The sequence below is a fragment of the Mytilus edulis genome, chromosome 1, assembly GCF_963676685.1.
Source record: "Mytilus edulis chromosome 1, xbMytEdul2.2, whole genome shotgun sequence".
NCBI lineage: Eukaryota > Metazoa > Mollusca > Bivalvia > Mytilida > Mytilidae > Mytilus > Mytilus edulis.
This window is the reverse complement of record NC_092344.1, coordinates 71,639,430-71,711,518: the sequence shown is the minus strand read 5'-3', so window position 1 is coordinate 71,711,518 and position 72,089 is coordinate 71,639,430. Positions and strand designations below refer to the sequence as shown.

The window sequence follows — 72,089 nt, the reverse complement described above, 5'->3', positions numbered from 1 at the left end:
ATCTTGCCCAAGTATGTTTTCCCTATAGATCAATAAAGATTTATATACAGTTAACTCTCAGTGTTTCGAACTCGGTTGACTTGAAATTTCGGATGAGTCCAAGTTTTCACGTAGTCCCGAATTTTATTCCATACAAAAGTATGTAATTCCACTCCTCATGAGTCGAAATTGGATGAGTCAAAATTTGGGTTGAGTCGACCTAAATTTACAGTCCCAAGGTTAACAAAAGCATTCAAAATTCATCCTTTTATCTCGAACTAATACACATATGTCAAAACATGACCTCCGGGATTTAAATGGATTGAAAAGTTAATCTGACAATACATGTGTAATTAAATTTCCGGTCACTGACCAACCACTGTATTGATTAATGACATGCTATTTCCATGAGTGTTTACCTAAGATTACCTTTTATAGAATTTTTATATATAATTAGTGATACATTGTTAATGTTTGTTGTGAATGTGACTTTGTCTTCATGTCCGTAATGTCGCAAAACAGTGTTAACGTTGTTTCCCCGATTATTGACATTGTGTGATAGTGACGTGAGGGAGAGGGAGATGTGTTGCCGGATAGACAAGATGGCTGAAAGTTTGTACTGTCGGAGTGTATGCCGTGTATTTTGTATTTTATGTAACGTCTGTATGATACATGTAGTGTGAATAAATCGTGACTGTTATTTTCTACAAAGATGGTGTTAAGTTATAAATTTATGAACGCTCAGAATTCTACGTTTACAACAATGTTCATGAAAAAGTATTTAAAATGTTTACAAAACAATTAATTTGTGATTTACACTAATGAGCTTGGGTGTGCAAAAAGTGAGGATGATGGATTCCGTTGCTGATCACCTAAAAACTACTCAAACAGCATCTTTAATCTTGTTATATTTTCTTTTGAAAAGAAAGAGTAAGATAAAACAAAATGAATAGAAATCAAAATTTTCTTAAATCTCTTGTATATAGGAATAAACAATTTTGTCAGCTATAACCGACCTGAATAACAAAACTATCGATTGGAAATTACTCTCTTGGAAAAGCCATATGATTTTTTTAAATTGAAACAATTGAATAAGTAAAAATAATGTCATTATAATAATAAAAGACTGTGACATACAAATACATCGATCTGATACTAGAATATCGATCCCCTTGCCATATTTACCTGGATTTATTTTAGCTTTACCATGCTAAGCAAGAGTTGTGTCCCTTAGATTGTCGAACTTCCGGTGTTTGTTTGAGTCGAACTACGCGTATCTCGAAATATTTCTCTGGTCCGGCTGACTTCCACATAACGAGAGTTGACTGTATTTTTTTCTGTAGATGGTATTTTTTTTTACAAACTAATGGGAGGCTAATACAGTACATTATATACATGATATATATACAGAACTGTGAGTGAAAAAGTGGTAAATATGACCATTTCTGGACATTGATACTGATGACCTGTTTTAAGTCCATTTTAGCTATTTATAGATACATACCTTCCAAAAATTAGTCTTGATAAACAGTAACATTTTGAGTAGCTTTGTTTCTCTCTTATAACCTTGTTCTCTAACAAACAGCAAGTCTAATAAATGTGAACCTACATGTTGTCCCATCTCAGACAGCCTGAAATAATAGAAAATCTGCATAAAAAAATCTACTAAATGCTAATCGTCTACATGGATTTGTAAAAAGAATTTGGAAAGCACCTGCCACCTTCAGTTATCCCTGCAGTCAATGTCTCTCATTAGGGTCTTGATGGGGATGGGGGGGGGGGGGGGGTCTGTTATTCTGTAAACATTTAATTTTCACCCCTTTTTTCTATAATCTTCAAAAAATTAGACCACACATTTCTCTAATCTTCATTTTTTTGCCCGTTATTCTCTAATCTTCATTTTTTAAGGGCATTATTCTTTAATCATTTAACCCCATCCAAACCCTCTCTTATATCAGATTTTTTTTTTTAAATTGATTGCATAAACATTTAATCATCTTTCCCTACTTTACGTGCAGTTTACATGAAAGCTAATATAAGAGTTTACTCTATTGATCTATGATTAAAGCAACTTTTCTGCTGTTATCACATACATGTAGCAAAGACATTAACTATGTATTAAATGACAAAAAAATAGTCCTGACTTGTTGTGATCTAACAAGAATGAATTTTTGGTAGGTAGGCACATTTGTACATTTAGATAAAAGTTAAGGATTTAACAAAATATCAGAGAGTTTGCATTGGCAGGTGTCTGTGAAAAAACCCTTGAACTTGTGATATCATGTGTATAAAATCTGCTATTTTTAAAAGTTTTAATATAATCTTACTTTGTTTGAAGCTCTGATACACTGTAAACTCTATTCTGGCAATACTGCACCATTTCAGAAAACAATAAAGCAAAAGTTGCAATATTCACCTACAACACAAGAAACGTTAAATATAATTTATGAATGATTTATAAAACTTGGAAGAAAACCAAAGACCAATCAAATCCAGCTACAAAACATATGAACTGACTTTTGACTCCTTTCAAGGTAGATTTTCTAAATAACTGATTTTATTATATATACATTGTATAATTAGTTGAACATTTGGCATTTTTCATTTTTCCAAAGTGTGATTCAGGAGTGTGTCTTGAAACACATATAATTCAATGTCTTCAGTATAATATTTATTATGTTTGAAGTTGATAATACTTTCTGAACTCACCCTCCAGAGTTTATGTACATGTGTAGGTACACTGTAGATTTAGGTGATGATGTAGCTCCAATTTCATTATATATTATTATAAATTAATCCTGAAGCTTTATAAATCAATACATGAAAAGTCATGAACTGTTGTTTTTTTTAGGGTTCATGTTTTCTATGTCCCTATACACAATGTTCCATTTACACAACAACCCTAAAGGATCATCATTTTTGCAACAATGGGCATGTTAGAATTTAAATTAAAAACATTTTCCAATTTTGAAGAAAAAGTTATTCATTCCAGCATGTGATGGTAAAATAAACACCTTGATCTTATTTGAAATTAAAAGTTCCACTCATCTACCATGGCTACAGTTTTTCTTCTAATGTTGTGCTCTTACACAACTGTTATAAGTATATTGTAAGTTGCTATGGGCTTCAATGGCTCACAAACATGACATTTAACAATGTTACATTCTTTTAGTGTCTGTCAAAGTCTGACAACTGTGATGCAGTATTTGTTGTTGATTGCTGTCTATAATAGTATTTTTTCTTTAGTTTATTGGTTTATACATGTACATACCAAGTCTACGAAATAAGTCTGTTGATTTATTGCCTTTAAATTTGTTCACATACATGTATATAGTGATCTAGTCAGCTTTAGTCCTTTTATAGCTTAATATATATACAGTATGAGTTTTGCTAATTGTTAGAGTCTGGACATTGACCTCAACCTGTTCATTTTCTATCTTTCATATCTGCTCTATTGTTAAAATTTAAAAGTTTAAACTATATCAAAACAGGAACACTGATACAATTATGAAGTTCAAGGACTGGATTTGGTACGTAATTTGAATGTTCTGGTATGTGCTGGTACAAAAATGTATAAGGACTAGCGTGCAATGAGTCAATGATGATGACTTTGTAGAACGTAATTAGTCTGGTTTTGAGGCGAAGGTCAGCAATGGAGGGTCATTAGAGATCATTTAACATCAATGTAACACTACTGGTGTTGTTGTAGTTACTCCTGTGTACCATTTGTAGATTAAGTTTGTTGTTTGTACAGAATATTTCAGTTTTTGTCTCACTGTGGATTGGTCATGTTGGTATGCATAGGATTTGATATGACGAAATCATGTAACACGTGATATCACCCACTGGGTGAACACTGGGAACTCCACTGTACATTTAATTGAAAGATATTGTCTAGTCCAGTGGCAAATATTTCATTCATATTCAGTCTGACCATTTCAAAAATACCCAATTTGCATCCTCTGTCCCCGTAGTACGAAATCACACAGGAATTTAACAATGCATCAATTAAATAAATGTGAAACTGCAAGACTTATACAATGAATCCATGACAAATCACCCCTAACTTAATCGCCCCACTTTTAAAAAATCGACCCACTATTGTTTACCAACTCGCCCCACTTATAAAAAGGGTGAAATCCCATTGAAAATAGGTTTCGATAACTTGCCCCACTTATGAAAAGGGTTAAAATCCCGCTATCATAAAGTCTGCCAACTCGCCCCACTTATGACAAACAGATAATCCATGATGATTGAATTTAGTTATGCCAACTCGCACCACTTATGGAAAAATATGCTTTCCCGTTTTTTATGTTCCTGCTCTTATAAACATGATAAATAAAATCAATACCTATCAGAATCTTTGATAATAAAATGGAGAATGGAAATGGGGAATGTGCCAAAGAGACAACAACCCAACCATAGAAAAAAACAACAGCAGAAGGTCTTTTGTAATTCTTTTCTTTTCTTTTTGCTTTGTTTTCATTTGCATTATGATACAATTAACAGGTTTCTTTTCATTTATTATGCAAATAACCAGAGACATATAATACAATGTATTTTCAATTAAGTGGGGCGAGTTGGCAGACATGAAAATTATTGAATCATCTAGATATTTCCGTTTTTCATTAAGTGGGGCGAGTTTGCAGGAGCTATATTAAAGGCCAAAAGGGATTTGACCCTCTTCACAAGTGGGGCGATATTTTTTAAAGTGGGGCGATTTGTCCTGCATATACAAGTATGTACAAATAATGTATGCATAGACTAGTGGTAATGGTTCTGACACACACATGTAAAACAGAATGGTCAATATTTGTGTACTGAACTTTTCCTCTTAATGTTAATAACATTAGTTCTCTTTTTACCTCTGCTTTTCCTTTACTTAAAGGTTTGTCAAGTGGACTGGGTTTCTGTTTTGTTATCGACGCCATGTTTAAATTAACTCTTTTGGATTTCCGGTTTCAATTTTGACACATTGGCGGGAAATACAAACTGAACACGTGTGATCAATGTGGAAGGAAACATTACGTTTACGATTATATGTATGTTTCATTATATAAATACGTTAATTTGATTTGCTATTTATTATCAGTAATATTGCGTCATTCTGAAGTTTACATTCATTTAAAAAAGTGAAATGTAAATGAAGGCTGGCAACACAGGGACTTTCTCACTTCTACAATTGTGTTCTCGGGCCACACGAGAAGGATTAGACGTTTTGATAGAAAATAAAGAAATTATGCAAATTGCCAATTGAATCAACTGTACAATGGGGATCATTTGATTCAGTCAATATGAAAAAGAAGATGTGGTATGATTGCCAATGAGATAACTCTCCACAAGAGACCAACTGAAATTAACAACTATAGGTCACCATACGGCCTTCAACAATGAGCAAAGCCCATACCACATACTAAGCTATAAAAGGCCCCGAAATGAATAATTGTACAACAATTCAAACGAGAAAATTATGGAAATGAGTCCAAAAAAAATATTGAAATCCATCATCCAAAACCAGACGTAATGACAGGTTTAACTGACTTGATAAGGCCGGGATATCAATTTTGCAAATTGAACCAGTCATTATCGGATAAGAATGATTGGCTGGTTTCACTGTTTAACATGAGTAGCTTTGTTATAATTCAATTCATTGAATAAATTGCACTATTGAGCACAGTTGAATCAAATTTCTTATTAGGGTCAATCTAAAATATATGTCTAAAGAGTCAACAAAGATTGTTTGGGTTGATTCATTTTTTTAGGGGTATAGTAATTTTTTTTAAAAACTTTGTTACAATTGCGCTATGGTGATCAAATCAATCAATTGTGTAAACTGAACGTAAATAAAGACAAAAGTAGTTTGCCACGGTTCATTAGTCATAAATCGATTAGCGACAACAACCCAATAGTTATCAAAGGTACCAAGCTTATACTTTGATACGTCAGACGCGTATTTCGTCTACATAAGACTCATCAGTGACGCTCAGATAAAAATAGTCAGAAAGCACACAAGTATATATACTAGTAGTTGAAGAGCATTGAGGACAAAAAATTCCAAAAAGTTGTGCCAAATACTTAACTTACTTAACTTAATCCTCTTCGTGCTTTAATGCACACAAGGCCGACACTAGCTCTCTCCATAACACTCGGACTTGTGCTTTCTTCTCTACTTCTCGCCATGACATCACAACCTTTTTCATCTCGCTTTCCACTGTTCTTCTCCATGTTTCTTTTGATCTTCCCCTTTTCCTCTTGCCAGTTGGAGTCCACCTCAGTGACACTTTGGTGGTGTTTTCTGGTCCCTTCATTAAGACATGGCCTATCCATTTCAAACTTCTTGTTTTTATTTCATCTCTTATGTCTCTTTGTGCTGTCAGTTTTAATAGTTCCTGATTGGTCACTTATTTTTTGGGCCATAAGATTTTACATATTCTTCTCACTCAAGATGATATTGTGGAATGCAGCCAGTTTGTTAAAGTCAGTTTGTATAACATTCTGAGCCATAAAGCAGTACATATTTGACATTGCTGTTGTAGATTTTAAGTTTTGTGTTTCTGACAAGGGATGACGATTTCCAGATTTGTCTGAGTTAACAGAAGCATGTTCTAGCTTTACTTAGTCTTGCTTTGATGTCTTTACATTATCACTGCTTATTAAACTGCATAGGAATGTAAAGTCTTCTATTTCCTCGATGTTTAAGGATCCAATTTTTATTGGAATTTTATTTGATTGGTCGTTGATTGACATTACTTTCGTTTTCTCTATGTTCATTTTGAGCCAAATACGGCAAAGGTAATCTATACCTAGGATAAGAAAATCCAAAGTATTTCGAATAGTTCATACTTTTACAAACAGTAAATTTATTAAAATGACCATGTAAATGATATTCATGTCATCGCAGAAGGGATGACTACTGGGCTGGTGATGCCCTCGGGGACCAGGGCCGTAACTAGCCCCTTTTAATAATGAGGCAAAATATATTTGCCGAGCGTAGCGAGGCGAAAAAATTTTGGCGAGGGGTCTGGGGGCCGCTTAAGGCCCCCAGAAGCTCTGAGAAAAATAGCGCAAACTTGTGCATTTTGAGCGTTTCCCGGACTCTTTCTTACATAGAAACGCAAATCATTTTTAGCTTTTTTCTCGACAATATTCTAGTCTCAAAGCAAAAACAAAGATTCATTGTTATTTAAGACTTTAAAGTTTTAGGGAAATTCAAAACATTAAAAGACCGATATGTAGGATAAAGCAAAAATCGTAATTCTCATAATCGTTAATACCGGATCTGTCTGTCTGTTCTTGTCTTGTAGTGTGCTGACTTGAGATTTTTTATGACTAGATTTAAATGTAGTGACAGTCATTAGTGCAGTAATATACGTTAAATACTAGTCCACACTAGGGACCATATTGACCTTGTTTTACGGTATTTATGATTCTTTCATTATTGAAGACCCTCCAGCAACTATCAAGATGAAGAACAGGAATAAAAACTCTGACCATTGATCATTTGTATTTTGTTTCTATACATTGACATTGTGTGCAATTAGCGCCCGAGCACGTGCACTTCATATTCCTTTATTTTCTGTTAAATGGTCTGAACACGACTTAATGCAAATTTAACCCTTGAATTTAAAAGGTCATATAGCAATACATTGATGTTTATTTCAACAAATGATGTGATACCGGGAAATTGATGGTCTTACTTTAATTTAAACCATGTCAGCTATCTAGTTTTATCCACAGGCGCTTGGATATATGATACAGTTAATTTTTTTTAAATTTTGTTGTTGATTAAGATATTCAATTTTCTATATTTATAATACATATCTATCACTTCTGTGCATATCTCACCTACAGAAAATACCTAATTTTGCAATCCATACTAAGAAAAATTGGGTATGTTTTTTTTATATACAAGAAAGGCAGTTTCGAATTCTTTGATATCAAGTTCAATTCTCCATGGAGAAACGACCACTTTTTTCTGTGTCCAGTAGCATCGTATATTCTTGAAAAATTTTCTTGCATAATGCCTGGACATCGATGGACATGCAACATTACACAGTGTGACAGGTTTACAAATGAAAATCAACTCTCAGACTATAGTCATTAAGTAGGACAATAAATGAACAAAAGACAAACCCGGGACACAAAAGTACAAACAATAGACCATCAACTCGGAAAACTAAAAGTAAAATAGAAACATGGATTACGAAAAATATGCAGGGGTGACATCAGAGAGTGACGAGAACTTGCTTCTTGCAAGACACTTTCAGTGAAAACAATTTGATATGAAGACAATCTTTTGTTTTAGTTTTTTTTTTTTGAAATTTAAAAGATGAGGCATTTGCCTCATTTGCCTCAATGTAGTTACGGCCCTGGGGACGAAACGCCTACCAGCAGTGGCATCGACCCAGTGGTGTAAACAGTTATCAAAGGTACCAGGCTTATAAATCCGATGAAAACACATCAATTGTTTTATAAGAGGAAAACAACGGAACAACATAAACACAGATCTGCAACACATACAAACGCCACCATTCATAGAAACGTAACAGGTACACGTGATTTCTTGGTATTACCTATATGAATGAGCAGATAAAGTTTGTCAATATGAGATATGAATTGGTTCGTTTGAACAAATTTCAATCCTTTTGAAAACAAGGCAAATAAGTTATTTGTATTATAAAGAATTTCAATTGTTTGAATACTATCAACTGATTCGATTGATTTGAACTGTGACAAGCATATCTAGGCAAACCAAACGAATAGTTTGATTGACTTGACAAGTTTAAACTTTATGATAACAAGTATTGAGGATTGATGGGTTTATATGACTTGATAACTTTAAACTTTGTCATACATGTATAACAAGTCATTAGGATTTATTCGTTTAGCTTACTTAACAAAAGTACTTCTATGGTGCTTTGAACTAGTATTACATTTCTTTTTAAATAAATGATTTTTTGGTTAGTTTGATTTTACAGTAATTCTATCGGAAATATTTTCTTTTGAAATCAATTAAACCAATTGAGTCAATACACAAGATTCCAATTTCGCTCGTATGAATGCACTGCCCTGGTTAACTTGTAGTCATTCGGGAAAAACGCGCCATGAAACATTGTGACGTGAAGGTGTTTACTCTGTGATGTCAAATGTTCCTGAAACAAAGCTTCAATTGGAAAATAAGGCATTCGGCAAGCTGAACTCTATCTTATCCAGTAAGACATATTGGTTTATTTGCTCATTTAAAATAGGTGGTATAAAGGAGATCAATTGTCAAAAGTGAGTCAACTGATTTCTGTCATATCTTAGTTTTAGTTTAAGGTAGGATTTGCTGCTTTGATTTCAAAGACGTACTAAAGAACTTCTATTTAGTCAATTTAATCAATTGTTAAAAGGATACCAATTAAAGTAATTGTATAGAACAACTATTTAAAACGATGTAATAACATAAATGGTACCAATCTTAACGCACCAGATACGTAAATTGACTTATTTGAGTCAATTACATCATTATTGAATCAATATTGTTATTTGGATATTATTTTAACCATGTCAAATGGCCTTAATCATGCAAGGGCAGAAGTAGTGTTTGGTTTGGTTAATATAATAAGGTTTAATTGTTTTGACATTCTTAGTACGAGTGTCCATTGAACTTTGTTTGTAAGTGCTGATTTCCAAATAGTTCAGGTAATCATAATTTATGATCTCAAATTAAAAAAATATATCAACGGAATCATTTCAGAAACCCTCTTCACTTTGATAACATAATTCATAATATATACTGGGATACAGAACTTCGAATTCGAATTTGTTTCGAAAAAAAGAAAGATAATATACAAAGAGGACATTCAAAACAGAAACCCATAACGCAATGGCGTGAAAGTGAAAACGAAAACGAATAACAGCGAAAAGACAAACAATCTAAAAAAACACTAAATAGAAAACTAAAGACTGAGCGACATGAACGTCTTGCTGTTGTTGTTGTTGTGTTGTGTTGTGTTGTGTTGTGTTGTGTTGTGTTGTGTTGCACAATCTTTTTATTCAGAAATTGAGAATCTGTGTTTTCCTTTGAAGACTGTTGTTTGTTCTACTGCTTTCTTCCGGGAATGATGTTGACTATCGGCCACCCAGGATCTTCTTAAGGTGGTACATAACACTACAGAGAGATAACTCTATAAACATTAGCTGAATGTTTCAATCACATTGTATTGTTAAGGAAATATTAAGCTTCCCAATGATCAAAATTAGTTTCTGTCAAACTGCTATATATCCAAAGATTTTTTCCGAGATAGCGTGTGGTTCAAAGTTTTTGAAATTTTCATATATTTGTCAAAGTGTCAAAATCAATATTTTGTCAAAATTTTATGAAAATCAAACGAGCCAAACTTATTCTATTCAGGGTGTTTGGTAACACCTTAATCGATTTATAAAACTTAAATATCAATAAACCACGGTTTTCTAAAAATTTTCGACTCTTCTCTTTCAAATTAAAATATTCATTTTTGCAGGAGATGGTAAAGTACAACGTAAGCAAACACCATTTGTTCCAATTGTGAACTTTCCATTTCTAAGTAGCAACATCCCAGCAGCACCTGCATACGGAATATATATCTCCCAATTGATACGATATTTCCGTGCTTGCATTTCCTATCATGATTTTCTTGATAGAGGGTTGCTGCTCACAAGGAAGCTATTAAACCAAGAGTTCCAAATGGTGAAGTTGAAGTCATCCCTTCGTAAATTTTACGGACGCCATCACGAGTTGGTTGACCGTTATGGAATAACCGTTTCACGAATGATATCGGATATGTTCCTTACGTCGTAACTACAATCCCCTTCCCTTTCATGAATGTGACCTACCGTATTGGACTATTTACCGGATTGTAATCACATAAGCAACACGACGGGTGCCACATGTGGAGCAGGATCTGCTAACCCTTCCGGAGCACCTAAGATCACCCCTAGTTTTTTGGTGGGGTTCATGTTGTTTATTCTTTAGTTTTCTAGGTTGTGTCATGTGTACTATTGTTTTTCTGTTTGTCTTTTTCATTTTTAGCCATGGCGTTGTCAGTTTGTTTTAGATTTATGAGTTTGACTGTCCCTTAGGTATCTTTCGTCCCTCTTTTGAAAAGGTCCACTCATTTTCCGTGACTATAGATTTTCAAGCCAAGCGTTCAAAGTGGTTGAAATCATCCCTTCGTAACTTGTACGGACGCCATCACAAGTAAGTTGCTGTTTCACAGATGACGTCGGATATCTTCCAATTGTCATAACTACAACCCCGTCCCCTTTTCCATGACTGTGAATACCGAATTAAACTTATCACTGGGTTTGAAATTGTATGATCATCACGACAGGTGCCACATATGAAGCAGTATCTGCCTAACCTTCCGGAGTTCCTGAGAGCACCCCGATGTTTGGGGGAATTCGTGTTGACCAGTCTTTAGTTTTTAGTTTATCTGTTTGATTTTGCGTTGTCAGTTAATTTATCGACTTATGAGTTTGTTTGAACCCTTTGGTATATTTCGATTTTCTCTTATACGAGTTAAAGAGTGGATAGCCATTATGTTTGTCTAACTTGTTGTTATTACTTATCACCCCTAGTTTTTGGAGGGGTTCGTGTTGTTTATTCTTTAGTTTTCTATGTTGTGTCATGTGTACTATTGTTTTTCTGTTTGTCTTTTTAATTTTTGGCCATGGCGTTGTCAGTTTGTTTTGGATTTATGAGTTTGACTGTCCCTTTGGTATCTTTCGTCCCTCTTTTATTAAGTTTATATGTTGGGTTACTTTCTCACTGATGACGTTTGCAACAAATTGTCATATATAATACTATACAAAGAAAATTGAAACACTAATTCTGTTTTATTATCATTACAAAATAATTAAGCAACATGAGTCATATTTACTATTGCTTACAAACTCAACAACAGAAACAGATGATGATATTTATACAAATGACAATAATCCCGATCTTTCATTCAAATTTGAAATGAATCAAACACGAAAAATATAATCCATGTTAAAAAGACAAAAAAAAGTCTATTGTATAGAAATACAATACGACATGACTTGTGCAATTTAGATATCTTCCTATTCAAGTTTTAGGAAAATGACTATGAGTTAAATAGCAAATTTATATTCCAGTCATGAACAAAAGCGTAGTTTCAATCATAACTATTCAACAGGCTACATCTAAGGAAAAAACCTCGCTAACTGATCAAGGCGAGATTCATTTCAGGTGATTATATGGAAGATGAAACTCTCAATTGTAAAATACACTTCATCATTAGGTGAGTGCCTTGTCATTGGACATAGTTTCAAAGCGAAATAAGACAAAAGCTTAACACAAAACGTCTCAAAGTATACAATTTCTGAATTGGAAATCCATAAAATTAGTTTTAGCCTGTCTTTATGTTATATACTATTGAATGTATAAATATTTCACATAACTAACCATTCATAGTTAAGTTATAGAAATTATCCCACCACTTTTGTTATGTTTGCTTTTGCAAATCCTTAATACTAAGCACTTGCAGAATTTTGATATGTAAATATGAACTTAACCTTATCGAAAAGAATACATATTTCAGTTGTTTCAATAACTATTTACCAGTTACTAGTATATGGATAATGTGTTTTAAAATCACCAAACGTATATACTTTACATTATACTATTTGTAGGCAATTAAATCACACGATAAGTATGACTTATAGTCATCACGATGATATTTAATGCCAGGAAACACACAATTGACTTAAATTTTTTTACCAACCTTAACCATTTTAATATCTACGAAAGCAAAATTCATTTCTATTCGTATTTTTAAGAAACAGGCGGTTATGATTATACGAAGATCTTTTGTATTTATTTATGTCCCAAAATTCGTAAATACCTTATTTTCTCATTGCCAAATGCATATATTAAAAATCTTCTACCGACTGTAACTTTTACTACTGCCCTAAAAAAACTAATATGTAATGCATGACCACAGTACAAATCGAACATGACTTAGAAAGTCTTCATGCAAAAGTGTGTGAATTAGGGACAGAACATGTGTTCTTAGCACAAAAATGCATAAAACATAAAAAAGACAAGCACATCGTCTCCAAAATACAAATAATTAAACAAAACCAAAATGCAAAAGCAATACAATCTACTTTCCATGAATAAGTTTGTTTGTGTTACGAGATCATTACATAATATGCTGAAAAATTTACTTTACGAATTATTTTTTTTGAGATACCGAGTTTAACATTTACTGCTGGCATGAAAAAACAAATGTGAGTATTAACCTATAGATTTATGATCAACGTTTAAATCTGCAATAAATCAACATTATTGCAGACCTCTTAGAAATAAACGCAATTTATGAATGATTTGGTATCCGATATACTGAGTTCGCATACTGTTGATTTTGTTATAAAATGTATTACAAATCGTTACCAAACAACTGTGAATGCTGTGTAAAAAACTTGATATCTTACGTCAGCAATGTTATACTATATCTATGTATTAGGTCACCAATCAATCAATCTATTTATTGAACAGTTTAAGTGTTAAGAAAGAAGAAATACAACTTTATAGTATATTACCTCTTACGTTTAAGTTGTGGTATAAATGTTTCTTTCAAAGTATGATGCATATTCTAACCTCAATTCTTAAGATATGAGTTTTTCTCATATCGCTTTCTCTAATGAAAAAGGAGAGGACAACAAGTAGTTAATCATTGTACTGCCCAGCTTTATTCATTTATGATGTCAATTTTTTTTCATTTATGATGTCATTTTGTTCAATAGTAATGGAGAAATGTTTGATGAACATTTTTAAGTTCATTCAACATCGATATTGCAAAAATCAATTTCAAGCTATGTACAAATAAGAAGTATGTGTCTGATGAAACCTAAAAGTGTTCAGTACCCCGTCACTTTCCAGCTGCTGACAAAGATTTATATGCATTAATATCAGAGTCAAGTTTCACTGAAAAATATTTTGAATGAACAGAAGGTCAAGGTAATGTAATACACCCCCAGTATTTGAGTGGGGATATAATTTTATAAGTAAAATAAGTGATTATCAATATAAACATGATATATATATATATAATATATAATTAACAAAAACAGTATCACAATCGACATGCCCTTATGTTTTACTTTGGTAATTATCAACATCTTATATTCATTTTCTAAAGCTACATGTAAGTTAATTGTACATATTATATACATTACTATTGTTTATAATTGTACCCTTTTGTCCGTTGCAACTAAAACAACTATCACATATACCAGTCATACAATCAATAACAATACAAGTCTATACATATAAATAATATTTTTGTTTTGCTTTTTGTAAAATGATATTTTACAGCATTAGCATACATTGTCTCGTAGTTTAAATATAGTTTAATCTTAATATAAATATAGGTTTCTCGTCAGCACTAAGTCTTTCGTCAGAGGAGACACATCAGCACAATCATGTGACATCACAACCTTTGTAATGCCAAAAACGACACTTATTAAAATCTTCAACACTTCTTTCATAAATGTTTAGAAGAATCTTGAATACTTGTGCCTTCTTCTTGAACGCGATCGTTTTGTTTTTATTGATTTAGTGTTTGGAATTCCTTCACATATAAACCTTTTGGTGGTTGTATCACATCGTTTATTTCGCCAGGTTTGGTTTTTGCCAACTTGGACACAATGTTTATTCACGTTTCGACCACGTGTATTCGGTTGTTTTCTCCCCCAGTTGGCAAAAGTTCCATCGCCGTACGGCTCGTTATTGAGGTACTTCCAAGCCATGGGCTTTTCCTTGTTGGTTAAACCTAAAACGAAGTGAATGAGGAATCCATAATTAAAGTAATACTATAAAATATGTACAGTCTTTAAAACTTGATTGCAGTTTTGACAAAAAATAATTTCATATTGTACTGGACTTACTAAGTTCTATTTAAAACAATTTTGCCGATTATTCTTTTTAAGATAAGATAAGGTGTATATATTGTTCATTTAGAGTGTACTTAGAACAAGTACGACTGTACTTTTATTATGTTGATGTTTGCTGTATATCTTGATAAAAAAGTGGTTTTTTTTTTTATCTTTATTCTACATTTGTGTTTTCCTCGGTGGGATAAAAAGAGTGTTGCAACATTTTCCCTCTTATTGGCTGGATTATGTAGACTTTTTGTGAGTGTTTACATTTACAATATATAGATAAGCAAGGGGTAATACTGTGCACCCGCTAAACTAGTTTTATCCCGCCACATATTATGTATGTAGCTTTTGCCTTCATGTTTTGCAATATTGTACTTTAATGAGTCTGCTTTTTAGTTTAGTACAATATTCTTTTTTACATCTAACAAAAGACAATAAATAAACATATCGTTAGTAACAAAGGGAGGTAATCTCTTTCCGATTGAAAGAAAGATAGTTTAGCCTTGCATGTGTTCAATCTCTTGTAATACGCAATTGTTCTGGAAACTGAAAGGGATACGGATTTACTCTTCCATATAAATCAAACAATCTACCAAACATTTTTTAATCTTTTTTCTACGACCTACATTTTTGCAATTTTTTTTTTATCCTTTTTGCATATTCTTTTCTCTCTTAATGACTTCTTTGCCACTAGGTGTACATTTTAAACCGTCTTTCTTTTTTTTTTTTTTATCAATTCATCTTTTCTCATTTTAACTGTACTATTATTTATTCGAAACCAAACAGACCGACTTACCTATCCAAAACGATTTTTTCTTTGCAAGATTAACTAAGAAGTCAAAATGTTCCTTTGATCGTACTGATGTCACAGTGGATTTCATTGACGATTTTGCCTCACATTTATACTGAGCAGCATTCCATGTAAGCCTCTCGTTTACGAAAGTATAGCATCTGCCATCAAAATGTGTACCTGAAAATAAAAGATATTTATCAGTATAGATCTTTAAAAGTTTCGAATGCGTTGTATTTTAAAAGTTGGACTGAAGATATTTTTTTCTAATGAGGGTAATAAATAACCACAAACATTTACGCATACAGAAGGAACAGTTAGACAATATCTTGACTATCACATTAAAACATTTAAAAAAATGTTATCGATCGGTCACTTACTTTTTTCCGAAATGTCAACAAGACTTTAACTGGTAAGTCTGTGAGAGAAATGTGTTAAAAGAATGCAAAAACTACAAAAAACAGTCTTCCTTTCATCCTTTTTCACAACATGTTGAAATATAAAAACTATCTTACTTAAAATTTGATTGTGGTACACGCTATAGAAGTATGTTAAATGATTAGGCATATGTTTTTTGTAAGATTTTTGTTGATTTTCTGTTATAGAAAGCAAATTGAATTATTTTATTTGTGTGCTTTTTTGTGGATTTCAAATCTTTAAGACGTTAATGTTATTTGATCTTATTTGGTTGTTATCTAATTCTTATTGAAGTTTACCTTAAATATTCCATTTTATTCATGCTCACCTTGATTACACAGTTCAGTGTCCGATCTACTGTCAGCTTGTTGTTCTTCTTTGCTATCTGACGTCCATTTCTTCCACTGACCACTATCACATATGTACATTTGTTGCGAATACATATCAAAATGTAGTAGTCCTTTTGTTGTTGAGGTACACTCTTGTGGTGCCTGCAATAAAAAGATTGACCGACATTTTTAACTTTTTCAATATATAAATGACCAAAATTTAAAACTTTTTCAGTAGTTAAATGGAGAGTGTCCCGTTATTTAAAATAGCCTACCTAGTTATCAAATGTGCTTAAAAATGTGATGGGTTTTTTTTGAAAAAAAAATTCTTCAATTGCATATATTACCTGAATGTTCACTACAGGTGGAAGCTTTTTTCTCTTCTTTTTCTTGTTCCTTCGCCTTTTCTTTCCATTTCTCTTTCTCTTTCTGTTCTTTCTTCCTCTCTTTTTTGATCGTTTACGTTTAGCTGCATTTACGTCAGACGTTTTGTTTATGTTAGCATCATCACTAGAGGGAGCTTTTGGTATTGATTTCTTCCCAGGTTCAGTATTGTAAGTATTGTCTATTGGGTTACCCGACTTGAACAGATGTGAAGAAGGTCGCTGTTTTATAAAAAAAAAAAGAATAAGTTAAAACCACACAAAAAAGAACGAATTCATAAGCAGCTAAAACAATAGAATTTGTTTTAAAGAATTATACTAACGATAACGAATTTATAAGTTTCCGCTACCGATGACCAAAAGATTACTTTTTCAGAAACTGAAAATTTGTGATAATGGAAAACAGCATGTTCGTATGTTTATTTAATAGGGAAAAATGTGAATGATATGGTAAATAATCTTAAGGCATAACTCCTGTTAAAATAATGCTAGATATTCTATAGTCGACATTTTTCCTACTCGTGTGATGCTTTACAGAAAGCAGTTCTAGAAGTATGTATTAACATGTATGTTCCAAATCCAAGTTCTCTTGGAGAATTTATACATCTTATACCGGTATTTTTGGACAATATACTTATGTCGAACTTTACTCACATATAGTTAATTATAAAGTTTACTTTTAATTTATTTTAAGTTTATATAAATTAATGTAAGCCTGTGATTGTTTATATGTAATTATACAGTCCAAAATAAAGGCAACAGTTGTATACCGCTGTTCAAAAAACATTAATTGATTAAAAGAAAACAAATTTGGGTTACAAACTAAACCAAGAGAAACACAACAATATAATAGTTAAACAACGGAACAACAGAAACACTGGATGTGCAAAAAAAAAAATCAGCTCTGGTCGTTGAAACGATGTTCATGCCCTTTTGTAAGACAACCGAATATAAAAAGAGGGATGCTTGTTGTCGTGTGAGTTCAAGCCAGACGCATATATAATCGTTATTAAGAATCTGGTAAGAAAATCATTATTAGCGTTAGTCTTTGTGTCCAATTTAAGTATTGTAGGCAAAGTTTTTATATACAGTTTTAATTTAAACAACATGTGGACATTGTATGTTTTCAATAATTGTATCTTGTGAAGCTATGCGTTTTAGTATTGAACGAATTAATTTCACATCAGCGTCTCTTTTTAAAAAGATAAAAACAAGAACTATAAGTTTCATAGAAATGAACTTGTGGACTGCGTTAATTACATGAGTAGTTTTTCTTCTTTGATAGCAAATAAATCACGCAATTATTTTGTCTTTGAGCACTAATGTGATTAATGTAAAGAAAAACGATAACAGTTAAAGCACTAAAATATAGCTTACCTTTATAAACGTATCTGTATTTCCATTGGCAGGTAATAGAAGATCATCAATGTCAACTAACTCTGTTTGATCTTTGGATATCATTCCAAGGTATTGTGGGCATTCGCCTTAAAACAAATATTAAAATACATGATCCCTTAGTACATGATATTTACAGGAAAGTTATATATCTTGTCATAATCATATCATTTCAATATACTGTCATTTTTTTTATTAATAATAATTATATTCTGATAATTTCAGTTATTTTTACTCCGTAATGCAAAGTTGACTTTAGGTGGTTGATTTTGATACTCCTTCGGCACAACTTTGATAACGGTGCTCCGTATATTTATCTATGTCTCTGTCTATTGCAAACTTTGCCTCCGAGTGTTGAAGCTGAATGTTGATCAATCGAACTTTTAAACGAACCAATTTAAGCATGTTTAAAATTAATCTAAAGTATAAAATAAGCGCTATATTTTACATTTGTTTTTTAAACTTAATTAAACAGACACACTTAGGGAAAACACTATTCAAAAACAGGAAACATTTAAAACCTTGACAACGAAAGATTCTGAACAAAAATTTCAAACTGCAATGTCTATGCATAATACGATGTATACTGGGTGCATAAAAATTAGTTGTTTGCCATAAATCGAACTAACGCGAAATATATAATGATTTGTTGTTTTCGTTTCAAAAAGAAAACAAAGAAAAGACACTTACCACTCTCAGCATTAATTATTCGTACTGTAACACGGTCCTTCTCTCCTAGAATGGCATTGACAGGTTCCTCAAGAACTATTCGGAATTTTTCGTTTACCTCCAGTAGGCCATCGTCGGGAATTCTCACATCCCATACGGCTTGTGCTTGACCTGAAAAATATAAATGTTCAGTTTAAAGAAACATTTTGTATATCCTTATTTTGTTGACATTTTCTGACTGTTTAGATTTTCTGTTTAGATTTTCTATAAAAGATCCCGATAAATATGCATCTTGGTGACACAAAAATAACAAGGAAGTGAAAAACTTACGGAAATGTTTTTAAAATGCCAAATTACGACCTTATTAAGCGGTATACCACGGTTGCCTTTATTAACCAGGTTCTAGTATAGTACTTTTTCTCATATTATTTACATATGGCATTTGAAACAAATAGAAATAGTAAGATCAACCGGCTTAATTAAACGGAATAAATGTTCCTGTAGATTTAGTGAAATCACTTCTTAACGTTGGAAGGTTGAACAACGTTTCCCGCCATATCCAAATGCAGTGTTACAAAGGCAGCTACTTTGACAAAATAATTTTGTGTGATCTATTTCGTGTTGAAACGACAAAACATTTGTAGTGATAACTCATTCGATTTATCATATTGACCAGCGTTTCTTATTTCAGACTCTTAAGTATAAAAAAGAAGATGTGGTATGATTACGAGAGACCAAATGACACATACATTATCAACTTAAGGTCGTCGTACGGCCTTCAAAAATGAGCAAAGCCAATATCGTATAGTCAGCTACAAAAGACCCCGAAATAACAAATGTAAAACAATTCAAACGAGAAAACTAACGCCTTTTAGTTCATGTATAAAATAAGTTCTCAATCCTTACACATCCAACATCCAAGATCTAGTTTATAACGACGCCATTTAAACCCATCTTATTAGTGACTTAAGGATTTTGGATACTTATTACCGGTTATCTCCCCTGAAACTGTATTGACTCCAATGACCTGCTTATTTTCCATTTTATATTATCATTCTGTCATTTGTTGTTCGGTTGCGATTGTCTTATTAATGAGTTCAACATTCAGTTATTCTCCTTTTTATTCAATATTTAGCAGAATACTAGATATTTCATAAATCCATTATCATTTATAATATATGACATATTGCCATACTGCCGTACTAAATGGTGGCCCCATTGTCAGCAATGCTAATTTTAGCAATTATCTCCTTAAAAGGCGCTTTTAATAATCTAATTATGGAAAAACTGCTGTTGTCTTATTGAAGCTCGATATCTATTTGCGATTTTACCGTACTCAAATATATATGGTCCCATGGCTTTTCTTGGTGAATTTTGGGGTTTATCACGATACCTGACGATTTCGCAGAAAAATTTCCCTAATTTTGAGCAACATAAAAAAAATATTTCCGGCCCTTCATACTATACATTTAAGGACAAATTTGTGCTTGCATGAAACTTCATTCATAATGCCTTCCAGAAGAAAAATATATAAAAGATATAACAACCAATCACAGAGAGCCATCTATTTTTATCTCTATGTCATGTTCCCTTCATAAAATGGCTGCGCCCATGTTAATTTATTTTGGTACATTGTAACCTGTAATTCTACAATGTTATGTATAGATTTACCTGGATTAAACTGCACTTGCTCGGCAGTGCTTGGAACAAAATCAACACCCTCTGTTGCCGACATTTCCTTTATAGATACTCGAACAAAAGCTAGGTTGTCTAGAGCACCTTTCCTACGAAGCTTAACACTCAGTGTACCAACATTTTCACACACCACCAGGTCTTTCTTTTCAAATTCAATAATAGACCAGCTAACTTGAAACCTGTAAAAAATAAATTATGAATATAATTTTTAGTGATTTCTATAAAAAGTCGTATTTTTTTTTTACAACGATTTGCAAGCTCAAAAATGTTACCCATACTTAAACAGCGAATATTCATGTTGACAGCTGGAGTTTTACAAGTACAAAGTATTTGATTGTTGTTAAAAAAATGAACAGAACATTTTGTAGATAAAAGGTTAAAAGGTTGACGGTTTCATGTTAAATGTTTTACAACGCTCTCCATGTTATTGTGTGATTTTGCATAAGAAATGTACATTTGTTATCTTGTATGGTACAGATGATCTTCAGGTGTTTTAACTTTTGATGCTCTGTCTCTTTTGTTCGATCGATTTCACTGAACGATGAATAGTGCATGAAACATGTGCGCTAGATATTTTTTCATCGATTTTCTTAATGCTTGAATTGTAGTTTGTCTGGCTTTTCAGATTGCTGGATGTAGTCATGAAATCGTGACCATTTAGTAAAACATGCCATTGAATCATAAAAATGATAGATTTTACCCTAACCACATTATCATAAATTTTATAGTCTAAATAGTCTAGAGTTTTTTTGTACTTTTTTTTATTTTGAGTGACAACCTTGTTGACGTACACCTCATATATCTTTTTTTTCCATATTCACTGAACTCAATAAATTTCCCTACACAAAAGGGTCCTCAGACAATGGTACTTACTTTATCTCGTTCAAACTATTTCCTCTGCTGTCTAATACTTTAAATATGAAGCTGTCGCGTACACTTGATTCCTTGTTATTAGTCAGTACATACAGCAGGCTGTTCTCATCCAGATCTTTCTGTGTGAATCGTCGTCTTACAAATCGTTTAGTTGCTACGTTCTGGATGTGACCAAACATAGGACGCTTTACAATAATGTACATCAGTCTGCTATTGTCAGTATCAGAGTCCACTGCTTTCAAATTACGACTTGATAGTCTAAAGCCATATTTGTTTTGCCCAAAATACTCCAATGTTTCAGGTGGATTATTAACGATTAGTTTTGGAGCATCATTTACAGTTGGGTTTATAAATATACTACATATGACAGGATTTGTTTGAAGAGTATCATTCAGCAAGAATCCTGTATGGCGACCGTCAGATATGCTGAATAAAAAGTTGTCCAGTCCAGTAAATGAAATATCACTTTCATATGTCATGTAACCTAAATCAATATCCCTCTGTGTAAAACTTTTCGTCTCGACAAGTCCTCCCTTGTACAAATGACCATAAGTTGGAGATTTAGCAAGAAGGTATGTTACATTCATACTAGGTGTATCTGGATCTTCTGCTAACAGATGCCCAGAATTTAAAACAATGTCACTTCCCTGTGATACTTCAATGAGACTGTGGGCTTTCAACGATGGTAGAATTCTATCAAGTGGTTCTATTTCAATTTGAAATACACCATCTTTCGCTTGACTTAAACCATTTGTAACAGTAAAGGAAAACGAATCCTTTGTTTTTTCACCCTTTTTCAAATGATTATAAACAATTTTCTGGGAGGCAATATCCAATTGTGTAAAACTGGTTATACTCAGTAAAGGCTTGTAAACATTTTCAATTTGTCCATGTTTTGGTGGTTTAATAATAGCAAAAACTATTTCTTCAGGTTTAGTAGATTCATCAGAAGCGCTTAGATTAGAAGATGTTATTGGAGTCCTTTCTCCTTCCCTTACTTCTAATCCTTTATTTAAAAGGGCTAGATTTGCTTTCTGTGAATTTCTTATTCTTATTTCAAATGTTTCAATATGTCTCTTATTTCTTCCATCAGACAATAGGAAGCGAAAGCTGTCTGTTTCAGAGTTTCCCATTCTTCTCGTATGCACGTACCTAATCCGATTCATATTAATTTCATACTGTGTAAAGTTAGATCCAACTGGAAGGTCCTTACATTCTGATATACGTGCTGGGATGTAGGGATCTGAACAAAATTGTAACGAACCTTTTGTAGGAACAGAAGTAACAATATAATAAACCTCGTTTTCACTGTTATCAGGATCAGTTGATTGCAATACAACACTTGATATCATGGCATAGTCTCCATACTCTAATTGAAGACCAGCGTTTTTTGTTATTTCTGGTCTTTCGTCATTCAATGGATTAACAGATATATTACAAAGGCGTTTAACTTCATGCCGTCCATCTGAAACAGTGACGGCAAACCTATCATGAAAGTTTTCTGTATTATCATGTTTGTATTTTAGACGTAGTCCTGAATGTAATTCTTCTAAACTGAAATCCTGTATTTCTGCCTCAACATCCCCACGACGTGTTCTAATCATTGCAACAATATTTCCATGCTCTGGGGGTTGCGATATTGCAAAATTTAACTTATCTTTTGGCATATCCATGTCTACTGCATCTACCATAGATTTGTCCATCATCATGCTATCGCCTTCATTAAGACTAAAGTCATGCAACATGACTGTTGGCTCTTCGTCATTTTGAGGTAGTATTCGAATACCAAACATTTTTACCGGGGATCTATGGTTTCCATCAGTAGCATAGACCTCCAAGTCATCGTAAACTGGTTCCACACCTTTGTGAGTTGCTTGTACATACTTCACCGAATTATCTATTATGTCTTGTAAACGGAATGTTGCAATTCTTATGCCTCTATTTGGTTTTTCTGATCCTGGAGTGGGTTTTATATTCTCAATATATCCCCATTGTGGTTGACGAACAATCATAAACTGTATCTCCTCTGGTGCAGTATCAGGATCTTTTGCTGTAATGATATCTGGGGTTAATGTTATACTACCTCCTTCTTTAACAGAGACCTCCCTTCCCGTTATAATTGTTGGTTTAGAGTTATCAATTGGTGTTATAGTTATATTTAAATCATACACAGGTAGGTCTGCTGTTGCCAGGTAATTCTGGTCTGATACAATAAAAGTCACACTATCCTTCATTATTGCTGTTCCTATTTCACCTGCTGTATGTATATACTTAACAATCTCATCTTTGACGTTCTTCTGTGTAAACTTCGTTGCTGGTCGGTTGTTCAGTTGCATAACACCATGTTTCGGTTGTTTAATAATAAGAAAAACTAACTTTTTATCATCAGTGTCTACATCAGTAGCTGACAATACAGAAGAAGTAATCAGCGCTTCTGATCCTTCAGAAACTATAAGCCTAGGTCGAAGATTCTTTCCCAGCTGTGGGCTTTCATCATCAAGAGGCACTATGTCAACGGTCATAACTTTAGTAGCTCTATTGATTCCATCAGACAGTGAGAGTGTGAACGTATCTAATACAACGTCGGACCCATCGTTTACATACCTGCAATATACAATAAGGTTCTACTAGTACTTTGAAATAAAAAAAATAAAAGGCAACAGGACTGTACGCATAAATAACTGGTGTGTTTTCAATTGTATATTGCAGTATTTTCAAATGGTCAAAGTTTAAAAAACTTTTTCAATAAAAAAAAAGGTCAGACAACTATCCGTCAACAAAATTTTCGTGTCACGTCAGATGTCTTTTACAAATATTTCAACAATGTGTGTGTTCATTCTAGTATGTCTTAAGAATCTGTAAAAATTATATAATGTTCTTTTTCGATGATCCATAAACCTCTTGAATACTTTTTGCCAAGATCGAATTCAGTCAAGAATGTTGTACAAAATGATGATTTAGACGGGAATTTCGTGCACAGACAAATTATTTTGTAATTGAAAAAATGTCAGGAAATGTTTTTCTTTCATTAGATTAATTATCATTTACAAATTACTTTAAACATAGAGTAATAATTAATGATCAGAAAACGCAACCTATGAACATCATGCCATTCCTTGTTTCTTTCAGGCTACGTCAATATTTACAAAGCATAAAACTAACAAGAATATCATAACTTGTAGCCTGTGAATGGAAAGGCTTTAAATATTTACGGCATAGTGAAAGTTTGATTATGTGGTATTATTGTTTGTTTTAGATGTTTCATTGAAAGAATATTACATCAGATATTGATTTAGTTATTACTGTGGAAGGCAAAAGAGACGTATTTTTACGATTATAAAACATCAAAAGATAGTTAATACTGGTGTTCATTATAAACTTCAACGGAGTCAACTTCAAAGAATTTTGCTTTGGTCAGGAAAAGTCATTAAATATAATTTCTTGTAATTTTTTCTCTTTTGTCTGTAACTGTTTCTATGGTTAAATCTAAGCATTTTCGTGTACAGTTGAATTGGATAATTCATTCAAATTAAGAAGTTAACCTCAATAAATGTTTTAGCATTAAACTGCTTTAGATTAAAGGTTTTCCAACTATCTCCTCTGAATAGTACAATTATTGAAAGAATCTGTCTCTTACATTTCATTATAGGTAGCACGGTAGTATACGTGTCAAAATTATAAAAAAAAAATTTGTGTCCGAAGCGCATTTCATGATGTACATTAATCAGGAACGCCCTAAACCGAATATTTGCAGGCCAAGTATGTTTAAGAACCGATCAGCTGACGAGCTAAATAACCAAAGAGGACCTAAAAAAAAAATCCAAATCCATCTAGGGTAAAATTTGCCTGAGGGAGGTAAAACGTAGTAAGCCTTTTAAAATCAAGTAGTAAAATATGTGTGTTCATAGTACTTTTATTTCAGTTGCATCAAGATTTTGTGATTTTTAATGTATACAAAACTATTGTTGACCCTTCTTAATCAATTTCTCATACGAAAAATAAGTACTAGTAATTAAGAGATAAATAAAGTACCTCATTATTGCAGATAAAGCTACAAAATTTCCAGCAAAGCTTTTTGTTATTAAACCCTCTCCAGCTTTTATGTGTATTAAGTTTATTTCATCAATACGTATAATATAAACGTATCCCTTGGAATGCACTTTAATTGAAATGTTAAAAATCATTTAAATTGATATAAATCTAGAATTATTTTGATTTTATAAATTGATAATAATTAACTTTCTCGATGATAAATTCAGAAATTCCCAATTCAGACCTGACAAATGATTTCTCTTCACTATTAAATCTTTAACTGATAATTTCTATTTTTCATGTGTGAGGTTTATCTTTGAATATTTATTATGTCTCTGATGGGAATTAATCTTTTGCTTTTATAAAACAACAAATTATTAGTAAAATATACGGCTTTATTTTATCAAGAAAAATCTAAGTTTATATTTATTACTTTAAGATTTTACAATAACTTACATCTATTCATATCATCAGAGATCATTCCACACGTTAAAGATAATGGTTTGAAACTTGATTTTATCAAGTAACTTTTACTTGGATTTTTACCAAAATTATATTTGTGGTCCATTATCCTTACAAATCATCTTTCGTAATTCATGTCTCATTTTATATTAATGAATGTTATAGTTTCTATGTCTTTATTTATGTTTGCTTTGTTTTATTTTTGCATTCTTAATTGGTCTCGTTTTGCCTGTCCAATTTTCTGAATTGACAGCGCATCCTTACTTCATTCATCAACTAAATGAAGTACATCATTATTCAAATAAAATTGAGAATGGAAATAGGGAATACATCAAAACGACAACGGCCCGATAAAAGAGCAAATATTAAACGAAGGCCACCAATGGGTCTTCAATATAGCGAGAAAATCTAGCACCCGAGGGCGTGCTTCAGCTGTCCCTAATCAAAAATGTGTACTTGTTTAGTGATAATGGATAAGACAGGATAAATGTCTACATATATATATATATATATTTTACAAATCACGTACCTGATACGTTTTTTCTTGAGATCTTTCGAGTTAAATGTACTGTCAACTTTCATAATATCGCCAGCTTTTTGTAGGACACCAAACGATGGAGTAGCTTCGACGATGAAGAACAGGTCATTTGATCTCGTATCAACATCTGTTGCTGATAGATGGTCTGTTGTTATTCCCAGAATTCCACCTTCTTCGACCAAAAGTTTAGACGTTACAAAAGTCGGAGCTTTATCATTAACAGGTTGAACATCGATGTCAAAGTACTGACCAAGGACCCGGTTTCCACTGGCATCCTGTACGGTATAAACAAATCTAACTAGTCTAGCACCTGGCCCGATATCAGTTAATGGGGGCATATAAGCAATTTTCATGTGATTGATGTCCTCTTGTTTAAAGGTACGTATCTCTTTTTGTGATTGGTCTTTTGATACCATTGACATATTGTGAGTTGCTATTAGCCGACCGGCATCTTCATTTCCTCTATTGGAAACAAAATAAGGTGGTGCTGTTATTATATAGGTCAACTGGTTGTCATCGGTTTCTTTGTCCGTGTACTGTAATTCTGCTTTAGTAATATACGCAATGTCATTTTCTAGCACATGCATTAAGCGGGTGGCATCCGGAGAAAGTTCTGGTGGATTTTCATTTACTTGGTTAATCGTGATATGAAAAGTTTCGACATTTGATTTATTTGGTGGTTCGTGTTGATCCCGTAATCTAAACTGAAATGAATCAATGAACATCTCTCGGCCAAAATGACGATAATAAATAGCACCACGTCTTAGGTCATGTTGAGAAAATCTTGTTACACGAGTTCCTGTCTCAGCTACATGAACTCGCCGTAATATTTCCCCAGCTTCAGGTGGATGAACGATAACGAAAATAATATTGGTATCAACAGTATCGACATCATGTGCTTTTAGTATATCGGTGTTTAACTGCTTGATCCCTCCTTTGTTTAATTCTAAACCCATATTATTTACTACATATGGTGATGAATCATCACGTGGTATCACTGTTATAGGAAAATTTGTGAGAACCGTATTAACACCGTCACTGATCCGGAGATCTATACGGTCTTTAGTTGTTTCACTATCGTCATGGATGTAAACCACCGATTTTCGCTGCAAGTCTTCTACTGAAAAATATAGTGATTGTTTGCTATTAACCTCAATGCGACCGTGTAAAAGGCCTCCTGTTACATATAGTCGTACTTTATTCAAATTATTTCTGTCAACTATACGTAAGTTATCTTGAGTTATTGTTCGAGATTGACCTTCAAGTATTATTAAACCACTATTTTTCGACACTTTTGGTGCCGATGTTGCAGACGATCTCACAGCTATGTGTAAAAATATCGATTGGCTATGAGAAAAATGACTATCAAATACGGTAAAGCCGACTTTATAGATTCTTTGTTCCAGATAACTAACACCCGGTGGTTGGTATGCAATTCGTTCATTTTCGATATCGGTCTGTTGGAATGACGTAATAGGCGTTGTATGATCATCTAAATTTACGAAATAACCTTCGTTTTCTCCGGGAGGATGACTTATATTGTATACAAGTTTGGAATTTGGCGTCTCGTAATCTTCTGCAAATATAACTCCTGGAATAATTGAAGATAAAACAAATTCGTCTACATCCATCATGTAAAGGCTACGATGTGAAGATGTCGGGGGGAAATTTGGTTGCACATCTTTTATATAAACCGGAAGAAAGAAATTTTCTATATTTGGCTCATTGCTTGTTAGTGAATCATAATGCTCAATTTTAAGAGGAATGTAATCAACGTCTGGACTGTGAGGTTTTAAATGCTGGTAATGAAGTTGCGAGAGTAAAAATTCATGACATGATTTTTTGAAAGTGTCCACAGGGTCACGTGAGTTTCCCATTATAAGTTGACCTGCTATTGGCCATACCGTTCGATGACGTGAGAATGAAACGCTGCATGACGTATTAGGAAAATGTTTGATATTAAATCCTAACACTGTTGAGTCGATAGTGTTCGATATTGCTTTTGCCTCTGGAACTACTACAGACCGAAGTCCACGAGTCCTCACTAAATCGTTTGTAGAATTTAAAATTCGTACATTCACATAAAAGTTTTCGATTAATGTGGAGTATTTTGTAAATTTGTAAGCACGAAATTTTATCTGGTCTTCTGATAGTAATGGTGATCCAGAATGGAAATATTCAACGGTAGATGGTGGAAAGTCACAATCAAATATCTGTAAAGATAAAAAGAAAATCTTGAAAAAGTATTACCTCGGTAAAATCATGTTTTACACAAAACGCGTGATTCTAGAATGGTGACAAACGATTGATCGTGTGATGAGGCATTTTAGATGCAGAGATGTGTATTTGACTTCAAGTGGGCAATCTTTTAATATTATAGACGAGAACCTAGTTTATTATTTTTAATATGAATCCTGCTTAACACTAGACCTACATCAAAAGCGAAATTTTAAATGAACTGGCTCAGTCCATAGTGAGACAACATACCCGATCACATTAGTCAGTCAAAATACCAAATGCAAAGTATGTTTCTTGATTGTGTTCGGCTTCAAATTGATCCCAGGTTGCTTAAGACGAAACCAATGGGTAATTGCTCGTATTGCTTAGTATCTTGTTTTCTATGTTATGATTTATAAACTGTTGTGTGTCTTTTGATCGTTTTTAAGTATTCAACCATTGTTTTGTCAGTTTGATTTCGACTGTCCCGTTGGTATCTGTCAGGTTCTTTTTGGCATTTGAACTCGTTATTGCCATAAATTTTGGACGGACTGGCAGATGGACAGACGGACAAATCTATATCATAATTCAGTCTATGAAGAGCGCAAAAAAAGGCCGATCTATCTCATTAGAAATATTTCGCATATTTAACATCAGAACATTCAAATCAAAACTGAAAGCCAAATATCAAGAAATCGATAGCATCCCCTGGAAGGTATCAAATTTTTCCAAAGATTATATATCTGAGTGTAATTTTACAATAATATTTAAATACTTTGACCTGTCAACAAATCAAATGAAACCTAATACAATTTTTGTCAATTTTTAAGAAAACCTAAAACGTATTTGTAAAGGTAATATTGTAACAACATCGTTTATTATATCGGTATAGTATAGTAGCTTTAAAATAGAGTTTATAGACAAGAAATTTGAATTTAATTTATGTAGTTTTTTTTTGCTTTTTAAAGTGTGCTTATCAAAATAAGAAATATATGTCAAAATCATTCGACATCATTCCACTGAGATCAAAGGAACATTACATTAATGGAGACCTCTTTATATTTATACAACTGAATTATTATCTGTTTATCTGTAATTGAAAATAATTTATTGTCCAGAAGAAGAAGGTAGCGTGCAAAACACTTAATAGTCTGTGTGGTATCTTCTGCCTGGCTCGTGTCGGTAATAACAACATGCTTAATAATTAATCATTTTATTGCTTTTCGGAACATTGTTTTGATGTTAACTTATCGAATATAATATGCATATGTCCACAATAAAAAAAAAGACTACATTTGCAAATGTCATGCAGAAACACAATTTTAAATGTTAAATTTCAAACATTCAGCCATTATTTCTAGAATTTACATGCAGCAACAAATTTTAAAAGAACTGGAGCTAGCACTTCGAAAAATAAATGATTGTTCAAATGTGTTTTTTTTCTACCGACCGTGCGAGGGCTGTTTAGCTAGTCAATGTCGTTACAAACCCCATCATGATGTATTTTCTTATGAAAATTAATTGTTGATTTTGGAACAAGCATAGAATATGAGCAAGAAATCAAAATACTTTTACAATATTGATGAAATAGATGCCGTTAAAAACTCCAATGTTGGACACTGATCAACTATTCTTTCTTCGGCTTATAACTGACAGCACATTTCAACAATGTTGTCAGGGAGCAAAGAAAGTTCACTCAAATGTTAAATGGTGCAGATGAAAACATAGTGTTTATTTTACAACTGTCAATGCATCAATGAAAGAAAACAGCAATTGGAAAGATAACAGAATTCTTCTTCTGAAAAAAATTTGACAGCGCAGAATTAATTGAACACTTTAAAGCAGACGATGAAGAAACCGTATACCTGTTAATTAATACCTGTAGGCACGAAAATATCAAAGAAGACATAGAACTTTGACAAATGAATTAATGTAGCATCAATTCATTAAATAGTTTCTCCAGAAGTTTTCTACTTATTGAACGCTTTAGCTGATGAATGACGGCAAAATTCCAAGTTTTGCTTTTTTTGTAAGATTTCTTCTTTAAGCGGAACTAATAAAAAGCAGGATTGTGAACAAAAAGCTAAAAGGGATATCATAATGAGCTCATTAACACATTGTTCGTTTGCTAATAATTGCTTTCTCTGAAGCAAAGACATTTTTTGGGGGGCAATACTGGTATTGTGATATAACAAGCTTGGTGACCGATATCCTTCAGACATATACATCTTAAAATCGTAAATGTGAAAAACAATGATGTAATGCTAAATACCAAGTTAAACTTTGAAGATCTTTTAAAATTGATGTAAATACTCCACAGATAAAATGTCAGGTCCAAGCAATCGATACAATACGGATCGATGTCAATGAAGAGGTAACAAACTAATGAATTTAGAAGGTAAAACGTGGAGTGTGGTATTTTGACAGGTTAATGATTATGGTAATTGGCGTAGATTGAATATAGCGATAAAAATGCATGAAATTAAAAGATAAAGAAATCCTTTGATAAAGATTGAAGTGTGTATACTGATAAACACTCGATTGACGAATTGAAGACTTGCTGTATGTTGAGATTTTAAAAGCAAAATAAACTTGGTTCTCAAGTATTGTTGCATGCTAGCCATCAACATCACAAAAAATCCTGATCTTGCAAAGAAAATACAGATTAGACTAATAAATATCAGTTCCGTTTACAACTAAAGTGTCGGGTTTTTTCTAGGTCTGCAAAATATCCGATCAAGGTGATAGCGGAGATTTATCGAGTTAACAGTTCGATAGTAACACCCAACGCTACACGCGAGAGCGCAGAGAAAAGAAAAAAAAAGAATTTAATAAAAATAGAACATTTTAACATTTTAGATGACTTTTAATGCCTGAATAAAATGTTTCAGTTTGATCTTAAGTATAGTTTTATAATTGTTTCACACATCGACTGAACATTGTATACATTAATGGAGACCCGTTCACTATAAGTTTTTATTTCTTAATCTTTTGTTGTTTGGTTTATGTACACAACTATATATTTTGAAATTGCTGACTTTATTGTTGTAACGCTGGTTTGTTTTGATTGTCAGGTTTGTCGATTGATTTATTGCCATTCATATGTTCAACGTCTCTTTTACGTGATTTCAAATCGTGAAAATAGAATTGTGTCTGCCGCTTTTATATTGATTGCCAGCATTACTCGTGCTTTATATGGGTTAGCGATCACACGGAATCTGGTTTCTTGACTCTGCCTTAATTTTATGTAGTGCTATAGATCCCTTCTGATATCGGGATTCTTGCTTGAAATAATGATGCCCTGGGCACCAATGGATCTGTAGAACCCTTGTTATTGCCCCATAATGGTTATAGATCACCATTTTCTGACTCCCTAATGCTTTCTTTTTGTTAGATGGGAGTTCTTTATAATAATCATGTCCGCAACACTGTGTCACATATTCGATATTGAGATCATTTAAAGAAGGTCTTGATTTATACATTGCGATAGGTTTAACCTAAGAATTATATATAAAAACTCTTCTCAGACGGACTATTTCCAGACGATGCAGTTATACAATAAAATAATATTTTTTCGTGAAAAGAGCAAGTGGAATCCTACCAGAAATCAATCATTTATCTTATTCGCAGAAACCAATTTTCATCAAAGATATATTTGCATCTGCCAAGAAACTCTATAAAAAAAGTTTAAGCTACAAATAAGGGACGACATCAAAAGATCGATGTAGGATAAAAACTTAAATCAAATAGTTTGGGGTGGGGTTAAAATTCTAAAATTTTGTATATCTAAAATCGATTTTTACATATATCCCTATTGGTAAATCAATTTTTCCCAAATTAAGTTAAGAGGGGAGTGGGGGTGTCAGTGAAAAAACTATGTGTATTAAGTTTTTTATCCTACATTGAACTTTTGATGTCGTTCCTAAAGGCAACAGTGTATACCACTGTTCAATAGTATAACATCGATTAAACGAAAGAGAATCCGAATAAAAACCAAAACCGAGGGAAAGACAGCCGCTATAAAGGAAAAAACAACGGAACAACAGAAATACTTTACTGCTGCAAAAACCAAACGCCAACAAACCGGTCCGTCAACCATTAAGTGCTCTTCAATACAGTGCAAGATATTAACAGCACAACATATCTCATGAACTTCATTTGATCTATAAAATGGTCAATTGCATATATGGCGATAACATTTTTCAAAAATGTCAAGTATCCAGGAAAAAGCAAAAACACTTTTTTCATACGTTGAATTAGAATTTACACCAAAGTAAAGCATACAGTAGATACAGTATCAACTTGAATGTCAAATATATTTAAAAGTTATTTTGCGTGTACAGCATTTGTGTGAGGTGAATAAAATATTTTAATGGAATTAACCGCCTATTAAATCTATGATAACCTTTAATGAATGAAATCAATTTATTTTTAAATTTGAAATGGAGACCATTTTAGCCCAGCAGGTGGTATGTTATTATAAGGACCGAACTCATTGTTAGACTAACTATGCACATCTGAGTATACAGAGTGATTATAACCAATGAAAAATATTTAAAAACCACATAAATTCACTTAATAACTATAAGCAAAGATCTAAGCCATAGAATTAATACACAGACTTAGTAATTTACAAAAAGAAAGATAAATAGCTGTTATTTTTTTTGGTAACACAGGTGTTACCCTTCTTTGTGATGATATTTCTTATTGTTAGAATGGATATTTTTTGCATGTAATGCGACAATAAATTTAGAATTTCGGTCATTTGACAATTACAAGGACTTATCTCAATAAGATAAAACTTTATTTTAGATCTACTTCAGACATGTCTGCCGTGCATCTACAAGAAAATTTACTGTCTATAGCAGTACACAAGTGTTAGACTTTTATAGTTAAAACGCATTAAAAACTAACACAAAAAAATGAAAAGAATATAAGTTAACTTATACCGATTACAAAGCGTCCCAATCCTTTATTAAAATCCTGGATCTGTCATAGGATTTTGTTCTTTTATCATATATTTTACAAAAAAAAAAGATGTTTATACCTTTGAGATATACAAGTATCAAATGCTGAGCCATAATTGTATATCACAATACAAATATTCAAAGTTTGGTCTAATTTTCCTTGCAAAGTTCCTGATTTTATAGTTACTCCATTTAAGGAATGACTGTAATATTTTTTCTGTCTATGAAGAAATAACATAAAAAAATTGGTGCACACTGAATAACACGCGTAGCGGGTTATTTAACAGTGTGCACCACATTTTTTATGTTATTTTGAATTTCTTATAATTTAATTCTAAATTCCATTTTAAACCGTAGAAAACCATGAAAAAACGTTGATGACGTCACGGTCACATGACTAAATTATGTGTATGAGCTCATAACAAAATAACGTAAGCCAATCAGAAGACGCGTTACATCCAAAATTAAATGATCATAAAAAGGTTTGAAAGTCGATCAACTAATTCAACCTTATATTTTCATTTGAAATTTAATGCTATCAATTTGTGTATCTCCTTTTATTTTCTTTTTCATATCTATGTCACCTTTCATATTTGATAAAAATTGTAATTGTTATTTTATAAAAGATAAAAAGGCAGATGTAAATGTTTCAGTAATCAGACTTATTTTTCAATAAGTATCTCTTTAAAAGAAGCATGACCAAAAATGTCATAAATTGACGTTTTGTCCCGCGTATCGTTTTGATATTTAAATTTGCACCAAAAGTCGTTTGATAAATATTAATTTAACTTTATTGCTTTTTACAGAAAAGGTACGCAGACAGACGTTTGGCGACGAAATATTTGAAAGTTCGATGGGTTGCATGGGAAATAGTATGGAACACTGTTTTCTATAAAGAACACATTACGATGTTGTTGTTGTAAAACACTGTAAATTGTTTAAGCAATAAAACTTCAAAGTTGGTAAATAATGACCGTTCCCGACGATTAAAAATCGCATTTATAAAATTCATTGAATAATTTTGTATTTGTCCATTGACAACGAACTCGTTCTATTTCCATTTTATGCTGTACATTCAAACAGAATAATTCATAAAAGGTAATGGGATTTGCGATTAATGCTTGAAAACTTGAAGTTGCATTTTAAACTTGAAAAGAAAATTTACCTTTATTTCATAATATTTGTAATGAGAAATGTCACAAGAAAACTGATATTGAGATTATTGCCTAATACAGCGATGTTTAATAATGTGGTTTAAAATTGAGTGCATGTAATCAAATTTAGTTAATTTATCTTTCTCTAAAATATCCGTTTCTCCAACTTGCTTTCATACCACGACTTTTTGTGGTGGGAAAATTGAAATGTTATAAGATATAGATGATGTTGCAATAATGGTGTGAATATTTAACAAACTACCCAAGGCCGAAATTTTCCGTTATCCTAAACGTGGGTTTATTAACGGGTCTTATTCAAAACAAACTCTGTCAAGAAACTCTATAATGAATTAATTAGTTGGAGACATTGTGCAATTTTCCGTTTTATTCTCGCTAATTAGACACATTGTCATTCAGGGGCAAAAATCTTGAAGCTGTCATTTATTATTTGAAGATGACAGGACTATACAATTCGTCACGAACAAGAACTCTTCAGTTAAGAATCACAGAAGGTGGTCTAATTATGGTGGAAAAACACAAACCGTAGGCTAATACCAGGTGTTAAACGATGGCATTGTTTGAAATTTATTTAACCGCTAGTTTTCGAATTAATTACCCACGGAAACAATTTATACAACTTCAATAATTATGGTATTCAATATCTAAAGGACAATCTATGACCTCTAAATCGTTAAGGTTCTTTACACAGAAAATGTTTCATTTTTGATACTGGTTATTTTTATACTGAAGCATCGGTGTAATATAAACCTATAATATCAACTGGGTATTCTATAGTACATACTTACTCAACCATATTCAATAATTTGTTTAAATAATTTACACGTTTGAATTAATAATAATACAATACATAATGTGACCGAATGATTTATATTTTATAATTTCCACACTATTACCCCCTAATGACTTACCAAACACCTGTATCTACTCAGTGGCACTTAATATCGGATTGTTTATTGTGATAATTTTATCTCATTTACCGAGTAAAACATGCACAACTGGTTTGTCATCCATATCAAGTTAATAAAATGTCAATATATTTAAAGTATTTTGCGGTGACCTGGAATTTGAGAGACTGTTATTAAACATGAAATTTATACAGCTAATAAGTAATCTAGACACAAGAGATAGCTTATTGAGTGCACAACTGACAAAACCTAAACTGCACCAATTTTACAGTAATTAGTCAATTATATTCAAAGCGACGCACTCAAATTAGAGATTTGATATAAACCAAATACACAGATTCAAGATTATTGATATATAATATTGAGATTTATTACACATAAAAGCTAGAAATTGTTATTTATAGCATTTGCATCATAGCATTATAGAATTCCATGCAGATAAGGAAACTATAACTTTCTTTGACGGGGAAAAAATTGGTATGAAACTAGTTCATAGAGTTATTATCATAGTAACATTATAAAGATATTGCATACAAGAAAGAACACAAATTAACGAATGCATCGAAAGCCAAAGTTTCTGTATTGAAAAGACAGTTTAACATGATGGAAAAGTTTTAGTATCAATACGGTTTCTCCAGTAAACAATTAAAAGAACAGGGTTTTGGAAAGCATAGGACCACCTCAAAATCGATAAATTAATAGTCGCATATACGTGCTTGTACAGTGTCTCATAAATCTTTTAAGATTGGCACATACAATGTTAATTTAAAGTTTGTTGTTTTGCATATATGTTTTATGTACCTGTATGAATATTTTATTGTGTAAATATATATTATTGTATGTGATGAGACTAAAACAAAGATATTGAATCTTGAATCTACGTGTGTTTATCTGGAAACCTTGACTTTGATATTATAAAGTTAACTTTTTCACATTTAGCATCAAGTGACCTTGACCTTTGTCATATGTCCTTAATATTAGAAAGGATCCACAGTATTGTCCCTGGCAATATAATGAAAATAGGAAACAAATTTCAAAAGCTAGACGTGTTTAAACGCTGCTTGGTTCCTATACAAGTTGAAGGATATTCATATAGTGTCATTTGTGTTACCAGCAATGGATACCCAAGGCACTAGTTTAGCATTTGATGTTGCAACCATCGCTAAACCTTTTATGTAACGGACTGACAGGCGCAATTTTTGATTGATTCGAAGCAGACGATACAAAGTAGATTTTGATTATGAAAATGCAGCAAATAAGAAAGAATAATTGATAGCGTAAATGAACTATAAATGATAAATTCATTTTCATTTGCAGTAATCTAAAAATAAAATTCATGACTAAAAATAATCAAGTTCTGTAAATGAAGAGTGAAGAGATAAAAATTGAAAAGAGTCACTTCATGTTAAAACGTTTCAAAACAGTACCATCACCAAAGAAACTGACTGTTGAAATGTAATGTCCTCTTTACTGTCCAAAATATTAGTGTCCAGCGTAAGAATTTTGAAGCAAAAAGATACAGACGAGCACGAGCCACGAAACTATGTGTAAAACTTGGTTCTGCGTTATAATACATGTACGCACAGGGAAGTTAAGTGTCAATTATAACACAGATTTATCAATTACACGGGCAAAATATAGACTACTTATCACAGCATGAACTGCAAAACTACTTCTAAATAATGCAGTTTTATTCACAAACATGTATAGAGGTTAGAGAGTTATACCCTTCCTTTGCTTACATTGTTTACATATTTGAAAGCAAGCTAATGGATTTAACGTAGCTGTGTTTTATTAAGATCTCTTATAGTAGAACTTTTAATTACATATTCGTCATGATTTTATTTTATTTCGCAAACATATTAATTAAGAATAGGAGGTATTTGATTTGTGAGTGCTGTGCATCTTGAACTGTAATTCTGTCAGATTATATAATCAATCTACATTTGTAACACATTTATACAGGCCATAAATTAAACTCATTGCCACATTATTTCTTCCCAAACACATTTTATCTGTTTTGTGCACTGTATGACCAAAATATATCAATTGTTGTAGCTTGTTTTTATTTGAAGATAATCTAAAGCAACAATGTTAATAGCAATATTGATATAAAATCGAATTTCTACTTTAAATTACATGTACTTGCTAGAGTTAATGTAGTAGTTTCATCAGATACATATGTGATGGAACAATAATTTGTTTCGTCAATACTGAATGGACGTCAGATTTTTAAGGGATTAAACCAACATAGAAAAATCAATTTGCAAACGAAAAACAACCTGCACGTGATCAAGTTCACGCAGTCGGTATTCCAGGAATGGAAAGGATTGTACCCTTTATTTTTTGCATTTGCGTTATCCGGTAAAGGCAACTCCTCACTAACAAGTTTTCTATTAAAACTGCGGAAATCGTGTATAAAACCTTACAAGATATTCAAGCCAAAAATGATATGAAGTCGGAATACATTTACATCTCAGACATATTACATATGAAAATACATAGAATACATCACAGAAAAAGTTCTACTTATACCTGTGCAGTTTTCAATATTTATAACAGGGCTGCTGTGTTTTTCAGTTTGAACAGTCCATGTTCGTCTTCCCCACATAACAAGTTACGATATATTGCATTTAAAAAATAAAATCAAAGCTTTGGAGGCATATAATTACCCTCAAAATGTTTCATGTTTCTAAAACGGCGAAAATAACAAGCATTTAATTAATGGGCCTGATCTTAAATTTCTTAGTTATACTTTCCCACACATTGGAAATTCTAATAAGATAAAATCCTACAAGTGTCATATTAACAGCTGATGCAAGCTAATACGTGCCTTTATTTACGGAGACTACTGCTTATTCCACTAAACCGATTTAACTTAAAATAGAATTCCGAACACCTGAACCAGACCTAACGCACGGCGATCTTTTTGTCTAAGTACGAAGAAGCTTAATACTGAAATAACGTCTTGATAAATAGACCTTTTTCCGAATGTACACAAGGATATCGAATGAACTTTAATGAATTTGAAACTACATCAGATTATCTTGTTTCAATAACATTTTTAAGTTCTTTTCTTTTGTGTCGTATAATTTTGTATATGTTAACATCACTAATTAATTAAAGAGACATAGTTGCATGCTGCGTCATTTGTTCCCTGTTGGATAGTAGTTGTGTCATTGACAATCATACCACAGCTTACTATTTTAAATATCTGGACCGTTTTACCTGTTTTGTTCAACAGCTGTTCTTTTTTAAAAATTTTAAAACTATAAAAAATAAATTAATCTCTATTCTTCATATTGTAGACCTGTGTTATTCAGTTGTTTTTTTTTGTATTTGTGCCTATTTTTCTCTATAAAAAAAATGCCATTATTTTCTATTCTGGATACAGCATCCAATTTCTGATAAATTACACAAATACTTTGATCAAAGGAGTATAGAAACAGATGGTTTGTAGAAGATAATACAAAGCTTAACTTTTTTCTTCGGTTATTTAATTTTGACCAGAACTACACTGGTGGTTTACAAAAAAAAGAGTAAATGCTAATTGTAAAATTAGCGTTAAATAAGATGAAGATAAAATGATTATTGTTATTAGTGGTAGATAGACGCGCGCTTCAGCAAGTGTACGGTTAGTTACATCAACTACTACCACTAAAATATAACCCTGGAGTTGCAATTGGTTTCACAAAAAAAAACTTACGACTAAGAATATTGATCGTAAGTCATGAACAATTCAGTATACGTATGATCTATCGTAGTCGTAAGTCGAAGAAACATTTATAATTTTATGATAGTTTAGATTGAAAGTTTAGAGCGTACTGAACAAAATTATACGAAACGAAATATAATGCTATCAAAATATAATTAATATACTGTATAAATCAAGTTCCTTTATCCTAGTTCATAAGTAATATGAGAAATATATGGGCTGTATGTACAAATTGTAATTTGGAGTAGAGCCAATACAATTTTGTTTCACGGACACCATATATTCCCGTATATACCATCTGCTATTTCAAATCATTTGTTGAATTTCAAACTTCAGATGTGACAGTTTTGAACTCGATTCCTTCATACGGGCATCTGAAATGTTGTTAGTTTTTACCATTAACATTTCATGTTTACCTATGGCTGAATAAACATTATCGACAGTTTCGCGGTATGCTTCATTAGAATATTTCAGATGTTGACAAGCAAAGAATATATTTGCTGCATTACTGAGCCTTTCTTAATTGTTCTGTCAGAAAACGATAACACAATATTAGCAACACTTGTGCAAAATTACAAATAAGTGCCTTGTTGTTTTATCATTGCAGACATAGAATTGCTTTTACATCGTATAATAAACAAGTCTTTGATATCAATCCGATTTTAGCTCCATTCAATCAGAATTAGAAATTCTTAGACGAAGTTGTCTTTAGCTTTGTGTCATGGTGATTTATAGGTTTTTCTGGAAGTATACTAAATTTCGTCACAAACCTGAGTTAATCCTTCTTTGCAGTCATTTCTGTCACGTGATTTCTGTAGTAATAATCTTTATGTTTATGTTAGTAGTTCATCATTGGTTTAGCTGTTCAGCACAGTTTACAACTCTCATAGCCAGAGCTAACTTTAGATGAATTTGGTTAAACTTTGCAGGTCCCCTTTTGGTCATTTATATTGCTTCTAACAGTTATACATATATATGTATGTTCATAACTTGCTTTTGACTGATGAGGTTTGAGCGTTTACAACAAATGTAACCCAGAAAAGCACTTCGGCTGCATGACATGCTATTTTCATTTATGAAAGTCAACTCATCCATCAATTAAGCTCCTTCGGATGAGTTGTTCGTTTTCGAATACACAAAATCTTCAGTTCAGACAATGACATGTCGTATCAACTGGAATTATCAATACTTAAAAGTGATTGATTCAAGATTTTGTCAATTTAAAAGGATTTTGCGAAGGGGATCGCCGAGAAAAAAAAATGGGCCGGTAAGAAAAAAAAAGTTTGGCAAAGTATTTTTCGTCGATTCGAGGCTTGTATGCCTTCTTCCACCCCATCGTTGTATCAACCCTGTTTTATGCTGTACCAAGTAGAAAATAGTTTCAGTTTAAAAACTGACGACAATTTTACTAATGAGAAATATTGAAATAAATGATTTCTGAAATATCCTATAACCATGTCTCGCATCTATATATGTATAGTTCTTTATTACAAAACAAACAAAATCTAATTTTGGTTATAGCAATACAGAGACAAAACACACATAAGAAACTGAAACTCAGCAATAGTAATATACAATATCGTTATCATTTTCCTTTGCTGTCATCTTTTTTTATGTTGCTATCATGTTTTTAATTGATGTGGTTATACAATGTTTGTAAAATAAAGTACATTTGCCAAACATTTAGCCGATGAAAAGTGCAGGGATTTTTTTTGCAGACATATATCTAACGACAGATACTGTGTTTGATTAGTATTTTTCAGTGAGTTCCGGCTCATTACGTTGATGTTATGCTGCGAAGCTGTGCAATGCTATACATATAATCTGTTTTACACTACCAGCAGCATGCAAGCTATCATATCGAACATGCAATCAGCTGAGGTAGAATAATTACCGTATTCCTGTTGAATAGTTTAAATTTTTAGTTTATATATCTAATGGCCAATATTTCTTAAAGAAAGTATATTAACTGTTGTGAAAACAGTTGCTTCAGTGCCAATAAAAACTAAAAGGATCATTTATATCTATTGAAGTTATTGCACCATAAATCACTAATGGTTGATCGGTCTCTCGTGGACTTAAATATCCGTTTTACTATTAACTAATTTTAATTGACTCTTTGTAAATTACCAAGTAAACGATGTGATTTTTTTAATTTTCATGATCAATAGAGCAACATGCTTACTTTATAAAGGCCTTTAACTATAAATTTAGACACATGTGTTTATATATATATAACATGGTCTATAAACCAGGAAACTTGACTTTATCCAGTTGAAGTAGAAAGACCCTGGAGTCGAAGTGCAGGTGTGGAGTCGTAGCAAATCATTTTATTTCCAATTGCTAAATATTTATTGTAAGCGATTTAACACTGAGGCAAATATCCAGCCTTATTATTTATCTTAAATAAAGTAGTTGTCAAAGAAATGAAGTAGGTGAGTTATTGAATGAACATCTTCATCAGTAGGGGGCCTAGGGGTTGACTTCTGTCTAATCATTCAACATCACAACTCTACTAATTCGCCATATACAAAATTATCACTTGCAGCAAAAACAGTTTTTTTGTACAAATTCTTTTCATTTTTAAATGCATGTTTCGGTCGTTCTTGCTTTGAGCTTTGAAGATCAAAGGGAAATTTAAATGCAGTTTCCAGATGCGGATAAAATGTCGAAATCAAATTGAACATTTTTTTTTTTATATTCGTTTAAAAGTATTTTACCAGTGTTATGAAGTTAGATTTATAAACCTTTACGAGCAAAGAAGCATAAAAACACATGACATCCCGCATTATTTGGTATTGTAAACCTTTCCATCAAGCTACCAGAACAAATACTTCAGTACAAATAAGTTTAGAAAAGAAGCATGCAACATCCGCCTTTCCAGAAGTATAAACGTTTACATTATTCAATACCAAGATTATTCAAAAGTGTATACAAAAAGACATTCATCATGCAAAATAGACGGTAATTAACTACACATGATTAACTTTTCAAAGTGTCAAGTGGCTAACCTCATGTCTCGATCACTATAAATCAGAATTAAGTTGAAATTCATCGTGTCTTCCGTTTCATCCAAAATATTCAAAATTAATAAATATAACTTTTAAACTCAGCGGGGATAGCATTCCTTGAAACGTATTATGATTTGGCAAAATTATTTTTGTGAATGCACATGATTAGATATATTCAAAAAAGTTTCTGTAAAGTGCGTTTTCGTTATTGTTTTCTTATTGACTTTGTGGTTGTTGTTCAGATCATCATGTCTACATATTTGAATATATTAGAAAGTAGTATAGTTAATTAATTTTGAGCGTATTATCTCGTAAACTCGGAAAAATGACAATTTTTAAACACGTAAACACACCTTGAAGTTGCAAAATCATGGGAGTGAGAGGACCAACAATTGGACTCTTTTTCCATTCACAAAAGAAATTCTTTTAACTTAGGAAAAGATCATACTAAGGACGAATTCCACAAGAAAAATCTTCGATGAAGCGGAATCTTTAGGGCGTAGATTGTATGTTAACTTTGCTTTAAGTTTGGTCTTATTTATGTGTTGTTTATTTTTGCTCTCAAGTTTAGTTTAATTATACAAATGTGTACACAATAGTGTGTTCCTATAACATTGAAAGCGAACAGTATTGTTGGTTTTATTTGTTTAAAAGAAGAATACACAAGAAAAATTCAATTGGTTCTGTTTACCGGAAATGTAACCCTTCTTGACCGTATACACCTCTTTTTAAAAGATCTCAACTTATCGTGAAGAACGCTTCAGAAATCTCATCTCATTATGAAGAGATTAACAAATCAGAATTTTGATGAATAAAAACGCCATTAAAGTGACTACAATGACAAGTATTCTATAGAAGTCTGAATAGGTGATGACTTGATTTTTGATGGAGTACACGAATCTTTTCACCCCACCACGACTACCATTCAACAACTGCTCAATAGATACTTAAACCAATTGCTGTGATAATGTGAATTTTATTACTTCTTAAGCACTTCTACAACTGGTATATTGTCAAAAATGATTTAATGTGCTAAAAATTCAATTTTCAGCTCAAGATACAGGTTCTTCTACTAAACATTTAAAAGATGAAAAACGTCCCCGGATAAACATCAAATAATATAATGTTTATATAAAATTCAGAAGATGTGGTATGATTGCAAACGAGACAGTTTTCCACCTTCTTTTAGTTTCTAGCGATCCTTCAATTATAAAGATTATTCGCCGGGCATACCAGAGAACAAATGACGTAAAAGTTCTCCCTCTCTCTCTATCTTGTGCATAGAAGAAAACAAATGTCATTTGGTAAAGAAGGTACAAACATGCACACAATGCGCACAAATATGCAATTCTTAGAACTTCAGAAGTATAAATTTCAAATTTTGCAACAAGCCTTTTTCTTTTAAAATGATTTATCAGTTTTTGAAAGTAAGATGATATCTTATTTATGACCCGTTTGACTTGAAGAGTAAAAAGTATTTTTTTATTAGAATTTGCGCTCATTTAATCATAAACTGTTCACGTTCGAGGTTTTTTATCGCCAGTTTGTTCTGGAACATGCTGAGGCATTAGAAGCCCTAGATATAATCCATGCATGATCGTTTCATTGTTGTTTACAAAGAAAAAGATAATATAATCGTTTTAAAATGATGTTGTTAACATTCAAGCTGTACCAGGTTGAAAGTTTCTTGAAGGTTTAAGACGAATAAGATATAGATAAATGGGCGAGCAAGGTAACGCTAAGATGAGATATCTGAAGGAAATTAGATATAAGTATTAATCTGCATTTAATGATTAAGCAATAAACTATTACAGGTTTTGAACTCTGTAAACCCTGTCGTTGGCTATAAATCTACATATTATAATAATAATTACTATTTTTCTTCTTTTTGATTCGTGAATGAGCAAAAGCTGCATGATTGATTATTGATCATCGAAGGCAAAGGATAATAATCAATTTGAGACATTCTTCGCGAATACCATCAACGGAATCGTCACAGTATAAGAAGAAAAGTGTGTTGTTCAAATCTATGCTTTCGGAGGTGTATCAACATAAAACATAATTTGACGGTTGATCTTGTTAATTAATACATCACAGATATTATGCATGCATGGTCGAATGAAACTGTTAATATTACTAAAGCCAATCTGAAATTCAAACGGACTTCAATTAACAGGAGTATAGAGCAATATGATTTACTATGTATAGATTCTTGAATTTCTATAATTCAAAAGAACCTTTCTGAAATTTATCTTGCTCATTTACATACATATTAGAAACTATAAACAACACAAGTCATATGTAATCCGGAATTCTTTTGGACACTATTGGACTCCCTTTTATACATTAAAGATACAGTGCACTTTTTTAGCTGTGTGATATGTAATGTTTAACGCTTTAATTACTGAAAATGTATACAACTCTATGAAACCTAAGTGTTATTTCCAAGTCTCAATGTCTAAATGGACGTGATGCGATGTAAAATGTAGATTTGAAAGTATAATTGGTCTCGTATATTTTCTTTTTCCTTCCATTTGCATGACATAACATTTTTTCAAGAGCATATTTAAAATATTCAGTAGCATATATTAGTTACACAAAACGAATCTCTCCTATTGTGCCTTGTATATGAATGAATCGGTAATAACAGAGTGTCAATTTAAAGCTATAATTCACTATGTCAGAAGGACTGGTAGATTTGTCTGTCAACAAGTTTATAAAATCGTTCTCGACCTTCGTTACTCGTGGGTAGAGTATAAAAATGTCAGAAAAATAAGATTCTATCCCATCACAATATATTTCATGTGAAAATTTCCTGACTTTAAACACCTGGTAAATAACCTTTGTATTGTCCATCGTCCGTCAGGCAAAAATATTTCAGCCTCATGTTTACCTGGTATTTTGATTTGACAATTTATATTCCCCCTCACGGAAGTGTCTTAGATAGTAAATAGAGTATATCATCTCATTCGATTTAATTTAAGCTAAACTTTCGAACGTAGATTAAGTATGTTATTTGAACTCAATAAATTTACTTTATACTAATGGGACTACTTATACCCCCCCTTTTTTATTCAAGCGTTTGTTTTTTTCCTGAACTAAAAAAACTTGTAAGTAACTGTTTTATCAACATACATGAAGTATTATATTTCTTTACAGATAGGCATAGTATAATCTTCATTTTTTGTTTAAGTCAATGCTTCTATATTACAAATTGTACAAATCTCCAAAATAAGCCATAGGAAGAAAGTTTATTTTTTCTTTAAGAATGTACTAGTTTTTTTCTTTCAGTATTACTACGTGTAAGGTGTAATGTTTTCTTCCCTGACTTTTTACCCCCTAAATTCATTTAAAATAACTAAGAGAGAAAGAAATCATAGTGCATAGCTTAAAAATTGCTCAAGGCAAACCTACATAACAATTGTAAATGACTTATTTTATGCCATCTTTTCTCCATGTTGTTTCGTTATTTCGTCCGGGATCACGAACATATAACCCAGAGTAAGAGAAAAAGATGAGATTCGTATTGAAATTTTATGTTTCCCATGATTTTAAATGCATAATTTGAATTTATTATTGGAATAGAATTGCTATTCTGTAGATTGTAGGCGTGTCAAACCAAAAGTCATAACTGATGTTAAATGCGTATGTACTTTGCTTTAATTTTAATTTATGTAACTGTAAATAGTGACATTATACATTATTTGTTGAAAATATAATACAATGATTTTACTATTGAATAAAATGTTTTTTTTTAAAGAAAGTAGAATGTTAAAAATTAGCACAGGTGTCATGTGCAAATAAAATTTAATTTTACGACTTTGATGATAATCATCTGAGTAATATCTCAACAACCTTCAATAGCAATGTAACTTGAAGATATTGATAAGATACTATCTAAATTCCTAACTTTTTCATATACTTAGCAACTTATAACTGCATGGTATCTTCGGAGGAACAGAAAAACAAAACAGAAAAAAATGTTTTCTACATTTCTATGCTTAAACTGATGGAAATTGATACGTTTCAGTCAGTTTTTCTTGGCTACTATTATCAATTTGCGTCGAATGTGATGCTTCTTCTGTCATACCATTTTCAAGAATATTTCAACGGCCGACGGTCGGGTGGATAAGGGTGTAGATGGAGTTTACAGAATCAAGAATAATAGACCAGAAGACCGAGATCGAAAGAATAATAGATCAGAAGACCGAGATCGAAAGAATAATAGACCAGAAGACCGAGATCGAAAGAATAACAGGCCCGACGAATAAATTAAAGAGGAAAATGGCACAAAAAAAAAATGAAAATATAGAAATGAAAAACACACATCATTCAGAACTTCCTGTGTAATGTATCATATAACATTTTGAACTGTTCTCTACACTGTAAGATATATCACGGGGTAGAATTTCTGCAGTTCCTTTAAAATCCTGAATGGTGGCTGCCCCTTTACCTTTTTTTAAACGTAGAAACATTTACATATCCTGTCCTTATAGAGCGTTCAACTTCATGAATAACACTGTATACAGAACAAAAACATAACATTTTGTTGTTTTGTTGTCCGACGTTTTCATCTATATTCCAACTACATATATACTCTTCGGATTATTGTACAAATGTACGTACTATTTTAGTTAAAAAAAAAAGAGTATTTTTGAACATTAACGTCAATTATTTTTTTACCTATATATTTAACATAATGATCGATAGTATGTATTACTTTTAATTTAATATTCAATCCAATTTTTTTTCACTTATCGTGACCTATCAATTTTCAAATGTGACAAGTAAGGCTTATTTAACAAACAAATAAAAGTCTTCAGTGGAAATTGCTGTCATTCAGATATATGTACCTTTGACAGTTTCAATTAAAACTGATCACAAATATATAATTGTTTTCAATCTCAATGAAATTTAAAGTACAGATTTCTTTTCTCTCGCATTCCTGTTTTTGATATATTTTAATATGAAGTTAAAGAAGAGAAATGTGATATACAACTTCGTGGGGCATTAATGAGAAAGTTATTTAAGTTTCAACAAAAAGAATATGAGAACTGCCATTTTTTATGTAAAAAATTAATATGAAAATGTATCGTACCACTCTAGCGTGTCAACACAAAATAAGAAAATGTTACGTTTGCCTGTGGTGTAACTACCTTTAACATAAGTCATGATGCTTCTCGTTTCTAATAATAGATTTCCCCAATTATTATTTATATTGTCAAAGTTGTTATTATATATACAACATTTTGTTTTATTGTTTGCAGCGTTTTAAAAAAAAGTCCTCATTTGAATCCATTTGGGTTAAATATGATGTGGGGTAAACACCAAACGAGACAGCAACCTAGCACACTTTGTTCACCTTTGATAAGATCTGTAGGTAATCCACATGGTTTACAACAATTGATGAGAGTATAAATAAAAGAGCCTAATTCTGCGCATATGTTTATGTTAGGATTGTCCGCATTCTAGAGCGCATGGATAGGTTTAAATCAGCTAGATTTTGCGCAAATAGCAGCGTCTAAATCAGCCCACTTGTGTATCTAGCATATGGCAAGGTTTAAATCAGCACGATTTTGCACGTGTGGATAGGTTTACCTCAGCTTAATTCTGCAGCATGTGGTAAAGGTTTTAATCAATCAAATTATATGCGTATGGTCTAGGTTTAAATTTGCCAATTTATATAACACATGTTAAAAACCAGCCAAATTATTCGCGTATGGTTAGGGTTTAGTTTAGTTCTAATTTTAGAGAGTACAGTAAGTTTTAAATCATCTCTAGGTTTTAATCAGATTAATTCTAGACAAGGAATTAGCCTTATTCCAGACCATATAAAAAAGAAGATATGGTATATATGCCAATGAGACAACTCTCCACAAGAGAACAAAATGACACAGAAATTAACAACTATAAGTAACCGTACGGCCTTCAACCATGAGCAAAACCCATACCGCATAGTAAGCTGTAAAAGACCGCGAAATGACAATGTAAAACAAATAAAACGAGTAGACTACCGGCTGATTCTTGCAGTTGTTGATAAATTCAACAGAAAAGACTGAGAATTCTCAATAGACAAGACTACGATAATTCAATGACAGTTACTGACGAGAAGCACGCAGGGTTTTTCATCATTAAAGCAAAACAAATGACTCTGCATGTAGATATTGCAATTCGTCATTAAAATAAGAAAAAAAAGAAAAGAAAATATGCAAGAAAGAATTAAAGTAAACTTACATACTGACTTAAAAAGTATTTAAAGACAACATTGACATGATTAGATAAAACAAACTCCGAAAAGGAAATAAAAAATTGGGAGATAAAAGTACAACACTTTAAAATATTACTATTTCGTTTGATATCTTTTTAAAGTATAAGATAAAATCATTATGAAAAAAGAGATTATATAAACTCAAGACAGGTTACTTTACAATTTTGTATGATTTTGACACTTTGGTTAAAAGTTTTGAATACAGAAATTAATAAAACAGCAAGAAGTTCTCTTAAATTGTTTTCTCAACATGCAAGAACTATTAATTTCTTTACATTTTTGCTGCTTTTTTGCAAAGAATATTTTTGTGCAAGTTTTATTAATGTTATTTTACCTTTATAGATAAGATAAGATAAAAAATATTTTGAACTTTATGTACTTACATGTGGTTCAACGAATCCTACTCGTTGTGTGATAGGGTCATTTCTGACGACTTCTACTCTACACTCGTCCCCCTTTTCTGTTACAGTGAACCGGATATCATCACGTTTAAGATATACACTTCTTCCTATTTTGACTGTTAATTCCTTAGTATCCATCACAATTTGACAATAAGCACATAGTGAAAGCAGCGACAAAACTGCAAATCGTAAAATTTTCATTTTTACACTGTCATGAATTTCAGTGCTTAGTAATCCATTTTAAACCACATTTACTTGACAGCTTCCATCACTACTTTTTTTCTTTGTTTCACTATATTTTTTTTTTAATTTTCCTCACACAAAATAACTTTCACATTTTAACTTTTTGTTGATTATCTCCTTGTTTAGACACAATCCTCTCTGAGAAAACAAACAAACACCTGCGAAAATAAACAGCTAATATAAATCCATTTTCCAACATTCGTTACGCTTTTCGTTTATAATTATATAGCTAATAAGTACACAAAGGGGACATGCAGAAGAGAAGAGCTAACCGTAAAATCAACAGCTTAAGTAATTTCCACAAAAAAATGTTACTATGACTTTTTTTCGCTGTGCAATGTCAACACATAAATATGAACGCCTTCTAACGAGGAGCACGTTGACTGTTTTGAGTGATTATAGGTGTTTAAGATCATGAAATCTAACAATGCGACTTTAAAAGGGCCATATTTAGTATGGAATTAAAATAAAATAGATTAGGTAAGGTGAGATTACACTTATATAAACAAAGATTTACGTTTTAAGAATTATATACAGTTAGTTTAATCGTCTACTTTCTTACTCTAGGTTTGTGATATATCTTTTTGAGTGTCAGGTTTGGCTTGTTGACTGTAACAAACATTACAATCTATCAAATACCTCACCGTTTTACCTGATAAAGTTCACACCTTGATTTTCAGTTTGCATTTAAAATTTAATTAGATTTTCTTTTTTTCTGTTTCATTGTCCTTTGCGTGAAAAATATTTCAAATTGAAAAATACTTTTGATTGAAAAAAGACTTCTTAAGTTTTTCATGGCTGTAGGCATTGTTTTCGTTTCTATATATACTATTTGTATCTTGAAATGGCCTTTATAAGACGTGTCTAAAAGCTATGCATTCCTTTATACTAAGCGAGTATCAAGATGTTAAAATGAATTGTGACATTAATAGAAAAAAATATTGTGAAGATTGCAGTTAATGAATTATAAACAGATTTACACTACTGACACCTGTACCTTATTTTTACAAGACAATTAGGTGCGTGACAAATGTTAATAGATTTGACATATTAGTCCATCCGATATGTCATTGTTCAGATTAACATAAAAAAGTGTGTAAGTTTCTTTAAAATTGTAAATGAAAGTATTTGCAACATCTGCAGAACAAGATTTGAATCTTAAAAAAATAATTGTCCTAAATATTTTAATTATGTTTTATCATGGATGTAAGTATTTGGTGTTAAATTAAATATTCGTATGAAAGTTTATATACACAATCATAAACTGTCCTGTTGCTATATAAATAGAAACATACTGAAATTATTAGTATAGGTCAAAGATGAGAAACGAATTCACTGACTTTACTTAAACCCAAATCCCCACATATTTACTTTCAAAACAGCTAGATCAAATAAAAGGTACGTAACTTGTTCACATGTTCCCGTTAAAACAAATAACAATTATAACGGTAAACAACGAAAGAATGGGAACATTATAATAATTACAGAAAAATGTACGCACACAAAGGAATCTATTCGGGTATGTAAATAAAATATGATAAAACAAAAAATCCTAAAATCAATTGAGATAATCTGGTAAACCGTTTTCATGTCATGCACCCAATATGCTTAAATAAATATTTAAAGAATTATCGCTAAAATAATTTTTTGAAATTTGATAACCATAAATTTGAAAATAGCGATGATGGTAAATTCGACTGAGCGGAAGACATTGGTTTTAATATATCTTGAATGATAATAGAATTGGTATGTGGGGTGCAAGTATTCAGAGACCAAGTCACGCAAACTGTCAACCCAAAAGCACAGGTGTTCTAATCTAAGTTACACCTGTAGAGAATAGTCAGTGTTTTGTTACTTTCATACCTGCTCATAAGGGAAAAAAATAATTCAATGAACATAAAAGTAAGGTATGCGGACAATATGCAACCGCGATACGAAAATATGACAATAAAATCCATTACTTCATAAAAAGAGCGTAACAAACGGCCAAAGATAGCGATCTTAATATGAGAAAGTTTATTTTACATAACAAACGAATGGATGCTTTAATGATATTCGTAGACGAGTTTCTAACGTTTAATTATGCAAAAAATCAATAAAAACTCGTTTACAATTCATAATATATTATACTCTTAAAATATTTTTAACCACATATAAAGCAATTACATTCCAATAAAATATGGAAGTAAATCAAAGTTATGAAAGAAATACGCTCGTAGCAATGATGCTAGATATTTGTAACTATTATCTTAATCATTTACATTTAATATATTCTCTAATAAAACATTGCTTATTCGTGTTACAGCCAAACTATTCTATCATTAATCTCTTTCAGTCAAACAGGGTCAACACCTATCCACATATAAACCCGCTTATCTTTGTAAACTTGTATATCGTTGTAAAATGACATCATTTGCAGTACATTATTATAAACTTCGCTTATCTACAAGTAAAAGCATTAGAAAGTTTATGTTTTTATTTTATTTAGAAATTAATAAAGTTTTAATAATTACTCACTAAGACGAAATGTCCACATATAAACCCGCTTATCTTTGTAATTGTAAAATGACATCATTTAATTGCAGTACATTATTATAAACTTCGCTTATCTACGAGAAAGCATACAAAGTATATGTGTATTTCATTTATAAATTAGTTAAGTTAATTATTACTTACTGAGACGAAATATGTATATCCTACAGAGTCCTGACACGGGTTTCTCAAATTTAAACTTTTAACTGTAGAAACTTTGTTGTACAACCAAATAAATCATCTTCTTTTCATTCACTGATGTTCCAAAAGTGAAAAGATTTTTTAATCAATTTTACTAAAAATTATTCCAGTGCTTTCAAATGAAAAATATTCGTGTTCAATTAAGACTTAAAGATGATATACATCGTGGGGATGTCGTACGCCCATTTTACGGTTGACTTTCTAAAAATTCAAATGCTTCATTTAATAATATTGATAATACTCCTTCCAATAAGAAATTTCCAATGCACATATTTTATTCGATGTCCATTCAATCAAATCACATACAAGAATTTTCACTTGACAAAATAATGCCCAGTTTGACATCAAAAACGGAATAATTGAATTTGTTTTATTTTAATTTCACAACAAAATTATTCTAACACGAGATATTCACATCAATGGTACAAAATGTATCTAAATCTCTAATCATATTTCTCGCGTGCACCTTTAGAGATTTCTTCTGTTGTGTTTTACCACGTGACCATGCCTATCATAGCCGTCATATAAAACCTTTATTTTTTTCTATTGAGTATTAGACTGTCTTTAATAGCCAGGTAGAAAACATAGTTAAATTAATGATCTCTTATTTTCCCACACCTTTTTACCTATGCAGGTTCATATAACATTCTTGCTGTTTATACATTTTTCACCGCTGTAATTATTCTTCGACAGAAATAACTTTCTATTTGACTATCTAATTAAAATTAATAGCATTGATTAGTCCCTATATGAATCATGTTCTGTATTTGAACATTACCATTGATTATATACATTTTTCATTTTTTAAACCAGTTTCTCTATAAATTGCATGTTTGTCTGTCACATGAGGCATGACAGTTTATGATCTAGAACCCTTGAGACATGCCTTTATAATGAACTTTGCAAACCTCTTTGTAAACATCCAACAGCTATTGTACTTTATTTATTTATCAGCAAATGTTTTATAGTGTTCAAATGTTCCTATTATATGCATATTATGCATATACATACTAAATCACTCGAACTCCTTTCTTTGCAGGTTTAGACATGTGGACTCGTACTTGTACGATTTTTGTGTCTGTTTAAGCTAAGAAATCATATTATAACTGTATGTTCCCTGTGGTCACGATGCCACACAAAACCCACCTCTCGAGAATATTTAGTTTTCTTTCTACGAATATATGTTTTATAGTTCATCTTTGTTCTTCTTGCTCACTTCAGATACCTTAATTGAAATACATTATAATTGTATTGTATTGTATTGTATTGTATTGTATATGTATTGTATTGTATTGTATTATATTATATTATATTGTATTGTATTGTATTGTATTGTATTGTATTGTATTGTGTTGTATTGTGTAACATTGCATTGTACTTTTTTGTATTGCAATGAGCTGCATTATATTGTTTAGTATTGTTTTGTTTTTGCATTATAATGTATAGTATTACTATGTATTGCATTATATTATATTGCAATTATCCTTTTGGTATTGTTTTGTAATCTTAGACAGTATATAGCATTATATAGTAATGTATTGCATTGTATTGTCTAATATCGTATTGTATTGTAATACACTTAACTGTATGACATGACATGACTCATCTCATTTCTCATTTTATCTCATTACATTACATTACATTATATGTTTTTGTATTGACTTGCAGTGTATTGCATCATATTCTAAAGGAATGTGTTATATTGTATCGTTTTGTATCATATCATATAGGACTACACTGTAATCTATTTTATTATATAGGATTAGTCTTTTTGTCCTTTTATTATTACACTTTATTGCATTATATTATTTAGGATTACACTGTATTTGAATTGTATTAAATTGCATCACACTGTATTATAGGGTTATTGCATGAATATTGGGGAATATTGTCCCGAGTAGAACTTTATATTGCACAAGCTTGCGAGTGCAATATATGTTCCACGAGGGACAATATTCCCCAATATTCATGCAATAACCCTTTTATTGTATAGCAATATAATATTTGAAAGTAAAAATCTGTTTAAATTAAGATTTTGTCGTTGATGACGTCATGAATTTTGAAGATTTATTGCACTAGTGCAATATTATAATTTATTGCACGCTAACTTTTGGTTACTTTCTGTGGGGAATATTATATTGCTATACAATAATATGTTTTATTAACCAACTTACTACAATATGTATAGAAATGCCCATGCTTTATAAAAGGAAAATTTCGACATCTGGTCATTATGAACGGAGAAATTGCTACAGCCAGTCATTACGAGATCTCAGTCATGCATTACGAAATCTCGGTCATGCATTACGAAACCACACCCGTGCATTACGAAATCACAGTCATGCATTATGAACAGTTGAAACGGGACATCGATTAAAACAAAATGTCGTTTATTTCTGTAAATAAGTGTGACATTTTTTTATTGTAGTATTGTATTGTATTGTATTGTATTGTATTGGCAATGTATTGTACAAAAACGATGAACAGCAATTGTTACTGGTTAACTTTCAGATCGTTTTTTTTGTACGAGTCATTTAGATTCATTCGAAAACATTATTTTTGACACTGATTACTTTACTGAGATTTATAGAGAAATATATTTTCAAAACGAAACCGTCTACATTGTTTATTTGAATTACATTTTAAAGATCAACTATCAATCTAACTTTATTACCGAACAAGTGATAAGTTTAGATCTTTATGATAGGTATAAGGATTACAAACAGCAGAAGAAAATATATTGACGATTATAGAAGGCAATGTGTAATATATATTTATTGATTGATTGATAATGATTGATTAATTTTGAAGTACTTATACAGATCGTCTTTCCTGTTTACACTTGTAACCAATATGTAACACCAACCGTACGCAACACTTGTACAGATTTACTACATTTTTGTAAACACAATTCGAACAGCTCCATGAACTCCGGTCAATCAATCCAAAAAACTAAACGAAATTTCAGCCAATCTTTTCACCGGCATGGTTTCTGAAGCATCAACAACAGTGAAAAAAGAGAGATATATGATTTTTAGCTGTTGAAAGATGTAGTTTTACTAATTAGTTCTGAGGAGTATCATTCTCTCAATCAGTGCATGATTTATCAGATTAATTTAGGCAATAATACTTGTGTGATTAGATGATTGTTTGTTTTTTGAAATAGCACAAACAAAAAACTAATGCAATACCGTATTTAGGCTATCATTTACCATGTGCTTCGGCATAATGACAAGATATGACTGTTTTTGTAGAAATCGAAGTAAGCGATAACTATTGTTAACACACCTGGTAACCTTTCTCCCTAAAAAATAGAATTCGAATGTGTTTTCGCTGATTGAAGGTAAGTTATCGCCATATTGATTCCGAAAGTAATCTTTATAGTCTGTGAAAAGTTATCACTGTATGATGTCTCAGTAAGATTTTAAACATTTTATGCATAGTTTTAAACAAAGTTGAATATAACCAGTAGTCTTTTCAACAGTTTCAATTTTGGAAAAGAAATCCTGGAACGAAAGATTTGAAATTTTACAGATTTATCTGAAAAGGACGTTCTTTTGTTTATTTCTTATCCCCCTTGAATGCTTGGGGACACATACTAAGAATATCTCTCACATTATAGTCAAAAATTGAAATCTTTTGTCATATTTCATTTCGGCCAGTCTAGTATGATGTGGGATTCTAATCGCCTATTTTGTCTCTTTTTTTGTCCATAGCCCACTTTGCTTATACGTGACAAAAAAAAAAACCACAACCAAAACAGCGTCATGATGAATTATTCTATGCGTCTACGGTCTACGAAACTAAAACTTTCGGACAAAAATGAAGTTTAAGTATTTCAATTTGCAAACACTCCTTCGGGTGTGGGAAATGAATTGTTGCTGCAACCGGTGAAACTGAGTTTGAATATAACTTTTGTATTTTTTCCCTTACTTGAACTTTACATATACATGTATGCCTTTTTTCTTATTACAAGTATATTACAAAAGCCATTGCATGGAGCCGTGTCTACAATGTTCTAGTTTTAGTGATTGTTGTTGTACACCAGTATTCAAGCTATATAGAATTTATTAATTTACTCCTTTCGAAAGTACCTGATGAAAACTATTCCCGATTCAAGTGTTGTGCGCACATAAATCATATCGTATACGCTTTCAAAGTAAACTTAATTTATAGAAATAGTATGATACATGATGTATCGAATGTTTCTTAAAACGTTTATTGTCATCTTCTTCAATTTCCGTTATCACTTATGGTATGTAAACTCTTTCGTAATTACATGTTTAAATATGTTATTGGAATAAAATTAAGTGGGGATACACTTTTATTATACATATATAAATAATACATAACGGATATCTGTAATGTAGCTTTGCTCATTGTTTAAGGTCATACGGTGACCTATACTTTTTCATTTCTGTGTCAATTTTGGGCTCTTGTGGAGAGTTGTCACATTAGCAAACATACCTCATCTTCTTATTTTCATATAGACAGTCTGTAAAATTAAAAAACTGATTCTGGTTAAGAGCAAACAACACGCGCTTTGGAATTATTTTTACAAGGTACTCTAGAGACACAAACAAACATTGGAAAGCAGAATACACGAAGCCGATGATCAAACAAAAATATCCATTTCAAAATTTATAAAAAGAAAAAATGTACCCGCTAATCCACGTAAGACACTTTCATACGAATAATAACATTTTCCCGGTTGCTGCTGCATATTAGTTAATCAGTGAATGTTTCCTTTTCAAAACGAAACAAAAACACAAAACACATAAAATACCTTGCAATTGCTCTATCCTTACATGGACAGTAGAACATTACTGAACTATTTTATCAATTTTAAGCCATTTTAGTGATTTTACTAAATGATTATTAAATTTGGAATTCTTTTTAAAAACGTTCTCTATTCACTAACAGTATAGTATGCATACACCTATCAGTTCGCTGTACATGTCCAATATTTATAACAGATTAATGAGAGCAATATAAATTCTAGGTGCTTCACTTCTGTCTTTAAAAAAAATATACTGTGATTCAACAAGTCAGTCAAAAATCATTGTTTTTGATACCAATCAATTCAAATTATTTTTATGCAAATGCAGAAGAGAGGAAAATTATCGAAACATCTTTGATCGACTAACCAATATCTTTTTATGAGTCTCTTATATATAGTTCACTCCCTGTTTTCAATTTGTTTCAAGTTTACTTTTCTATAATTTTCCTGTTAGTAATTGTTGTGAGGACAATTTTTATGTCCTTACTTTAGTGTGGTTTTCGATAATTACAAAGTATCTTATAACCTTTCTCATTAACAGAATAAAACATAAGAAGAATGTACTTATGGTAGATAAATCGGCACTACACCTTCTTGGCAAAGCCATCATAGTATACAGGAAACATCTGTGTAGAAATGATGATTGTTCATATATATTTTTCTTACTAATGTGGTATGGACAAGATCATTAAAAAACGAGGTAAAGAGCAGGTGAGAGAGATAATAATCACTTAATTGTTCTATTATGTTGTAATTATTTTCCTGGTCATAACCTATGTATTATATGCCATTCTGTCTGATAGCTAATCCTTCAAAATATGTATACATCAAAAAGTACAAATATATAACATTCCGGTAGGTCAAGTTTACATGTGTAGTCTGGAAAATTAGTACGTTTTTTTGTGTGTAATGTTATAGGGTTTTGGTCATGCATGTAGGTCGACCTTTAAGATTAATTCATTGAGTTCAAAAAGTATCACTAAGTTATAATTTATTTCAGCATTCACTCTTGGCTATTTCATGGTGGCCAGTTTTGATGATGGTAGAAGTCGAGAGAGTGTCTAAAGAGAACAACAAACCTTCGAAATGAAAAATGACAATACTATTTAAATAGTTTATTGATTTACTTTGGTGTTTAATGAAACTTCCAACACAATGGCTTTTTTCGTGGCGGCCAGATTTATTGGTGGAGGCAGCCACCGGAGTGCCTACTGAGAACAACATACAATGTACCTTCAAAAGGATAATTGGTAAAACTAGTCAAATAGTTTAATGATTGATTTAAGTGTTAAACGCTACTTTCAACACAAAGGCTTTAACATTGCAGCCAGTTTTAATTGGTGGTGGAAGTCATGAGAGTGCCTGGAGAGAACAACATACCTTCGAAAGGAAAACTGGCAATACTATTCAAATGATTTATTGATTGATTTTAGTGTTAAACGCAACTTTCGACACAACCGACCTTCGGTAGGACAACTGACAATCCAAGAAAACTAAGATTTTAGTCGAATATACATCTAGTCAAATGGAGTTCAGCAGCTAACACACCTTGCCTTTGCGGGATTCGAACTCCCAAACTCAATGTTGACAGGCTAGTAGACCACTGTAGATGAAGTACTAACATCACAAGATCGATCGAAGCCTCTAGATCACTACATGCATGTAAGCAAGTAAAAATACCTCAAATACTAAATTGCCATCCAATTGTTGCGAATTAAGACTTTTTTTGTAAGTGTTCGTTGTGTTCAATGCTGACAGGCTAATAGACCATTGTGTAGATGATAAAATTGAAAATTAACATTGGTAATGTGTCAAAGAGACAACAACCCGACCAAAGAGCAGACAACATCCGAAGGCCACCAAAAGGTCTTCACTGTAGCGAGAAACACCCGGAGGTGGGCTTCAGCTGGACCCTAAACAAAAATATATATTAGATCAGTGATAATGGACGTCACTTACATCACAATTTCGAACGAAGCATGTCGGTCACTACATGGATGCAAGCAAGTACAAATAGAATCATATTCAAAACAGTGTGGCTGTGGCCATTGATTGACGACCTAAATTATCCCATTGACTGGGACATATTAGGTGCACGTTTGTCTGTAACGACCACTGCTCACTACTTACTTATTATAGAATCTAAACTGTGGGGTCACCAAAGGATCTTAACGCCTTTAATATTAAAATAATTCGAAAAATTAATCAGGAATAACATTATGTTTTGATTTATATTATTGATATAAATCATAACATCGTGTTATTCCTGATTATTTTTTCTAATTACTTTATTTAGGTGTTGAGAACCTTTTGTGACCCCACAGTTTAAGTGTCTTTTACAAGTAATTAGTTAGTAGTGTTCGTTACAGACAAACGTTCACATAATCTGTCCCAGTCAATGACCACAGCCACACTGTTTTGAATATGATTCTATCTCAAATACTATATTGCCGTCTAATTGTTGCAAATCAAGCCCTTTTTGTAAGTGACAATTGTTATTAAAGCACACGCATAACGGCTTATTCTAAAGAACTTGTGATAAGCGCCTTATAAAAATAAAGAGATGTAGTAAAATTGCCTCTATTTTGGTATGAGGGTATCTGTGTCATTGATGCCAATTGTGTATGCATTGAGTTTAATTTTCATTTTATTGAGAAATATTATTGCGCAGTAATAATATGCACTGACAGTTATCACAATATTATTTGTTTATTTTTAAAGCGAAATCAAGACTTGGCTGTCCATTACGCAATAACTCTGTTAAAGGTAAACGCTGGTGTTCCATGATATGTGACAGCTAACGGCTCGCCCCTCTATTTACAGCTTAGGCATAGAATGTTCCGGATCTGTCACTTATATAACATAGGTCCTCAGACCATAGGTCAAGTGTTTCAACCATTTGTGCACGATATTAAAGCTTATAAAACATTCGAAACAATAATCGTTGTATGATATCGTTATACAAGAGAGGCGAAAGATACAAAAATGAAAAAAAAAAATGAAAAAAAAAACCGACAACGTCCTAGCTAAAATTGAAAAAAAACCAGACAAACAAAAGTTTACACACAAAACACAACATAGAAAACCAAAGACTCGGCAACAAGATAGCAATTTGTCTAGTTACATTTCTCCATATTTGAAATTGGAAAATCTTAATTTTGAATTAACTTGGATTTTAGTACATGTGTATCTTCCAAACTATAAAACATATCATTAGAACATATGCAAGTAATACAAATTAATGATATTTTATATAACGAAGGTGATTCTGAAGGTTGTGTAATGATGCTTTCGCGTCTAGTCATTTCAGAATAATTATGATTTTATCATATTTTTGTTTGTAACTTCTTACTTTGGGTAATGATTTGGAAAGTTCTTTCAAAAGTTGCTTGAGTTCTTAGATCCAAACATCGTTTGACATGTTGCAATGAAGCTTGCTGCAATCAGAAAAAAACATTGATGTTAATCTCTTGGTGGTACATCCGTCAAAATATGTAATTTGTAACAAAGAAAAAATATCTCATATATCTATGTTTCTTTTTAAGAAAAACATTGCATATTACTATGACGTAAGACAAAGTCATGGCTGTCTGATGCCTTTCTTCTTCTTGAGTAATCTGTCTACAGAATGAACATGCAGAGAAATGGAAATACCATTAGGAACTTTTTTCTTGTCTTTTTAGCAGTGTTCTTTTTAGATCAATCCTTCCCACCCATGTATTACATTGCTAAAGATCGTCCCCTATTAGAAAGTCAGATAGACAAAGATTGTTCCTATTAGAAAGTCACAGTTAACGTCCTTTTGTCTGTATGTTTTTAATTGTTCAGATAACACCACGGTCAATTCTACAAATAGCGACGGCATTTGATAAAAGAAAAAAACGAACACCGAAAGTGCTACTTTTTAAAGCAGGTAAAGAATTTGCATTTATCAGCAACATACATTGGTATAACAGTGACACACATTCGTGCACAATGCCAGACACTACTGGTGCACCTATATATACTGATAACATGCGTATGCACATGCATTTTGCTAATTATTTGTTAATTTTAAAAGCAAACATCTGCCATTTTAGATAGGGTTTAGTTGTATCTGCTTTGACTGTGTCTGTGTTGGTAGGTGATATGGTATTGTTTTGTCTCAAATGTCAGGTTTAACAACAACAAAAAATAAAACCAGAAGAATTTAGAAAAGTTTTTATTTAATCGTGTAGTGTTAACACTATCACAGAAATCAGCCAATTCTAGACTACACATGACAATAAAACATACATTTCCTTAAATAAAACAAAACAAAAAGCTTCGTCTTCCAATAAAAGATATGATAAGCAGGTGGGGCTAGATGAAAATGTTTCACGATATTTGTTATGGCCTCAGATCACAATTAATTCCCTTTGTTCGTGGTCTAGGAATATAGTTCCCAATTATTATATAGGGTATTTCTTCCCAAGTAATCTGTCTACTATTTTCTTTGAAATGTTTACTATTTAAGTGGTCCTATCAGTTGCATATATATTGAAATAAGTAAAACATGTGGAAAAAAAATATTGTTGAAAGTGAAAGTAGTGATTTGGCCAAACTGAAAGTAGGGTAGAAATTAGCCTTCGTCATTTTTTCAAGATTCAAATACTACCATTGGCATGCTAATAGGGCCCTCAAAAGAAAAAGCACTGATGGATTGTCCTGGGAGAAGCATATTTTATTAGAATAATAATGGTCTATAAGCAGTTAAATTTATTTCATGTTTGTGGCGGTGCAAATTTTTTAATTCACTTTGACTTTAAATAAAAAATGCATTGTAGCCATGGGGAAGAATAATTGTGTTCTGAGGCCTTATAACAGATAATTAAGTTTGTTGGGTTTTTTTTGTGTTTGTTTTCTTTTATATAATGTTTTTTCATGTTTTTAAATATAGTTATGATGTATCCATTTCTAATGTAACCGAGCAGAAATTGTTACAATTGAGCTGGTAGTTTACACGTCGACGATAAATGAGGGGGTGATAAGGGGATGTTCATTTCCCAAACCAGGCTTTTTTGTAATTTTTCACAAATCCCAATTGTTCGCTCCTATATCCCACATCTAGACTTTTTATCCACTGTTGTTTACCTCGTTTATACTGAATTTCCCCTCTATTACGTTATGGAAAGTAAAAAGTACCGAATCTGCGCCATTTGAAGCGCATTTCAACTCCAGGAACTAGTTTTTCCGTTCATATAGGGAACTTGACGTAGCGGACGAATCGGAACTAAAACATCTTTGAGCTTGTTCTGAATTTACTTCGTGGGCAACGTTCAGATCCAAAAGTGTGTTAAGAAAAAAACGCAAAATCAGTTTAAAAAAATCCTTAAATAGATCAAGTACTCATTAAACATCTATATATCTTTATTTTATGCAACGTGTCGGTTTACCGAATATGCATTTACTATACCTGATAACCTCAAATCCAAGTTTGGTTTCACCTATACCTTAAAATACATAATAAAAAGGTTTGATTAATTTTAATCAAACAGTCACTGTTCCTCCTAACTTTTAATCATGTTGATACAATATCTGAAGTGACATATCAAATTATGCAAAGTATTTTTTTCGTTAAACTTGAATATCATTAGTATTTCATTAATGAAATTAATTACATAATGATCTTAAGTATATGTTTGAGAGATTTACTTTCAAAACCAAAACAAACAAAGAGGCGTTGGAATAATTCTATCAAGAGGATTAACTAACGTTTTCTGTTTGTTTCTTTAAGTTGACATTGCGATCGTTGTGGTGGGTCTTCCTTTAGATGTCCGTCCAGGTATTTAACTACAACTTAATCAGTGGAACGAAAATCTTTTACTATTTACAAACAATTAGTTAAAAAGGTGTTTGGTGTCAAACGGTTACGTCTAAAATGTGTGATAAGTCTCTTCATAACGTTACAACACGCACTTATTCTCATTCATAATAATCACGAAGTTTAATAGCATTCCACTAAGTCTTAGGGTTAATTATATAATATAAAAACTGCGTCATAATTGATTTATGAATAAGATAAACCGAAAAAATATAGAATATGCCAACAAAATTCTTTTGAAATATTTATTATGTCTGTTTGTATACGTGAGTTCTTAATCCTAAACCATCTTTTAGTTCAGAATATGTTTTCTATTTGCCTTTTAATTATACTTTAATGAAACAATCAGAAGTCATACAAAAAGTCAGATTTATTATAGATAAAATAAGAATCATATGCAGCACCTTAAATATAGGTGCTTGTTGAAGAAAGTAATCGGGAAAGGATTTTTGGCACAGTTTAGAATGTATTGACAATATTTCTAGCATTTATTTATTTTACAAACGACGTCTCTTGATCGCATCGAGGATCTCACTCATATACTTATACATCGTTATGATATCAATGATATCAAACCAATTTGAACAAACCGATCTTGTTATTTTTCTTCATCAGTTTTTGAAGGTAACTACTATAACATGATAACACATAGTTATAGTTTTCTCTTGTTTTTTCTTTGTTTAGCAGTTGTTTTTAAGGTAACTACCATAACACATAGTTATAGTAGTCTCTTGTTTTTTCTTTCTTTATCAGTTTTTTTAAGGTAACTACCATAACATATAGTTATAGTTGTCTCTTGTTTTTTTCTTTCTTTATCAGTTTTTTTAAGGTAACTACCATAACACTAGTTATAGTAGTCTCAGTCTTCTTGTAATATATCTTCAGATTCAACCATTTATTTTTCTTTTAAGTGAAAACAAAATATATGCATTTGCACAACCACAAAACTTGAAAATAAGCTAGGTGACATGTACTTTTAATATGATTTAGGGAATATTAAAACTGATATAAACTGCCTTTTAACAAAGTGTATTAAGAATGTACCATTTGTTATACATATTCTTATACCACTTCAACATGTATGATATAACAACACGAACTTTCTGTCAAAACGAATTTAAAAACATCCCACCAGCTGATAAAATGGAGACATATATACCTTAATAACGATGAGTGATATGAACTCAATCCAAGCAACGTAAATATTAGTTTGACTCTTTGTCAAGTGAATGTAATGCATCAAACCAGTGAAGACCTTAGGAGTGATTTCGTCGATTAAGATAGACAACCACAAGACAATTAATAGTTTCGGGATTATAGGAGGTGGAGATAGCTGCATAATTCACCCCTATAACACAGGAATTAAAAGATTAAGTTTCGTTTTATTTGATTTAGTGCACAAGATATATGGGTTATTTAGGGAATCGGTACTGTAATATACATACAATTAATCAAAATATGATTCATTTGACAATTGTAATATCTTTTGAGTCGGGAGAGAAAAAAACTGCGATCCTTTTCCTAATGGTAAAACGAGATCCCCTATGTTTTAATTATTTATAAACAAATTCCATACGTTCCGTTTCATCCTTGAAATGAATACACTACAGAATTGTCTTTCTCAAATGCTGAAAGAAACAAATAAATAAATGTTTAATATTTGAATCTTTAAATCAATTCAGTTTTCATCCATTTATATTTGTTTCTGGAATGTCGTCTTATAATTTAGTTACATCTTTTATTTTTCTCTACTTATAAATGTTCTTTTACAAAAGAGCCGGGTTTTATTCCATTGGTTGCATGGAATGAGTCTCTGATTTAACGAAGAGTTAATATAAGTCTTGCTCCCTAGATTTATTATTTAACTGTTACTTTATTAGTACATTATCAATTGTTTCCTACTTCTTTAAGACGGTAAAAAATATAATAAATCCAATATTTATGTGGTATACAAATTGGTTCGTCAATCAGGACGGACGAGAAATTGGACTGTCAATGGAAATATGTGGTATGTTAGAAAATACCAGCAACTTATCGGTAAAGCAGGCCACATACAGGTCCCGCAACCCGTTGTTGTAAGTTTTGGTACGCACACGAAGAATCCGAGTTAACGTCCCAATCTGACAGGACGTAACTGCTTATCTTATACATCCCAACTCGCAGTCAAACGGACGCGTATCTTTCATATATAGACATGATTACTTATTAAGTACATGTGATCATACTTCTGTACGCCAGTATATCCTTGAGATTTAAATATTTCATATTATAGAATAATGGGGGTAGGTTAAATTAAAAATGATAGATCATTCAATAACTTTAGTTTCAGAAAAAAAATGGTTTCTGTTACGATTTGCGCGCGTATAGACATGAAAAACAATCGTCTAACAAGTTTTCATTGTAACTTAACACAGTTGGTGTCTATCTGGAATGTCGTGTCATAATATTTTGACTGATGGTTGTAGCTTCTAGGTCAGAAAAGTATTTCGATACTTTTCCAATATAAATGCATAATAAACTTCACCAAATGGTGTAATGACTGGATATATAGACTAAGTAAAATTTTCGACGTTAATTAAACTTCTTTCAATACCAGTGTCTGAGTATAAAATTGATGAATCAGAGATATGTCAAAGAGTGACTCGTCCTTTTTATTAAAAAATTTTCATCGGAAGGTTCCAAGGCTTGTTGATAAATATTCTGTTCCAACTTCACAAGTAATACACTAACGGGCTCGTATGATATAGTCAGTATCAAAAACAAAACTACCTATTATTCTATATATAGTATTCTTTTATTTGTCTTGATAACTATTAAGTTTACTGTTTAGTCTGTTTTTGGTTTTATCCATTTGACGTGGCTCTGTACTTATACATCCCGTCACTGTTAAATAATATTTTTTGTATTCCTATCTTTCATTTTTGCTAATGTGCTATGTCTATATGCCTTTTTGTGCTTCTATGTTACATATGACGTGGCTCTGTACTTATACATCTCGCCATTGTGTTATTGTTTTATGATGATTTTTGTGTATTCTTATCTTTCATTTTTGCTGACATGCTTTTGTCTATATGCCTTTTTGTGTTACTTTGTGAATATGACGTGGCTCTGTACTAATACATCCCGTCATTGTGTTATTGTGCCTTGGTAAATGTTTATTTACATAATTATTTTTTTGTTTTATAGTAATTAAGATTATAACACAATGTTGACTGTGGTACCCCTATTTTAAATATTTTTACCTATTGTGTCAGTTTGTTTTAATCGCATATCGTTGTAAAAATAATGGAATTTAATGCGGATGTCATACAAGTGAGAGATTTAGCTAGCTATAAAACCAGGTTTAATCCACCATTTTCTACTGTACCAAGTCAGGAATATGACAGTTGTTGTCCATACGTTTGATGTGTTTGAGCTTTTGATTTTGTCATTTGATTAGGGACTTTCCGTTTTGAATTTTCCTCGGTGTTAATTTTTTATGTAATTTTACTATTTTCAATAAAAAGGGGGATCATTGATTCGTGATCTTCATTGAAGGTTTATGCCATCTTGTAAAACGAGTAAACAATTTGTTTATTTAAAAAAAATATATATCATAAATTGTACGCGTATTTTATTTTTCAACTCTACACAAAACATATGAATACAGGAAGCATATATATGATATGTTTATAACCAATTGAGAACAACACGTTTAAAAATGTCTTGCGTCCGAAGCGCTTTTCTGGATTTACCTTCATCAGGAACGCTCAAATATGGCAAGCCGTTTTACTATTTTTTCGAATTTCAAGATACCTCCTTTAATATATAAGATATCTTATATAATTTCATTTTTATAAGATATCTCATATATTATATAAGATATCTTTAATGTTATATGAGATATCTTAAATGTTATATGCGATATCTTTAATGTTATATAAGATATCTTTTATGTTATATAAGATGAATCATAAAGTTTATATAATACCTTATATACTTTATAAGATATCTTCTAAAGTTTATAAGATATCTTATAAACAATTTTTATATAAGATATCTTATATAATCTTAAATAGTTTATAATATATCTTATATAATTTATAAGATATCTAATATAGTTTATAAGATATCTCATACAGTTTATAAGATATCTTACATAGTTTATGAGATATCTTATAAAGACAATTATATAAGATATCTGATAAATTATATGAGATATCTTATAAACTATATAAGATATCATATAAACTTTATAAGATATCTTATAAACTTTAGGAGATATCTTATAAACTTTATGAGATATCATATTAGCTATATAAGATATCTTATAAACTTTATGAGATATCTTATAAACTTTATGAGATATCTTATAAACTTTATGAGATATCTTATAAACTTTATGAGATATCTTATAAACTAAATAAGTTATCTCCTATACGATATAAGATATCTCCTATAATATATAAGATATCTCCTATACGATATAAGATATCTCCTATAATATATAAGATATCTCCTATAATATATAAGATATACTCTAAAATATATAATATATCTCCTATAATATATAAGATATCTCCTATAATATATACGATATATCCTATAATATATAAGATATCTTATATAATTTCATTTTTATGAGATATCTTATATATTATATGAGATATCTTATATATTATATACGATATCTTTAATGTTATATAAGATATCTCCTAAAATTTATAAGATATCTTATATACTTTATACGATATCTTCCAAAGTTTATAAGATATCTTATAAAGTATATGAGATATCTTATAAACAATTTTTATATAAGATATCTTATATAATGTATAAGATACCTTATGTAGTTTATAAGATATCTTATGTAGTTTATAAGATATCTTATATAGTTAATAATATATCTCGTATAGTTTTTAGGATATCTTATATAGTTTATAAGATATCTCATATAGTTTATGAGATATCTTATAAAGACAATTATATAAGATATCTGATAAATTATATGAGATACCTTATAAACTATATACGATATCTTCTAAACCATATAAGATATCTTATTAACTATATGAGATATCTGATAAACTATATATGATATCTTATAAACTATATAAGATATCTTATGAACTATATAAGATATCTTATAAAGTTTATGAGATAACTTGAAGTAAGAAGAAATAGCAAAATGGTTAGCTATACTCAAAGCCAAACATTTTATAAGGAATGTGCGACAGAAAAGGAAACAAATATTGAAATAGAAAATCATAGAAGATAAGGAAAAAGTGATGATTTTATAATCATCGTGATTGTTATCTTGCAAAAGGTGACGAAAGTGTGATAACATTTTCGAGATATTGTTCTGAAAATAAATGGCTTACAGTCAAACCACAACATCTTAAAATTAAATAGAAATCTCTAAATGTAACCGAATTTAAATTTTAACCATTAAAATTTTAATTTAACCGTGTCTAAGTTTGTTAAACGTGTAGGATTGCAGTGTCAGCGTACGGTGAAGGTATGTGAACTTATTTTAAAAACAACATAAATAAAAATTAAACCATTGGATGCTTTATTGGTTCAAATCAAATTACTGTTATTCAAATGAAGAGGCGTTTAAGAAATCTAGGAACATATAATTACGTTGACTGCATATCCCATTATTTGTTAATTGAAAACGTTACAATAATGTCCAGTCAATCTCAGGTCATGTGTTTTCTTTTATGGTGAAATTAGATTACTATAATGATATTTATAAATGTAAGCATTTTAAAACTGCAATGTTGCACATATATATTTAGTGTTCCTTGGAATGATTCATTAATGTTTGTTCCACGCCGAGCTGTAAATGTAACACGCAAATTCAAGACGATAATTATAATGTCATACGGATATACAATGGAACAGGAGGATCTTATATCTGCTATATCAGAATGTAGCAGTCCACAGGAATACATGCCAGTCTTCCTAGACATATTTTTCCGATTCCAAGTCGATTAGTCTTTTTGACTTGTTATGTGTTATTGATGTATGAAGCAGACAACTAGTAACGTGAAGTCTTTGGCTGATCCCTCCCTTCGAAAAATGTCACCAATCGTGATGGTATTACTTGATTGTAAGTCCTAGGTTGAAAGTATATCATATCCTTAGAAAAATCACAAATGACGATATCACAAATGAAACTGTACAAGAATATTCTTTTATAGCTTCGTACTTGCTTAAAGGCAGTGTCTATATTCGTCATCTCAGCTTATCACCAGCTGTCATCATGCGAGATGAGACTATCATCAGTTTCATGCGTTCCAGCTAGCAATTTGTATTAACTTTTGTAGTATTTGACACTCATGTACTAACTATTGATTCGTATACACTTTCTCGTAAAATCTTGATTCCATAAAAGCATGGCAAATCCTACTACACCACCTCTAACCGCCTTTACCACTTGGCTAACTATGCTATACAGTATACCTCATCAGTTAACGCCTTTCCTCGTCGGCTTCATCGTTGTAACAATTCATGATGCATGATTGCATTTAGTGATAGTGCATTACAAATTAGCTGTTTTTCCGAACTCCGAAACAGCGGTTACGTCCTCTTTACTACGCTAGTTTAGCGAAGCAACGTCACCACTGTCTCGGAGTTTGGCTGTTTTCGTCAGTCGTGTGAAGGATGACAACACTTACTGTGCAGACATTTTCTATTAAATAACCTCTGGTTTAATAAAACTACCACCAAAAACATAATATTTTCTCAATGAGATCTGAAAATATGCGGTCGAAACGTTTGTGCTTCCGTCAGTTGACTTTGAATCTATGCTTCTGTAAACATATATAACTCGATCTACATCAATTTTGATTTCTTTGGTACATTAAAACCCATATCGATATCTTATAAAGACTTTAATCGTGTATCATTAAAAGGGTAGAAAACATGACATGTTTTTTTTTTCATCCAATCATTTTTCAACCTTGACTATTACGAAACCTTAAAAGAGTGAATGAAAAACCAAGTGTGAGACGAAATTGAGTTCATGGAGTATTACAAATGTCGAATATAAAACTAATAATGTTGGAGACTGATATAAAACAAATACCTTTCATTAAAAATCATATAGATTTTATAAACCAACATCAAAGAGTAACACAGAAAGACAATTATTAAAAATACCATAACATCTTTGATGTTTCACACACAAATGATATGTAGACAGAAAAATAAACATCTCCAACTTAGTTGGTTTCTGTCTTAATGTTTGTTTTATTAGAAATATGTACTTGTAAGTGCAGACATTAAATTCTCAAATCAATTATATATGACAACGAAATTGTAAGCCCTTGAAAAAGTTTTATTGCAAAGTCAGAAAGCGAAGTGTTATGCTATACAAGAATATACTATTTTAATGCATCAAAAGCCTCTATTTATAACATGTATTGTTACGTCAAGAAGAATTTGCATCAATTAATGTAAGGGTCGTGTTGACTGTGTAAATGACCTTGTAGTATTTTGAAAAGAATAATTGCATGTATATTGAACATATTGTTAGACAGTAACAACTTTATCGTTGGTAAAAAGCACCAATGAATTAAGATCGATGTAGATATCAATTTAAGATCTCAATACATAAATATGTTTGTAAAAGCAATTGCCACACAAGTGGAAGAATTTGCTAGCTGTTAAACCCGGTTTAAATCTATACCAAGTCAAGAATGTGACGATTTTCAATTCGTTCCCTTAAGAGTTTGGTTTTGTCAGGTTTTATGGAATTCCCCCCTCTTTAGTTTACCATCGAATTCGGTTTATTTGATAATGCCTTGCATTAACCAATTGGTATAAACTATAAAGAGGTTTATCTTAGCGAAGTTTGTAAATTTGCGATTTCTATGTCAAAACCGGTTTGCGTGTTTTTATTTTAATTTTTTTCTTATTCCCAATTTTGATCTTCCATTATGAAAATGAGGGGTTTTTTTGCGATTCAACCAGTACAAACAATTCACCGTTTTTCTTAATGCAAAATAAAATAAATCCATAAAGTTTAGAGGGCAAAATATAACATAAAATCTTTGATTGAAAAAATAATATGACTAGAAAATAACAATGTACAGAAAGAACGATCACAAAAAAAACCCACCAAATAAACAAAAATGTTTACTTTATTGCTTGAGACAGGTACCTTTCAAAACATGCGGTTGAATTGACCGGTTAACTAGCAGTACAATAATCAAGGGTCAACACTATATCAAAACAAACGATAAATCCGTTATCCCGATGGATATTTGGCACACATATGGTCCTCATACTTATAAACTGTTTAACCGCAGAATTTGCGTTTACCTTCTTTATACTTTTATTTATAGTTACGACGAGTGATTGATCGACGGAAACAACCTATGTATTTATTACAATAGATATCACTGATATGATAAAGACATTGTTTGGGAAAGTATACCCTTTATCATAAAACCTTCTGTAAAAGTACTTAGCATATTCATCAATTCATCAATTGAATCCATGCGGGGCAATAAAAATGAATTTGCAAAGAAAACTATATATTCAATTTTCCAGTAAGATAACAAAGTAAACGAACCAAGATAACTAAAACACTGAAGGGGAATCACATACGGAGATGGACCTGATGTGTGAACAGTATAAAGTTATAAATATTTCCTGCAATGTATGCATCGCTCTTCAAGCGAAATGGGACTCAATCAAAATGCCACGAAAGGGATTATGGAATAATTGGTTAAGTGACATTTTAGACGCTTAGTTTGATCCTTTAGCTTAGAGTTTTGATGTCAATAGAAACTAGACAACAAAGGTAACTCATGAGAGGCAGTCAATATCTCGAAAACATGTCTCTATGGTAGTTCAAAACTTAATACGCTGTTTCAATTCACCAATTCGTGATGGCGAATTTAAGCGCCTCTTATATTCCCGATATCAGTAAATCATCTTCATTTCTCTACAGCAACATTAAATGTCAATCGAAGTTCAGGATATACGTCTGTTACAAAAAGATACATAAGAAAGAAATTAAAAAATCACAAGTTGAAGGAAGACAGAAAACTACACAATCAAATGAAAAGAAAAAAAAATCCAAAACATTTTCCAGAGCATGCAGAAAGAGCAAACTGATCCCGAATCAAAAGCAGCGGCAGTGACATGGATCCAGTAATTAATACCAGGATAATAATTTGGTTCGCAAGACGGGCTTTTTGTTTTCATAAATCTCATCATTGCTGCCCGAATCAAAGCAGTTTGAAGACCAATTCATTAAAGGAGCTGAAGAGCATTAACAGCTAAAAGTTCCCCCGAAAACAAATTTGTCAAATCTGTTTCTTGGTAGAAAAACAGTGTTTTTCG

General features: G+C 31.6%; 2 protein-coding genes across 2 annotated transcripts in view; both read right to left on the bottom strand.

The window, feature by feature from the left end:
- The window catches only part of LOC139489277 (trafficking protein particle complex subunit 5-like), a 9,351-nt gene extending 4,375 nt beyond the window's left edge, over positions 1-4,976 (bottom strand). The window contains exons 1-3 of the mRNA XM_071275553.1: positions 4,845-4,976; positions 2,307-2,395; positions 1,484-1,610 (exon numbers count right to left, since the gene is read on the bottom strand). Of these exons, the coding sequence (XP_071131654.1) occupies positions 1,484-1,610; positions 2,307-2,395; positions 4,845-4,910 (282 nt within the window). The 5' untranslated portion in view covers positions 4,911-4,976. The remainder of the gene's footprint in view (positions 1-1,483; positions 1,611-2,306; positions 2,396-4,844) is intronic.
- Positions 4,977-11,819: 6,843 nt separating this feature from the next.
- Positions 11,820-52,986, bottom strand: LOC139489013 (FRAS1-related extracellular matrix protein 1-like). The gene is made up of 11 exons (XM_071275053.1): positions 52,072-52,986; positions 49,135-49,553; positions 26,485-28,706; positions 21,462-24,065; positions 20,565-20,767; positions 18,915-19,064; positions 18,207-18,313; positions 16,794-17,051; positions 16,446-16,608; positions 15,707-15,880; positions 11,820-14,801 (listed from the first exon to the last, which is right to left on the bottom strand). The coding sequence occupies exons 2-11, from the start codon at positions 49,351-49,353 to the stop codon at positions 14,524-14,526; spliced, it is 6,378 nt and encodes a 2,125-aa protein (XP_071131154.1). The 5' UTR covers positions 49,354-49,553; positions 52,072-52,986; the 3' UTR covers positions 11,820-14,523.
- Between the last annotated feature and the right edge of the window lie 19,103 nt (positions 52,987-72,089).

Coding starts and splice junctions, on each gene's coding strand:
- LOC139489013 (XM_071275053.1), bottom strand. CDS start 49,353: ATGAAAATTTTACGATTTGCAGTTTTGTCGCTGCTTTCACTATGTGCT. Junction 28,707..49,134: donor TAGGATTCGTTGAACCACAT/GTAAGTACATAA, acceptor TTATCTTTACAG/ATATTTGATTGTGACTTTCC. Junction 24,066..26,484: donor CTCAAGAAAAAACGTATCAG/GTACGTGATTTG, acceptor TGTATATTGCAG/GTATGTAAACGATGGGTCCG.